At 43.4% G+C, this 72089-nt stretch overlaps 4 protein-coding genes, 1 long non-coding RNA gene and 1 other non-coding gene across 7 annotated transcripts; 2 read left to right on the plus strand and 4 right to left on the minus strand.

The window, feature by feature from the left end:
- Positions 1–5682: 5682 nt before the first annotated feature.
- Positions 5683–6072, plus strand: LOC137306979 (histone H2A.J-like). The gene has a single exon (XM_067976343.1). The coding sequence runs from the start codon at positions 5683–5685 to the stop codon at positions 6070–6072; it is 390 nt and encodes a 129-aa protein (XP_067832444.1).
- Positions 6073–8452: 2380 nt separating this feature from the next.
- LOC137307083 (histone H4) lies at positions 8453–8820 on the minus strand. Its single transcript, XM_067976417.1, has one exon. The coding sequence runs from the start codon at positions 8818–8820 to the stop codon at positions 8509–8511; it is 312 nt and encodes a 103-aa protein (XP_067832518.1). The 3' UTR covers positions 8453–8508.
- Positions 8821–9690: 870 nt separating this feature from the next.
- LOC137306980 (histone H1-like) lies at positions 9691–10317 on the minus strand. The gene is made up of 2 exons (XM_067976344.1): positions 10138–10317; positions 9691–10044 (listed from the first exon to the last, which is right to left on the minus strand). Exons 1-2 carry the CDS (start codon positions 10315–10317, stop codon positions 9691–9693), a joined length of 534 nt encoding a protein of 177 aa, XP_067832445.1.
- A 10027-nt stretch (positions 10318–20344) lies between these two features.
- Positions 20345–20704, minus strand: LOC137306918 (histone H2A type 1-C-like; the record flags this gene model as incomplete). The annotated part of the gene is made up of 1 exon (XM_067976299.1): positions 20345–20704. A coding segment is annotated over exon 1 (360 nt), but the record flags the coding sequence as incomplete, so codon positions are not given.
- A 2280-nt stretch (positions 20705–22984) lies between these two features.
- Positions 22985–49422, minus strand: LOC137307084 (uncharacterized). Of its 2 annotated transcripts, none has more exons than XR_010959024.1 (4): positions 49241–49422; positions 48462–48547; positions 26798–26888; positions 22985–23255 (listed from the first exon to the last, which is right to left on the minus strand). It is a non-coding gene; the product is annotated as an uncharacterized lncRNA (long non-coding RNA). The 2 variants fall into 2 exon arrangements; XR_010959023.1 differs by lacking the exon at positions 49241–49422 and adding an exon at positions 48923–49209.
- A 3667-nt stretch (positions 49423–53089) lies between these two features.
- trnak-uuu (transfer RNA lysine (anticodon UUU)) lies at positions 53090–53162 on the plus strand. The gene has a single exon. It is a non-coding gene; the product is annotated as a tRNA-Lys (tRNA).
- The last annotated feature ends 18927 nt before the right edge of the window (positions 53163–72089 follow it).

The following is a 72089-nucleotide window of genomic DNA, read 5'->3' on the forward strand; positions in this document are numbered from 1 at the left end:
CAGTCAAATCCTTGAAGGACCCAGAATCAGTGTGATGTTTACTCCACCCGAGCCACAAGGAGCAGTCAGTGCAGCCAGCTCCTTCTCACACACAGTAAGTACATTATCACTCACAGAGCACAGAGACACAGCCAGGTCATCAGTCCCACAGTCTCAGACAGCGGAAGGAGTCAGTCCCACACTGACCCCAATCCAACACTCAAACAGAGCAGGAGAGACAGATGTAATTTCCATTTCACAACGACTCAGTACTGCTGACCGGCAGATAAATAATTCCCAGTCCAAAATCACACCCAGTATGAGATTGAAAGGTACTGTGTCAATCTCTATTTATTTTAGCCTTAGCTACAAATTAAATACCAGATAGAACTGACACATGGCACTGATTGATCGGTACAGAATGAATCAGAATAGTGTGCTCCAAGATTCAAATTAAATACCAGCCCACAACTCTCACACATTATGAGTTTAAAGATGCAGTATTCATGCCACTATTGTGCACTGAGATACAAATTAGATACCAGTTCAGATGTTACCCATTTTTGACTCACATATATGTCCAAAAACTTCATAGTGTCAGAATGAAATGTACAGTTTCAATTCATTCACTGCAGACTGAGGTACACATTAGATACCAGTCCAAAATTCTCATACAGTATAAGACTGAAAGAGAGAGTATCAAACCCATTAGTGCAGACTGAGCAACACATCACATACCAGTCCATAAATCTCAGTGTCAGGTTGAAAGATACAGTATCAATTCCATAAGTGCAGATTGAGCTCCACATTATATACCAGTCCAAAATTCGCATAAAGTATCGTACTGGAAGATACAGTATCAATCCCATTAGTGCAGACTGAGGTATACATTAGATACCAGTCCAAAAGTCACATTCAGTGTCAAATTGAAAGATACAGTATCAATTCCATTAGTGTAGACTGAACTACACCTTACAAACCAGTCTAAATATATTACACAGTATCAGACTGAAAGGTACAGTATGAATTCCATTAGTACAGACTGAGCTACACATTATATATCGTCCAAAAATCTGATATATTATCATACTGAAACATACAGTATGAATCCTTTTAGTGTTGACTGAGCTACACAGAACAAAGCAGTCCAAAAATCCCTCGCTGTGTCTGACTGAAAGTTAGAGTGTCAATTCCATTGGTACAGACAGAACCACACATCACATACCAGTCCAAAAATCTCATACAGTGTCAGACTGAAACATACAGTATCAATTCCATTAGTACAGACTGAGCGACACCGAACACACCAATCCAAAAATCTCATACACTGTCAGACTGAAAGATACAATATCAATTCCATTAGCCCAGACTGAGCTGCACAATAAATACCAGTCCAATAATTTCACAGTAAAAGGTTGAAGTGAACATTATCTTCACAGAGATTAAGATAAAATCACACAACAAAACTCACACATTTTTTTGATTAAAACAAAATCCAAAATCGTATACATATTTACACATTAATGCTGGACAAAAGATTTGCATACATTTGTGAATTAAAGACACAGTTTCAAGCACCATACTGCAACCTGAAATAAGAATACAGAACGAATCCAGACTTGCACTTTGCCCAGAGACTGAGTTACAGAATGAATCCCACACTGAGATCGAGAGACACCGAATGAATCCCACACTCACAGATAGCACCAGAGATTGACAGATACCGAATGAATCCCACACTCACACACATTCCCAGAGATTGACAGATACCAAATGAATCCCACACTCACATACATTCCCAGAGATTGACAGAAACAGAATGAATCCCACACTCACAAATAGCAGCAGAGATTGACAGATACAGAATGAATATCACACTCACACACAGTACCAGAGACTGACAGATACAGAATGAATCCCACACTCACACACAGTACCAGAGACTAACAGATACAGAATGAATCCCACACTCACAGACTGTACTGGAGACTGACGGATACAGAATGAATATCACACTCACATACAGTATCAGAGACTGACAGACAGAGAATTAATCTCACACTCTCATACAATCTGACACCTACTGGCCATAAGTGAGAACTGTAACAGAGTGGAACAAATTCACATTATCTGTCGTTGTCACAGATTCAGGACAATGTGCAATGTGAGGAAATAGTTTCTCTCTGTAACTTCTACTCTCGTATTTTTTCATATTTTGTCAGTGAAAAATTGGACAATTGATTCATAATAAAGTTTTTGTTTTGCTCATTCGAAAGTTGCCCCATTATATTTCACTCTACATTGCGCAATATTTCTGTCTGATTTCTCAGGACACGATTTATATTAATCCGAATAAACCAAACTGAAACACAAATAAAAACTGAGCGCAAATCTGGAAGTTTGAATGGCGACCGTCAAAAGTGAAAGGGATAAAATATAGAAAAAATTAAAACCGAAAATGCTGGAAAGACTCAGCAGGTGTGGCAGCATCTGTGGAGAAGGGAAGCTCGGGTTAACGGTTCAGGACTATGACCCTTCTCTCGATCAGAAAGGTTAATCCGACACAAATTTAAATAAGGAACGGGAATCAGCAGAGGGAAAACCTTCAGAAAATCAATTAATTTCACTGAATCCGAGCAATTGAGTCCCGTATCCACCATTCAGATCAGGGCAAGTAATAATACAAAGAACAGAGTTAAATTCAACTTTATGGGGGAAATAAATGAATTTTAGAAGTATTTTTACACCAACACTGTCCCTCTGAACATCATCAAATTCAGTTCCAGTCTTGGTATTTCTGAATTCAGCGTGCTGGGATTCAAACCATTTGGAATTAACTGCTTGGAAGGCAGCTATACTCACCATAAAAGCGCCTTATTTCACCAGGTGGGAGAAATAGAGTGTTTCTGTGGAGTTTCAGACTGAATTGCTCCCTTTGGGTTTCTGGCACTTTAATCATAGACAATAAATAGTTCCCAAACATCAGTCCCTGAACAGACACAAGAAGCTGGTGGAATTTCTCATTCATAGATATTAAATAAGAGGATGGCAAAAGCGAATAGGAAGAGGTTCGGAAGAAATCACCAAAACAATTAGGGAAGCAAACAGGAACCAGGAAATCAAATTATCAAGGAATATAAAAATAAATAGTAAATTATTCCACTGACACAAAAATATCAAAAGGAAAATCAGAATATCTTGAGTGCCACTAAGGGATGCACAAGATAAACTCACAGATAACGTCAGCGAAATGGCAGACATATTGAATTGTTACTTTGCCTCAGTATTTACCAGGGAGATTAACAGGGTGAATATATTAGAGGAAGAGGTCAATAAAGATATCAAGGCATTTAAGTTAGAAAGGGTGGTTAAACTCCTGGTCCAGATCGATTGCATCTGTGCATATTAAATGAAGCAAGGGTAGAGATAGCAGAGGCACTGTTACATATATAGGAAAAAATCATCACAAAAAGGAATAGTGCCAGAGGACTGGATGACAGCTAATGTGATTCTTATATTTTAAATCAGGTGATAGAACAAGTCCAGGGAACTATAGACCAGTTAACTAAAGGTCGGTGGTAGGATTGATCATGGAATCCTTCACTCAATGAAGCAACAGAAAAACATCCAGAAACCGAAAATATAATAAAACAGTTTGACAGAAGGTTGACAGTTTAATTTACAGTTCAACATAACTTATTTGCTTTTCAATTCTATTCCGCTAGAAATAAACCCCAGTGCTGTGTTCGATTTTATGTCCTTATCATCCTGTGCTGCTACTTTTAATGATTTGTCAATCTGTACCCCGAAATCCCTTTGCTCTTTTACCCCATTTAGACTCTTATTTTCCAAGCAGTATGTGGCCTCCTTATTCCCCCAAGCAAAATGCACCACCTCACACCTTTCTATATGGAAATTCAATGGCCATTTACACCGCCTTTCGGCAAGCTTATTAATTCTTCTTGAATTTTGTCGCATTCTTCCTCAGTATAGGCTATGCCCCCTAAATTAATTACAAGAATTTAACACAGCATTACAACTAATGTTTGGTCCAACAAAATGTACTTGCAGCTCGTCTCCATTCCCAGTTTTTCTAAATCCCACTCGTGCAATATAATGTGAAGAATTAGTTTCTGTTCTGTCCCTCTCTCATCTGCAAACTTCACTGTCCCGGGGTTTGGGGACATCTACTGGCCGGAAGCAGAACTGCAACAGTTCGGAACAAATTGCTGAAACCGGACAATGTGCAGTGTGAGCGTGTTTGTGATTGGTGGCAGTTATTAAATCAGATTGGATATCTGAAGAAACCAATCAGAGATTTACATTTAATAATTATTGTGACCTCACTCCCAATGACCCAATCACAATCATTGCCTTCACCCATCCCTCATTACCATAGGGCTGTGGGGACTGCCTATTTAATCCGAGCTCGGAGCGGATTTGGGTCATTTCTCAGTCTGAAATTGAGTTTGAAAATGCCTGAGGACAAGAAAGCAGCTCCCAAGAAGGGCGCCAAGAAAACCTTGAATAAAGCACCAGCCAAAGGCGGCAAGAAGCGGAGAAAGTCGAGGAAGGAGAGTTACTCCATCTACATCTACAAAGTGATGAGGCAGGTTCACCCCGACACCGGCATCTCCTCCAAGGCCATGAGCATCATGAACTCCTTTGTGACCGATATTTTCGAGCGCATCGCAGGTGAGGCTTCCCGCCTGGCCCATTACAACAAGCGGGCGACTATCAGTTCCCGGGAGATCCAGACCGCCGTGCGCCTGCTGCTGCCCGGGGAACTGGCCAAGCACGCCGTTTCAGAAGGGACAAAGGCGGTGACCAAATACACCAGCTCCAAGTAAAACTCCACAATGAACTGAAAAAAAAAACAACGGCTCTTTTAAGAACCACCCACAACCTCTCTGAAAGAGCTGCATTTTCTCTATATTTACTTAGGATCATTTTATTGCAGCAATATTATTATTCCAATCGAAAAGTGACTCGAACTGGCCCCAAGAATGAACACGAGTTTATGATCCGCTCCTTCCCATTTGCTTTGTTCTTAAAGCATTACTATTCTGGCCTCTCATCCTCTTGATGACCCCCTTCGCTGTTCCGTTCTATGAATGCAGTTTCTGAAATGTTTATGGACTGACGTGAAAATCCCCAGATTAACAGTAACCGCACCCCTTGCAGTAACAGCGGAATCGGGGCAGAATGAGAGCTCCGTCCTGGTCCCTCTTTTCACAGAAGGGAACAATGCATAAAGTGTCACTTTTATAAAGACTAAATTCAAATGTGTCCTTTCACGGAATGCTGTGAATGGGGCTTTAGTCCCGTCCGGTGCAGTTTGAAAGCGATGGTCGAATGAGCCATAATTTAAAGCAGATTTTAAAACAGAGGAAGCGATTAGTGACGGGGAGCGCTGAATAAGACAAGATAAAAAGAACGGGTTTAAAATCTTGTGCTCAGGGCGACATTGATCGAAATCCGATCCTTCACTGCACTGAAATTGGCGGGCTTTTTGAAATTCATAAAATTCCTGGTCTGATCGTTGAGGCCGGTAAATCCCGCCCTCTTCTAAGTTCCAGCTATCTGATTGGTTAATGAAATAGGCAAATGAGGTGTAATAAGGTACAACCAATCAGATGATCTTTCAGTCTTTGAGAGGGGTCAATGCAGAATTCATTCCTCATTCTTTGTGAGATTGTGGAAATGACTGGAAGAGGAAAAACCGGCGGTAAAGCTCGGGCCAAGGCCAAGTCTCGCTCATCCCGGGCCGGACTGCAGTTCCCTGTGGGCCGTGTTCACAGGCACCTGCGAAAGGGGAACTACGCTGAACGTGTGGGTGCCGGAGCCCCGGTCTATCTGGCCGCTGTGCTCGAGTATCTGACGGCTGAAATCCTCGAGCTGGCCGGCAACGCGGCCCGGGACAACAAGAAGACCCGTATCATCCCCAGACACCTGCAACTGGCCATCCGCAACGACGAGGAGCTCAACAAGCTCCTGGGACGGGTGACCATCGCTCAGGGCGGAGTGCTGCCTAATATCCAGGCCGTGCTTTTGCCGAAGAAAACCAGCCATGTGAGCACCAAAAGCAAGTAAAGCGGCCAAGATTTAATCTGATAACCCAAAGGCTCTTTTCAGAGCCACCCACTGTATCTATGAAAGGGCTGGTTACTGTCTGAAGAGAGTCAGGAATCAATTTAATAAGGACTTGATTCCGATTCATGAACTAACAATAACTTGATAATTGCAAATGATCCAGATCGGTCTGTTGAAGTACTCGCTTCCGGACAGCAGATGTCGCCAACCTCCAATAGATTGATATTTGCAGTTTGTGTGGTGAATGAGACAAAATATCAAAATTGTCATTAAACTGGGCGGGTGGGACACAGAAATACCAGGGACGCTTGATCAACGGCATCAAGAGGCATTCTGTTGTGTTCCACCCAATATTATTTACAGTCTCATCCTCCGACAACACTTGCTCGTTCTGTGTTATTTCACCCAGATTTGTGCAACAGAAGCTGACTGATGTGTTGAATCTTGTGTCAGCGATTGCTGAATCAAGAATGTGAGTGAAATTTGCCCGTGTTATTGGATGTGATTGAGGGATTGATTCTGTCCCTGTATCAGTTACGAGTGTTAGTGAATGTAACACTAATGTTTTACACTGCTTCTGATTCTAGCGCTGATGGAGAGCAAGACACACTGCCTTTCGATCTATTAGTGCGAGTTACATTGAAACAGCCTCTGCCACTATATCTGCAGGGGGACAACAGACTGAAACGTTATTTGATCCGAGTCTGATTCCTCACATCCAGCATAGGTTTTAGGTCCCGTCCGATTGCACCTGTCCTTTCTGCAGCTGTTTGCCAGAACTTTCTCTGTCTGAATGAGGCACTGGTGGTGATGAGAGTCAGTCTGGTGGAATTCACCTCCCTCCAGTCCTGCGTGTGTGTGAAAATGAAAATTTCTCCGTTTCAAATGCCTCATGTTGGTTAGTCTGGAATTGGCACTCCTCTGTTTGGTGTTGGATCTTCGTCCAAAATGAACAGCTGCTGTTTCTGCCACAAAACGTGGATCGGCTCATGTTCCCATCTCTCCACTTTTATGATGAGCCAACAGTCTGTCAGGCCTTCCCGTCTGACATCCGCTCACTCCCCTTTATGCGTTTCCCGTTTAATCAAATTTCTGTGAACTGCACGGCCCTGCGATTTCAACCCCGGAGATCACAGCTCTTTCCTTTGCTGATTTGATGGCTCTGAAAAGAGCCTTTGTTGCACTTGGTGCTGAAGGCGGGTCGGGTTTAAGCGCGCTCCCCGCGGATGCGGCGGGCCAGCTGGATGTCTTTGGGCATGATGGTGACTCGCTTGGCGTGGATAGCGCACAGGTTGGTGTCCTCAAACAGCCCCACCAGGTAAGCCTCGCTGGCCTCCTGCAGGGCCATGACGGCCGAGCTCTGGAAGCGCAGGTCTGTCTTGAAGTCCTGAGCGATCTCTCGCACCAGGCGCTGGAAGGGCAGTTTGCGGATGAGCAGCTCGGTGGATTTCTGGTAGCGGCGGATCTCCCTCAGAGCCACAGTGCCGGGTCTGTAGCGATGAGGCTTCTTCACTCCGCCTGTGGCTGGAGCGCTCTTCCGGGCCGCTTTGGTCGCCAACTGTTTGCGAGGAGCTTTCCCGCCGGTCGATTTACGCGCTGTCTGTTTGGTCCTGGCCATTTTCTGAACAGATCTCAACACAACCTGAGACACAGAAACTGTTAATAGCGAGCCGGCTCTGGGGCTGCATTTTAAAGTGTCTGTGAGGAACCGCCCCGGGACTGTGATTGGCAGATTTGAACCGAGCTCTGACAGTCAGAACGAAACGGCGGGAGGTCTTGGGCCCCAATTGGCTGAGCTGAAATTAATCATCAATTTCAAAAAGCCCGCCAATTTCAGAGCATCAAATAACAGTTTGAAGAAAATCTCATTTCCCTCCAGCAATTTAAGAATCTCTCTCTTTATAATCTCCATTATTTCCTACTCGTCAGCACAAATCTCAGGCTGATTCACATTCCGGTTCATTCTCTGACCTGTCTGTAAACGGGCGGGAATAAAGTCCCGGTCATTGCTTTCCGTCGGAAACTGGTGAACGGCTCCTCAAACAGAAACTTCACATCGAACTAATATTTGAATGAGGGCAAGAAATAAACACCGAGCAGAGAGAACACAGCGGGAGAGAGAGTGAGGAGGGATTTTACTCTGAGTGAAGAATGTAATGTCTGTGGAAAGACTCTGCATCCCCGCCTGTTCATTTATACCGTGAAACCGGGAATTCCGCACCTTCTCTCGCGATGGCCGTGAACCCCGGCCGTTTTTCTGATCTCCCTGTTACGAGTGCTGGAGAAATCTCCCCATATTAATAGAATATCGGAAACTACTTCCCCACCCCGAGATCGTCCCACTCCCCCTTCCCAGGTCACTGCTCTCTCTGTGAGGCGGTGGGTGGCTCTTAGAAGAGCCTTTGTTTTGTGTTTGGTTGGAAAGGGTCGAGTCGTTCAGCCGCCGAATCCATAGAGGGTGCGGCCCTGCCGTTTCAGAGCGTACACCACATCCATGGCCGTGACCGTCTTGCGCTTGGCGTGTTCAGTGTAAGTGACCGCGTCCCTGATCACATTCTCCAAGAAAACCTTCAGTACCCCACGGGTTTCCTCGTAGATCAGACCCGAGATCCGCTTGACACCGCCACGGCGAGCCAGGCGGCGGATGGCTGGTTTGGTGATCCCCTGGATGTTATCACGAAGAACTTTTCGGTGCCGCTTGGCGCCACCTTTGCCCAGTCCTTTGCCTCCTTTACCTCTGCCAGACATGATAATTCTTCACTGAAATGAACAGCGAACTCGTGCTGGTTCCCTTTTTTATGCAGCCTGCCCCGACCTGACTGAAACATGCACAGAGTGAAAGAGAGAGGGGAGGAGACAGAGTGAGATATTAAACAGGGAGGGGCGAGAGAGTCAGAGTGATGGACAGGGCGGAGAGCGGTCTCTGATCTTCCAGCTCCAACTCCAGCTTTCTCCATCCGCCAATTTCAAACCGTTCATCGATAACAGAACCGAAACACAGCGGTCCGCACAAACCCTCACAGACTCGGGCTTCATATCCAAGGATTTACAGAAACCCGGAGCTTTTAAATAAGCCCCGTTACAATTATCAGTCAGTAATATTTCTGCCGAAATACAGTCCCTTCTGTCACTGGTCAACCCGCCGGCTTCCATTTCAGTCCCAGACCCGATTCTATCTCCCACACATTCCCTCCCAGACGGATTCAGCAGTTTACAAACACATTATTCCAGCTGATTTGGAGAATCTCATGTGTTGGGGTTTGAATTGTGATAGCGGCGGATCTCCGCCAGTTTTCCCCTGTCACGGACCCTGGCCCTGAATCTGTGAGAAAAAGAATGAACTGGGACTGGAGGTGAACACGCCCCCAGTTACAGTGAGGCCCGGCCCGGGTATCCCATTCTCTCTATTTTATATCAGACAGTGGGAGTGGGGCGGGGGGAGCGAATGTCAGCGAGTCACCAGGACCCTGGGTTTATTGTAAATGATTTCTATCTGAAATCTGAGCCCGGCCCCGGGACAGGAATCGTCTGATTCCGGGATCAGCTCTTTTCTGAGAGACGTGGGTGGCTCTGAGAAGAGCCGTTGGGTTCAGATGGTCACAAGTTGCACTTGATTTTTTACTTCTTTTTGCCTGCTGCTTTCTTCGGTTTGGGCTTGGCGCTCGGTTTTTGTACCTTCTTCGCCTTCGCCTTCACTGGCTTGGGGGTCTTGGGCTTCTTCACAGCCGCTTTCTTCTTAATTGGTGATTTCGCCGCCTTCTTTGTGGTCGATTTCTTGACAGCTGTTTTCTTGACAGCTGTTTTCTTGACCGCTGGTTTCTTGGCCGTTAATTTCCTGGCCGCTGGTTTCTTGGCCGCTGGTTTCTTTCCGGGAGATTTCTTGGTTCCTTGTTTCTTCACCTTCTTTCCCACTTTTTCCTGGGCTTCCTTCTTAGCGACTCTGAAGGAGCCCGAGGCGCCCGTGCCCTTGATCTGCACCAGGGAGCCTTTTTCCACATTTCTCTTGATACTTAATTTGATCTGGGTCCGGTGCTTCTCCACATCCAGGCCTTTGGCAGCCAGAACCTTCTTTATCGCGGCCAGGGATATCCCCTTGCGATCCTTGCAATCCGCCACAATCTTGAGGATCTGTTCGCCCAATTTGGGACCGGCTGTCTTGGGTCGGTGAACCGCCTTCTTCTTCTTCGGAGCATTGGTTTGAGCGGCGGCGGGAGGTGCGGTTTCGGCGGCTGCAGTATCTGTCATGTCCGGGACTCTGAAGAAAATCTCTCTGACAGTCAGAGCTGGGTCAGAAATGAAACGAGAGGCGGCGGCACAGAGCAACTTAAAGGCCCAGAGCGGACGGGGCGGAGACACCCTGCTGTCAGCTTTCGGCACCTCCAGCCACTCTGTGTTTCTCTCTCCTCTTAAACTACCCGATTCTAATTATAATCGGGCACTCCAGAGTCCCAGACTAGCCCCTTCCCATCTCCAACACCGGAATGTTTGCTGTCGAAAAACTTTCACCGGAATTAAAAGCACCAGTTTCGATTTAAACCCGTTTCATTGCTGCACTGATCGCGCTCTCTCACCCGATCGCTGACATGATTTCTGTTTTTCGGCTGAAATCTTGAATTGAACTGAAACCGTACCTTTAATTTTCACTTCGGGTCTCGGCAGGGGAGGAAGGCGATGCTTTGACAGGGATTTTTAAAAAATTTTACTCATATTTGACTCGGACATCCGGCGATGAGACCGGCCACACAAACACAGTGGCATTAATCCAAACCGCCCGCCCATTGAACACACTCTCTCTGACACAATGTTCACATCTGTAAAAAATTTTACAACACCAAGTTATAGTCCAGCAATTTTATTTTAAATTCACAAGCTTTCGGAGGCTACCTCCTTCCTCAGGTGAACGATGAGGAAGGAGGTAGCCTCCAAAAGCTTGTGAATTTAAAATAAAATTGCTGGACTATAACTTGGTGTTGTAAAATTGTTTACAATTGTCAACCCCAGTCCATCACCGGCATCTCCACATCACATCTGTACATTCACAGGACAAACTGTTCGCCAGATTGACAATTCCCGGGACAAGCTTTCCTCCCCGCTCGGCCTGTGCTGCGGATTCTCGGGGGTTGGTTGTCGTTTCCCAGCTCAGTCACTGTTAAACACTCTGAGGCCGGCGCTCCTCACAGTCTCTGGTCTCCAGATTCAGGGACAGGAGCCAATCACAGCTCTGGCTGTGATAATCCATATCTGCTTTTACATTATTGTATTGTTCGCACACAGAAATATGTTTGGTTAAGTTGAAAATTCAAATTATCCGCTCTGGGCTCCTCCAGTCTCTCTGTGTTTCCTTCTCCTGCTAAACTGACTGACAGGCAATAGTAACTGGCGTCCGATCCATCCCATTCTCCACACACAGAGACGGCTAGTTACTGAATAAATTCAACACTCACAGACAGTCCGGAGTCAGACTGTTACAGGCTGTTTCTCGCCACCTTTACTTTTCGGCGGATAAATGCACCGTCAGACCGGCTCATATACAGTAGAAGGGAGAGTAATCGTCTCACCAACAGCACAAAGACACAGAATCAGTCTTTCACATTCCATCAGTGGGTCAATATTACGCTCAGTAACAGTGTCCCGCAATGATGTGCAGAACTAAAGAGAGAGAGAGAGAGAGACGGACCGGCTGATAAACGGACAGACAGAGACACAGTCAGACAGACGCAGAATCAGTCTCACACTTGCCATCAATGTGTCCGTTTCACGCTCAGTAAACATTATTCCAGCTTCATGTACACCGCGAGAGAGAGAGAGATACAGACAGGCACAGTATCAGTCTCACACTTCCCATCAGTGTGTCTGTATCATGCTCAATAACAGTATCGCACCTCCATATAAAGTACAAGAGAGACAGAGAAACTGAGCTGTAATGAGCGGTTTTCACCCAGTAACAAATAGGGAATCACTCCATTCCAATTGCTATTCCAAGGTTGAATGACAGAAGATGCAGTCTCATCTCTAACTGATCTTATTCCAGAGACAGACACGTTATTAATCCCACTCTCAGGGACAGTGTCACACATTTAATCCTCTCTTGCATATTGTACCCTCTGTAATCTTGCAGCAGAGGGCCGTTCAGTATTACTCTCAGTGACCGAGAGTTTCACTCTGATTGAAATAAACTGGGACTGTTGCCGTCAGATATTCATCCTGCACAGTCCCAGCAAATACACCGAGTCCCACTTTCCTCCCATGTTTCTCCAGGATTGGTTTGAGAAATCCTCCCTCCAGTTTCGGGTTCACGCGTTACTTTATCAGTAGAGGAACCAAGAATGAACAGAACCCATTGGCTCATTCCACAGCCGCCCACGTTATCTCTGATCGACCCTTTACCATCAAAATATACCGAGAGAAACAGCAGGGATGGAAACATCTAGTTTAATGGTTGGAGATTGTAAAGTCAGTCTGGATTCCAGCGTTAGGCACTGGTGGAATCCCATCTGTTTTCCATTCTGGTGCCTGTTCCTGCACTGCCTGTGGACCCCATTCCCTCTGACCTTTCCCCCACTTCCTTTGCTCAGACTCTGAAAAATTCCAATTGGGGAAAGTTTCCACCGATTTTTGTATTGGGAATTAAACCAGATATCTGCGCATGCGTGACTCAGCCCCGCCCCCAGCGCTGCTTGGTGGTGAGCAGAAGAGCGCATGCGCGCTCCCCTCCCCCAGCTCGGCCTGTGGGCGCCATTCCCTCAGTGAGCGGAATAAGATGGTTTGAAACAGCCGGGAATGGAGAGATCACGGCCCCCGGGGGAAGGGAGCAAAGAGCAGCCTCGTTACAGCAGCTCATCGCTTCGGGACCGTGTCCGCAGATGGGCTCAGAGATCGGCATTGAGTCCGGGGGAAGGTCAGGGGGGGTCCGGGGGCTGTTTGTAAGAGGCGGAGTGGATCAGGAACTGGTCCCGGAACATGGAGTGAGCGGGGGAAGGGAGAGGTCATTCTCGGGCTGTGTGTGTGCAGGGTTTGTCCAGGGGAAGGGAGACAGAATAGGACGAACCTGCTATTTAAATCATTGCTACTTTCTCTCCCCAAACCAGTAGTGAATTGTTCCTGGTTTCGTTCCAGTCTCACTCTGTTTATTGTTATTGGACAGTGAACATTGGAAACAGAGCCGGACAGTAAGGATGTGGGGAGTGAGACAAAGAGCATCAATTGCAGGCACCAGTTGAGAAGTGTGAAGGACACAATTTAAACAGCGGCTGTTTGGTTTCGGTTGAACGGTTGGTCCCATGGGAGAGGAGATTAGAAACCTGACCTGTACAAAGGTCCCTGCCCCATCGGGTAGTCCCATTCATGGATCAGTGCAGGGGTTGGGTTTTTTCTGGATGTCACTAAATTGTTATGAAACAGCCCAACACACCTGGTATACAGAAGCTGAGTGCTGCAGTACTGCAGTGGAGTCAGACACTGACACTCTTTGTAGCACTGGTTTTCACTTGTGGATATTCAAAATGATCATTAACAGAGATATTAAATTGATCACTTTTGTATTTTCGACCTCACCTGTTCCTGAGTAACAAGATATAATTTTCTTTCTACAGGCAAATCCTTGAACGACCCAGAATAAATGTGATGTTTCCTCCACCCGAGGCAGAAGGAACAGTGCGGCCAGCTCCTTCTCACACACAGTAGGTACATTATCACACACAGAGACACAGACAGGTCATCAGTTCCCCAGTCTCAGACAGCAGAAGTGGTCAGTCCCACACTGATCCCAGGTTCCAGAGACACATTTTCAATCCAACAGTCAGACAGAGCAGGTGAGGCAGACGCTGTTTCCATTTCCCCCGAACTCAGTCCCGCTGACAGGAAGATACAAAAATCCCAGTCCAAAATCACACTTTCAGATTGAAAGGCACTGTTTCAATGTCACAATAGGGCAACATTAGCTCCGAATTAAATACCAGATAGAAATCACACATGGTACCCGATTCAAAGGTACAGAATGAACCCCAATGATGTCCCTCGAGATTCCAATTGAATACTAGCCCAGAACTCTCACATGTGAGTTTAATACATGCAGTATCGATTCAAATAATGTATCATGAGAAACAAACTGCAGGCAAGTCCAAAACTCATGTACATTATCAGATTGAGAAATGCTGTGACAGTGTAACCTGAGAAACAAATTAGAAACCAGTTTATAATACACTCATTGTATGAGATGTAAAGATACAGTATCAATTCTATAAGTGCAGACTGAGATAAACATTACATACCAGTCCAAAAATCTCATATAATATTAGATTGAAAGGCACAGTATCGATTACAATAGTACAGACTGAGCTGCACATTATGTACCAATTCAAAAATCACTTTCAGTTTGAAGTATATATTATCATTCACAATATTACAAAGAAATATAGATTTAATAGTGGTCCAAAAAGCACACAAATTATCTGAATAAAAACGTCCAGCACCAAATCCTAAAGTTAATCCATATTTACCAATTAAATAATGAGAAAAACTATTTAAACATATTAAAGCTACAGTGTTGTATGCCACAATATAATCTGAGAGAATAATTATAGACAGACACAGAATGAATCCCGCACTCATATATGGTACCAGAATTGACAGATACAGAATGAGTCCCACACTCTCATAATGTACCAGATACTCGCAGATAAAGTATGGATCCCACACTCACACAGTACCAGAGACTGAGAGAGACAGAATGAATTGCAAACTTGGAGTTTGAGAAACTGCACATATATAATGAATTCAACACACACACACACAATATTAGAGACTGTATAAAAAGACGGAAACCCACACTCACACACAGTACCAGAGACTTACAGATACAGAATTAATCTCTCAATCATATAGAGTACCAGATGACTGATTCAATCCCACACAAACATACAGTATGAGAAATTGCATATTTAAAATGAATTCAACACCCACATGCAATACTGGAAACTGACAGACACAGAATGAATCCTAAACAGTATCACGGAGTGAGAGATACAAAGTGAATCTCACAGTCACCTACATTAGTGCAGGCTGAGTTACAAATTACGTACCAGTCCAAAAATCTCAGTGTCAGATTGAAAGATACAGTATCAATTCCATTAGTGCAGATTGAGCTACATATTATAAACCACTACAAAAAAAATCTGATACTGATTCAGACTGAAATATACAGTATTCCATTCATGCAGACTGACCTACACATTATATACAAGTTCAAAAATGCCACCATATCAGTTTGGAAGATGCACGAAATCACAGTTGTGTTCACATCGAAGCAGATTTAAGAGTAGCCCAAAAAGTGCACTCATTCTCTGATTATAACCTACAGCATCACATTTTAAAGTATATGATTATCTACCACTTAAATACTGGGAAAAATTATTTATACATTTAGGTATGAAAGATACAGTTTTGAACGCCATATTCTAAACTGAGATACAAATTAGATACAGATAAAGAATGAATCTCATACTCAGATCCAGTGCCAGAGACTGACATATAGAATGAATCTCACACTCACACAATGTACCAGTGATTGATAGATACCGAACAAATCCCACACTCTGATACAGTAGCACAGACTGGCAGATACAGAATTTATATCACTCATATACAGTATCAGAGATTGATGGAAACGGAATGAATGTCTCAATCACATACAGCATCAGAGACTGAAAGATATGGAATGAATCCCAAATTCACACACAGTGCCAGAGACTGACAGGAACAGAATGAATCACAAAGTACCACAGTCAGACAGATACAGAATGAATCTCACTTGCATACAGTACCAGGGACTGACGTTTTTAGAATGAATCCCACACTCACACACAGTACCACAGGTTGACAGATACAGAATGAATCTCAGTCACATTATTGCAGACTGAGTTGCACATAACAAGCCAGTCCAAAAATCTTATAGTGTCATATTGAAAGATAATGTTTGAATTCCATTAGTGCAGACTGAGCAAAACATTACATAGCAGTCGAACAATTTCATACCGTATCAGACTCAAAGATACAACATCAATTCCATTAGCATGCACTGAGCTATATGTTACACACCAGTCCAAAAATCTCATACAGTATCAGACTGAGATACAGAATTAATTCCATTATTATAGACTGAGTTACACATTATATACCAGTCCAATAATTTCACCGTGAACAGATTGAAAGGTACATTGTCATTCACAATAGAGTTCAGAGATTAAGATGTAACACTACTCCAAAACTCACACACATTGTTTGATTGAAGAAAATCCATAAGTGTGTCAATATTTACAAATTAAACACTCGACAAAAAAGCATGTACTTTAAAGTATTAAAGATATAGTTTCAAATAAAATAATGTAAACTGAAATCAGAATACAGAGTGAATCCAGACTTGCACATTGCCTCAGAGACTGAATTGCAGAATGAATCCCACTGAGATAAAGTAGCAGAGAATGGCTGATACAGAATGAATCCCATACTCACAGACAGTACCAGAGAATGTCAGTTACAGAATTAGTCCCACACTCATATATAGTATCAGAGAGTGACAGATACAGAATAAAACCCACACTCATATATAGTATCAGAGACTGACAGATGCAGAATAAACCCCACACTCGCACATAGCACCGGAGACAGACAGATTCAGAATAAAGCCCACACTGGCTTACAGTACCAGAGAGTGAAAGATACAGAATAAACCCCACAAACATGTACAGTACCAGAGACTGACAGGCACAGAATGAATCCCACATGCACACACAGTACCAGAGACAGGGAGATACAGAATAAATCCCACATTCGCATAGAGTACCCGAGACTGACAGATACAGAATGAATCCCACAATCACGGACAGTACCAGAGACTGACAGATACAGAATAAACCCCACACTCATGTACAGTAACAGAAACTGTCAGATACAGATTAAATCCCACACTCATATACAGTACAAGTGACAGGAGATAAAGATAAAACCCCACAATCACACACAGTACCAGAGACAGACAGATACAGAATAAACCCCACACTCACACACAGTACCATAGACAGACAGGCGCAGAATGAATCCCACACTCACACACAGTACAAGAGACTGAGAGATGCAGAATGAATCCCACTCTCATGTAAAGTACCAGAGACAGACAAATACAAAATAAACCCCACACTCATACAGTACCAGAGACAGACAGATACAGAGCAAACCCCACACTCACACACAGTAAAAGAGACAGACAGATACAGAATAAATCCCACACTCATGTACAGTACCAGATACCAACAAATACAGAATAAACCCCACTCTCATATTCAGTACCAGAGACTGGCCTCTACTGGACGTAAGCGAGAACTGTAAAAGAGTGGAACAAATTCACTTTGTCTCGTGGTTGCAGAATCAGGACAATGTGCAATGTGAGGAAAGTTTCTGTCTGTAACTTCTACTCTCGTATTTTTGCACATTTTGATCGTGAAAAATGAGGACAATTTATTCATAATAAAGTTTTGTTTTACTTATTCAATAGTTGTGAATTTTCCCCGTTATATTTCACTGTACATTGCGCAGTATTTCTCTCTGATTTCTCAGCTCGATTTACATTACTCCTCTCCCCCGTTTAGACTCTTATTTTCCAAGCAGTATGTGGCCAATGCACCAGCTCACACTTTCTATATTGAAATTCAGTGTTCATTTACACGGCCGTTCTGCAAACTTACTTTGTTGCAGTCTTCCTCAGTATTGACTATAACCCCCTAAATCAATTATAACAATGTAACACAGCATTACAACACACGACAACGCAAAATCGTCGAGCAGAAATTGATAGCCAAGTTCCGCACCCATGAGGACGGCCTCAACCGGGATCTTGGGTTCATGTCACGCTACACGTTACCCCACCAGCGAACAAATGTTATCTGTTTTTAATATAATGGGTCATTTGCTGGCTTTCTCTGCCTTCCTGATGTTTCTGCCTCTCTCTGTTTTTTTTTCCTGTTTGTTTTTTTGTTGAATGTGTATTCGGGGGTTCTGCAGGTGACACCTCTCTGTCTGAACACGGTGATTGACTTGGCAACGGGCAGTTGCAGGGGCAGTCTGTAAACACCATGTATTGTTCTATATGTATAAATGCGTAGGCTTCAAGGAGCTCCTGAACATTTACCTGAGGAAGGAGGAAGCCTCCGAAAGCTTGTGAATTTAAAATAAAATTGCTGGACTATAACTTGGTGTTGTAAATTTTTTACAATTGTCAACCCCAGTCCATCACCGGCATCTCCACATCATTACAACTAATGTTTGGTCTAACAGAATGTACTTGCAGCTCGTCTCCATTCCCAGTTTTTCTAAATCCCACTCGTGCAATATAATGTGAAGAATTAGTTTCTGTTCTGTCCCTCTCTCATCTGCAAACTTCACTGTCCCGGGGTTTGGGGACATCTACTGGCCGGAAGCAGAACTGCAACAGTTCGGAACAAATTGCTGAAACCGGACAATGTGCAGTGTGAGCGTGTTTGTGATTGGTGGCAGGTACGAAATCTGATTGGATATCTGAAGAAATCAATCAGAGAGTGAAAGAAACAGGGATGTCTTTGGGGATGTCTTACTGCTGTGAGACAGGGCCTTGGTGAGACCACATCTGGAGTATTGTGTGCAGTTTTAGTCTCCTTATCTGAGGAAGGATGTCCTTGCCATGGAGGGAGTGCAACGAAGGTTTACCAGACTGATTCCTGGGATGGCAGAACTGACGTATGAGGAGAGATTGGGTTGACTCGGCCAGTATTCACTCGAGTTAAAAGAATGAGAGGTGATCTCTTCAAAACATATAAAATTCTAACAGGACGAGACAGACCAGATGCAGGGAGGATGTTCCCGATGGCTGGAGAGTCCAGAACCAGGGGTCAGAGTCTCAGGATACGGGGTATGCAATTTGGAAACGAGATGAGGAGAAATTTCTTCACTCAGAGGGTGGTGAACTTGTGGAATTCTCTACCACAGAAGGCAGTGGAGGCCAAGTCATTAGATGTATTCAAGAATGAGATAGATATATTTCATACTGCTAAAGGGATCACGGGATATTAGAGCCAGACCTTTCAGGAGCGAGATTAGAAAACATTTCTCCACACAAAGGGTGGTAGAAGTTTGGAACTCTCTTCCGCAAACGGCAATTGATACTAGCTCAATTGCTAAATTTAAATCTGAGATGGATAGCTTTTTGGCAACCAAAGGTATTAAGGGATATGGGCCAAAGGCGAGTACATGGAGTTAGAACACAGATCAGCCATGATCTTATCAAATGGCAGAGCAGGCAGGAGGGGCTGAATGGCCTGCTCCTGTTCCTATGTTTCTATATGGGGAAAAAGCGGGAACAGTGTACTGAGTTCGACGATCAGCCATGATCATTTTGAATGGCGGAGCAGACCCGAAGGGCGGAATGGCCGACTCTTACTCATATTTTCTATGTTTCGATGTAAAGTGGCATCACTCCCATCCGTCCAATCACAATCATTGCCTTCACCCATCCCTCATTAGCATAGGGCTGTGCGGCTGCCGATTGAATCCGAGCTCGGAGCGGATTTGGGTCATTTCTGGGTCAGAAATTGAGTTTGAAAATGCCTGAGGACAAGAAAACAGCTCCCAAGAAGGGCGCCAAGAAAACCTTCAGTAAAGCACCAGCCAACGGCGGCAAGAAGTCGTAACTGACACAGGAACAGAATAATTCCCTCGCTCACATCCAATAACAGACAAATGTCATTCACTGATTCAGTAATCGCTGACACAATAATCAACACATCAGTCAGCTTCTGTTGCACAAATCTGGGTAAAATAATACAGACCGAGCAAGTGTTGTCGGAGGATGAGACTGTAAATAATATTGGGTGGAACACAACAGAATGCATCTTGATGCCGATGATCAAACGTCCCTGGTATTTCTGTGTCCCACCCGCCCAGTTTAATGACAATTTTGATATTTTGTCTCATTCACCACACAAACTGCAAATATCAATCTATTGGAGGTTGGCGACATCTGCTGTCCGGAAGCGAGTACTTCAACAGACCGATCTGGATCATTTGTTATCAACAAGTTATTGTTCGTTCCAGAATCGGAATCAAGTCCTTATTAAATTGATCCCTGACTCTCTTCAGTCAGTAATCAGCCCTTTCAAAGATACAGTGGGTGGCTCTGAAAAGAGCCTTTGGGTTATCAGATTAAATCTTGGCCGCTTTACTTGCTCTTGGTGCTCGCATTGCTGGTTTTCTTCGGTAGCAGCACGGCCTGGATATTAGGCAGCACCCCGCCCTGAGCGATGGTCACCCGTCCCAGGAGCTTGTTGAGCTCCTCGTCGTTGCGGATGGCGAGTTGCAGGTGTCTGGGGATGATGCGGGTCTTCTTGTTGTCCCGGGCCGCGTTGCCGGCCAGCTCGAGGATTTCAGCCGTCAGATACTCGAGCACAGCGGCCAGATAGACCGGGGCTCCGGCACCCACACGTTCAGCGTAGTTCCCCTTTCGCAGGTGCCTGTGAACACGGCCCACGGGGAACTGCAGTCCGGCCCGGGATGAGCGAGACTTGGCCTTGGCCCGAGCTTTACCGCCGGTTTTTCCTCTTCCAGACATTTCCACAATCTCAAACACTTTCACAAAGAATGAAGAAATCCTCCCGAACTCGCCCTTCTTATATCTTCTGGAGGAATACAGTGGGGGCACTTGTGATTGGTCCAACTATTCGCAATCTCATTGGGTTGTTCGTTGAACCAATCAGAGAGCTGCTTTATTCACCAATCAATAGCCAGCAATGAGAAAAGGGCGGAAAATACCGAACTGAACCGTTCATGAAATTTGAAAAGCCCGCCAATATATTTCCAACACAAGAAGCGGATTTAGTAAATAATGTCGCGTAAAGACAAAGATTTAAAAATCTCTCTCCTTTTACTCTGTTATTCCACATTTCCCGTCACAACTTCCAAAATCTTTTACAATCCGGTTAAAATCCGGCTTCATTCACCGTTCGCTTTCAATCGGGCGGGAATAAAGCCCCATTTTGTAACGGGACAGATTCCAGCTCAATCTTTGTAAAAGTAACAAACCACAGATTGTGGATTGATCCCTGTTCACAGGAGCTGCAGCGCGATCGAAACCGGAGCCGAGACTCCTGGTGTAAGAAGTCGAACAGTGACAGAGTCTTTAGACTATTCTGTACTCGGTGTGAACACCCTTTCGGGATTGCTGCTTTACAAAGGATTGCGGTTCTGAAAGTGATATTCCCGAATAATGAGCAAACAAAGGTGAAAAGGAGAAAGAAATGACTGAAGTGTAATCCACCGCCTTAAAACGGCTCTGATGGGGCAGATGCGGGGGAAGGGGCGGAATATGAGCGGGAATGAGAGGATCAGGGACACGTTTTTGGTTATTGGGATTAAATAAAAAAGCGATCCACTGATTATACCGGGCAGCGATTGAGAGAATCTTACAGATTTCAACAGAAATTTCAAAAGCACAAGAACATAGGAACAGGGAGTCGGCCATTCAGCCCCTCGTGCCTGCTCCGCCATTTGATAAGATCATGGCTGATCTGTGATCTAACTCCAGATACCTGCCTTTGGCCCGTATCCATTAATACCTTTCGTTGCCAATTAACTATCTATCTCAGATTTAAATTTAGCATTTGAGCTCGTATCAATTGCCGTTTTCGAGAGAAAGTTAGTATCAAACTATCTACAGTAAAATGATTCCATACAGAGGTGTCGGTACAGCGTCTTCAGAGAGACTGTGGGTGGCTCTTAAAAGAGCCTGTGTGTATAATTTTTTTTCAGTTCATTGTGGAGTTTTACTTGGAGCTGGTGTATTTGGTCACTGCCTTTGTCCCTTCTGACACGGCGTGCTTGGCCAATTCCCCAGGCAGCAGCAGGCGCACGGCGGTCTGGATCTCCCGGGAGCTGATGGTGTGGCGTTTATTATAATGGGCCAGGCGGCAAGCCTCACCCGCGATGCGCTCGAAAATGTCGTTCACAAAGGAGTTCATGATGCTCATGGCCTTGGAGGAGATGCCGGTGTCGGGGTGAACCTGCCTCATCACTTTGTAGATGTAGATGGAGTAACTCTCCTTCCTCGTCTTTCTCCGCTTCTTGCCGCCCTTGCCCGGTGCTTTATTCAAGGTTTTCTTGGCGCCCTTCTTGGGAGCTGCTTTCTTGTCCTCAGGCATTTTCAAACTCAATTTCAGACCCAGAAATGACCCAAATCCGCTCCGAGCTCGGATAAAATCGGCAGTCCCACAGCCCTATGGTAATGAGGGATGGGTGAAGGTAATGATTGTGATTGGGTCATTGGGAGTGATGCAACGTAATCTTTTATTTTCATTCTCTGATTGGCTATCTGAAGAAACCAATCAGATTTAGTACCTGCCACCAATCACAAACACGCTCACACTGCACATTGTCCGGTTTCAGCAATTTGTTCCGAACTGTTGCAGTTCTGCTTCCGGCCAGTAGATGTCCCCAAACCCCGGGACAGTGAAGTTTGCAGATGAGAGAGGGACAGAACAGAAACGAATTCTTCACATTATATTGCACGAGTGGGATTTAGAAAAACTGGGAATGGAGAACATTTTGTTCGACAAAACATTAGTTGTAATGCTGTATTAAATGCTTTTAATTAATTTCGGGTTTATAGCCTATACTGAGGAAGAATGCAACAAAATACAAGAAGACTTTAATAAGCTTGCTGAAAGGCGGTCAAAATGGCCATTGAATTTCCATATAAAAAATGTGAGGTGGTGCATTTTGCGAGGAGAAATAAGGAGGCCACATACTGCTCCGAAAATAAGAGTATAAATGGGGTGGAAGAGCAAAGGGATTTCGGGGTACAGATTGATAAATCATTAAAAAGAGCAACTCAGGATGATAAGGCCATAAAAAGCAAACACAGAGGTTTATTTCCAGAGGAATAAAATTGTCAAGCAGATAAGTTGTGTTGAACTGTAATTTAAACTGTCAAACCTTTGGCCAAACTGTTAAACTTTCCTTTTCTGAAATCTGTGCTGAGTATTCTTTATTATATTTTCGGTTTCTGGATGTTTTTCTGTTGCTTCATTGAGTAAAGGATTCCATGATCAATCCTACCACCGACCTTTAGTTAACTGGTCTTATGTTCCCTGGAATTGTTCTACATCCTGTTTTGAAATATAAGAATCACATTAGCTGTCATCCAGTCCTCTGGCAGTATTCCTTTTTTGATGATTTTTTCCGATGCATGTAACAGTGCCTCTGCTATCTCTTCCCTTGCTTCATTTAATATGCACAGATGCAATCTATCTGGACCAGGAGTTTAACCACACTTTCGAACATAAATACCTTGATATCTTTATTGACCTCTTCCTCCAATACATTCACCCTGTTAATCTCCCGGGTAAATACTGAGGCAAAGTAACAATTCAACAATTCTGCCATTTCGCTGACGTTACCTGTGAGTTTATCTTGTGCATCACTTGGTGGCACTCAAGATATTCTGATTTTCCTTTTGATATTTTTGTGTCAGTGGAATAATTTACTATTTCTTTTTATATTCCTTGATAATTTGATTTCCTGGTTCCTGTTTGCTTCCCTAATTGTTTTGGTGACTTCTTCCGAACCTCTTCCTATTCGCTTTTGCCATCCTCTTATTTAATATCTATGAATGAGAAATTCCACCAGCTTGTTGTGTCTGTTCAGGGGCTGATGTTTGGGAACTATTTATTGTCTATGATTAAAGTGCCAGAAACCCAAAGCGTGCAATTCAGTCGGAAACTCAACAGAAACACTCGACTTCTCCCTCATAGTGAAATAAGGCGCTGTAATGGTGAGTATAGCTGCCTTCCAAGCAGTTAATGCCAACAGGTTTGAATCCCAGCACGCTGAATTCAGAAACACCAAGACTGGAACCGAATTTGATGATGTTCAGAGGGACAGTGTTTCCAAAACACAAACGGGTTTAATTTATATAAAAAATACTTCTAAAATTCATTTATTTCCCCCATAAAGTTAAATTTAACTCTGTTCCTTTGTATTATTATTTGCCCTGATCTGTACGGTGGATACGGGACAAAATTGCTTGAATTCAGTGAAATTAATTGATTTTCGGAAGGTTTTCCCTCTGCTAATTCCCGTTCCTTCTTTAAATTATGTCGGATTAACCTTTCTGACCTATTGAAGGGTCATAGTCCTGAACCGTTAACCCGAGCTTCCCTTCTCCACAGATGCTGCCGGACCTGCTGAGTCTTTCCAGCATTTTCGGTTTTAATTTTTTCTGTATTTTGTCCCTTTCACTTTTGACGGTCGCCGTTGAACCTTCCAGATTTGCGCTCAGTTTTTATTTGTGTTTCAGTTCGGTTTATTTGAATTAATATAAATCGTGTCCTGAGAAATCAGACAGAAATATTGTGCAATGTCGAGTGAAATATAATGGGGCAACTTTCGAATGAGCAAAACAAAAACTTTATTATGAATCAATTGCCTAATTTTTCACTGACAAAACATGAAAAAATACGAGAGTAGAAGTTACAGAGAGAAACTATTTCCTCACGTTGCACATTGTCCTGAATCTGTAACAAAGACAGATAATATGAATTTGTTCCACTCTGTTACAGTTCTCACTTATGGCCAGTAGATGTCAGATTGTATGTGAGTGTGAGAGTAATTCTCTGTCTGTCAGTTTCTGGTACTGTGTGTGAGCGTGATATTCATTCTGTATCCGTCAGTCTCCAGTTCAGTCTGTGAGTGTGGGATTCATTCTGTATCTGTCAATCTCTGGGAATGTGTGTGAGTGTGGGATTCATTCTGTATCTGTCAGTCTCTGGTATTTTATCTCGGTGTGGGATCCATTCTGTAACTCAGTCTCTGGGCAAAGTGCAAGTCTGGATTCGTTCTGTATTCTTATTTCAGGCTACAGTATGGTGCTTGAAACTGTATCTTTAATTCACTAATGTATGCAAATCTTTTGTGTAGCATTAATTTGTAAATATGGATAAAATTTTGGATTTTGTTTTAATCAAACAACGTGTGTGAGTTTTGTTGTCGTATTATATCTTAATCTCTATGAAGATAATTTTCACTTCAATCTTTTACTGTGAAATTATTGGACTGGTATTTATGGTGTAGCTCAGTCAACACTAATGGAATTGATATTGTATCTTTCAGTCTGACACGGTATGAGATATTTGGACTGGTATGTAAGGTGTAGCTCAGTCTGTGCGAATGGAATTGACACTCTTTCTTTCAGTCTGACACTGTCTGAGATTTTTGGACTGGTGTGTAATGTGTGGTTCAGTCTGTACGAATGGAATTGACATTCCAACTTTCAGTCAGACACTAAGATATTTTTGGACTCGTTTGTAATGTGTAGCTTAGTCTACATTAATAGGATTCATACTGTATGTTTCAGTGTGATAATGTATCAGATTTTTGGACAATATATAATGTGTAGCTCAGTCTGCACTAATGGAATTCATACTGTACCTTTCAGTCTGATACTGTGTAATATATTTAGACTGGTTTGTAAGGTGTAGTTCAGTCTACACTAATGGAATTGATTCTGTATATTTCTATTTGTCACTGAATGTGACTTTTGGACTGGTATCTAATGTATACCTCAGTCTGCACTAATGGGATTGATACTGTATCTTCCAGTCTGATACTGTGTGAGATTTCTATACTGGTATGTAACATATCGGTCAGTCTGTACTAATCACATCGATACTATATCTTTCAGAATGATACTGGAACCGATTTTTGGACAGGTATCTCATGTGAACCTCTGTCTGCAGTGAAGGAATTGATACTGTGCCTTTTAGTTTGACACAATGTGATGTTTGGACAGGTAAATAATGTGTACCTCAGTCTGCACTAATGGGATTGATACTGTATCTTCCAGTACGATACTTTATGCGAATTTTGGACTGGTCTATAATGTGTAGCTCAATCTGCACTAATGGAATTGATACTGTATCTGTCAATCTGGCACTGTGATTTTTGGACTGGTATGTGATGTGTTGCTCAGTCTGCACTAATGGAATTGATACTGTATCTTTCAACCTGACACTGAGATTTTTGGACTGGTATGTGATGTGTTGCTCAGTCTGCACTAATGGGGTTGATACTGTGTCTTTCAGTTTTATACTGTATGAGATTTTTGGACTGGTATCTTATGTGTACCTCAGTCTGCAGTAAAGGAATTGAAACTCTACATTTCATTCTGACACTATGAGTTTTTTGGACATTTCTGTGAGTCAAATATGGGTAACATCTGAATTGGTATCAAATTTGTATCTCCGTGCACAATAGTGGCATGAATATTGCATCTTTAAACTCATAATGTGTGAGAGTTGTGGGCTGGTATTTAATTTGAATCTTGGAGTACACTATTGTGATTCATTCTGTACCTATCAATCAGTACCATGTGTCAGTTCTATCTGGTATTTAATTTGTAGCTGAGGCTGAACTAATGTGAGATTGACACAGTGCCTTTCAATCTGATACTGGGTGTGATTTTGGACTGGGAATTATTGATCTGCCGGTCAGCGGTACTGAGTCGTTGTGAAATGGAAATTACGTCTGTCTCTCCTGCTCTGTTTCACTGTTGGATTGGGGTCAGTGTGGGACTGACTATTTCCGCTGTCTGAGATTGTGGGACTGATGACCTGTCTGTGTCTCTGTGCTCTGTGAGTGATAATGTACTTACTGTGTGTGAGAAGGAGCTGGCTGCACTGACTGCTCCTTGTGCCTCGGGTGGAGTAAACATCACACTGATTCTGGGTCCTTCAAGGATTTGACTGTAGGAAGAAAAAGTATCTCTTGTAACTCAAGAACAGGTGAAGTAGAAAATACAAAAGTGATCAATTGAATCTCTCTGTTAATAATCATTGTAATAACCACAAATGAAAACCAGTGATACAAACAGTGTCAGTGTCTGACTCCACTGCAGTACTGCAGCTCTCAGCTTCTGCACACCAGGTGTGTTGGGCTGTTTTACAACAATTTAGTGACATCCAGACACAACCCAACCCCTGCACTGATCCATGAATGGGACTACCCGATGGGGCGGGGACCTTTGAACATATCAGATTTCTGTTTCCCACTCCCTTGGGACGAACCATTCAACTGAAACAAAACAGACGCTGTTTAAAATGTGTCCTTCAAACATCTCACCTGATGCCTGCCATAGATGCTCTTTGTATAACTCCCCATATCCTCACTATCCGGCTCTGTTTACTGTTCAATAACAAACACTAAAGGTTAATGGGCAGGTTTAAAAAATCAGATTTAGTACCTGCCACCAATCACAAACACGCTCACACTGCACATTGTCCGGTTTCAGCAATTTGTTCCGAACTGTTGCAGTTCTGCTTCCGGCCAGTAGATGTCCCCAAACCCCGGGACAGTGAAGTTTGCAGATGAGAGAGGGACAGAACAGAAACTAATTCTTCACATTATATTGCACGAGTGGGATTTAGAAAAACTGGGAACGGAGACGAGCTGCAAGCACATTTTGTTGGACCAAACATTAGTTGTAATGCTGTGTTAAATTCTTGTAATTGATTTAGGAGGTAATTGCTGAACGGCTGTGTAATTGGCCATTGAATTGCAATATCGAAAGCTTTGCGGTGCTGCATTTCGCAAGAGGGAATAAGGAGGCCACATACTGCTTGGAAATTAAGAGCCTAAATGGGGTAGAGGAACAATGTAAACCGTGTCCTGAGAAATCAGAGAGAAATACTGCGCAATGTACAGTGAAATATAATGTGGCAAATTCACAACTATTGAATGAGTGAAATAAAAACGTTATTATGAATAAATTGTCTTCATTTTTCAGGATCAAAAAGTGCAAAAATACGAGAGTAAAAGTTACAGACAGAAACTTTCCTCACATTGCACATTGTCCGGCTTCTCCAACCACGACAGATAATGTGAATTTGTTCCGCTCTTTTACAGTTCTCGCTTACGTCCAGTAGATGCCAGTCTCTGGTACTGGATGTGAGAGTGGGGTTTATTGTGTATCTGTCTGTCTCTGGTACTGTGTGTGAGTTTGGGATTCTTTCTGTATCTGTCAGTCTCTGGGACTGAGTGTGAGCATGGGGTATATTCTGCATCTGTCAGTCTTAGCTACCATATATAAGTGATGGATTCGTTCTCCATCTGTCAGTCTCTGGTGCTTTATGTGAGTGTGGGCATAATTCTATGTCTGTCAGTCTCTGGTACTGTCTGTGTGTGTGGGGGATACATTCTGTATCTGCCATTCTCTGCTACTTCATCTCAGTGAGGGATTCATTCTGTAATTCAGTCTCTGAGACAATGTGCAATTCTGGATTCATTCTCGATTCTAATTTCAGTTTAGAATATCGTATTTGAAACTATATCTTTACAACTTCAAAGTATATACAGTTCTTTGTCGAGTATTTAATTTGTTAATATGGATACACTTTTCGATTTTCTTTAATCAAACAATGTGTGTGAGTTTTGGAGTAGTATTACATTTAATCTCTGAACTCTATTGTGAATGATAATGTACCTTTCAATCTGTTCACGTTGAAATTATGGACTGGTATGTAATGTGTACTTCAGTCTGCAATAATGGGATTAATTCTGTATCTGAGTCTAACACTGCATGAGATTTTTGGACTGGTGAGTAACATATTATTCATTCTGTGCGAATAGAATTGATATTGTATCTTTGAGTCTGATAGGCCAATGAGATTCTTGGACTGTTGTGTAATGTGTGGCTCAGTCTGCACTGATGGAATTGGCAATCTATCTTTCAGTCCAATATTGTATGAGATTGTTGGACTGTTATATAATGTTTAACTCAGACGGTGCTACTAGAATTTCGAGTATATCTTTCAGTCTGATCATTTATTTGATGTTTGGACTCGTGTGTAATATATAGCTCAGTCTGTACCAATGGTATTGACACTGTTTATTTCAGCATACCACGAGTATTTACCAATACATTGAATATGTAGCCAGGTGCACCAATTGAATTGATACTGTATCTTTCAATCTGACCCAATGAGATTTTGGGACTGGGATGGAATGTGAAGCTCAGTTTGAAGTCATGTGACTGTGAGATTCATTCTGTATCTTTCAGTCTCTGGTACTGTTTGTGAGTGAGAGATTTATTCTGTTCCTGGTACTGTATGTGAGTGTGGGATTCATTCTGCATCTGTCAGTCCCTGGTACTGTGCGTGAGTGTGGGATTCATTCTCTATCTATCAGTCTCTGAGACTCTGTGTGAGTGTGGTATTCATTCAGTATCTGTCAGTCTCTGATACTGTGTGTGAGTGTGGGATTCATTCTGTATCTGTCAGTCTCTGGTACTGTGCGTGAGTGTGGGATTCATTCTGTATCTGTCAGTCTCTGGTAATGTGCGTGAGTGTGGGATTCATTCTGTATCTGTCAGTCTCTGATACTGTGTGTGAGTGTGGGATTCATTCAGTATCTGTCAGTCTCTGATATTGTTTGTGAGTTTTGGATTCATTCTGTATCTGTCAGTCTCTGATACTGTGTGTGAGTGTGGGATTCATTCAGTATCTGTCAGTCTCTGATATTGTTTGTGAGTTTTGGATTCATTCTGTATCTGTCAGTCTCTGGTACTGTGTGTGAGTGTGGGATTCATTCTGTATCTGTCAGTCTCTGATACTGTGTGTGAGTGTGGGATTCATCCTGTATCTGTCAGTCTCTGGTACTGTGCATGAGTGTGGGATTCATTCTGTATCTGTCAGTCTCTGGTACTGTGTGTGAGTGTGGGATTCATTCTGTATCTGTCAGTCTCTGATACTGTGTGTGAGTGTGGGATTCATTCTGTATCTGTCAGTCTCTGGTACTGTGCGTGAGTGTGGGATTCATTCTGTATCTGTCAGTCTCTGGTGCTGTGTGTGAGTGTGGGATTCATTCCATATCTGTCAGTCTCTGGTACTGACTGTGAGCATGGGGTATATTCTGCATTTGTCAGTCTCAGAGGTAAGATATATAAGCAATGGATTCATTCTGTATCTGTCAGTCTCTGGTACTGTGCGTGAGTGTGGGATTCATTCTGTATCTGTCAGTCTCAGATACTGTGTGTGAGTGTGGGATTCATTCTGTGTCTGCCATTCTCTGCTACTTTATCTCAGTGTGGGATTCATGCTGTAATTCAGTCTCTGAGACAATATGCAAGTCTGAATTCATTCCATATTCTCATTTCAGTTTGCAGTATCTTATTTGAAACTGTATCTTTAATACTATAAAATATATACTGTTCTTTTTCGAGTATTTAATTTGTAAATAGGGATTACTTTTCGATTTTCTTTAATCAAACTATGTGTGTGAGTTTTGGAGTAGTATTACATCTTAATCTCTGAACTCAATTGTGAATGATAATGTACCTTTCAAAATGTTCACAGTGAAATGACTGGACTGGTCTGTAATGTTTCGTTCAGTCTGCAATAATTGGATTAATTCTCTATCTGAGTCTGACACTGTGTGAGATGTTTGGACTGGTATGTGATATGTAGCTTATCCTGCACTAAAGGAATTGATACTGTATCTATCAGTCTGATACTGTAATAGATTTTTGGACTGGAATGTGATGTGTAGCTCAGTCTTCAATAATGGAAGTGATACTGAATCTTTCATTCTGATACTGTATGAGAGTTTTGGATTGGTGAGCAACATACAGCTCAGTCTGTGTTAATGGATTTGATTTTGTATCTTTAAGTCTGAGACGGTATGAGATTGTTGGACTGCTGTATAATGTGTGGCTCAGTCTGCTCTCTTGGAATCGATTCTGTATCTTTCAGTCTAATATATTATGGGATTTTCAGTCTGGTGTGTAATATACAGCTGAGGGTGAGCTAATAGAATTGAAGTTGTATCTTCCAGTCTGAACATTTATGAGGTATTTCGGCGAGTATGTAATGTATAGCTCAGTCTGTACCAATGGGATTGAGACTGTTTATTTCAGTATAATACTCTATGTGTATTTACCAATATAACTAATATGCAGATCAGTCTGCGCTAATGGAAATTATAATGTATCTTTCAATCTGACTCTGAGATTTTTGGACTGGTACCGAATGTGTAACGAAGTCTGCATTGATGGAATTGAGATGGTAACTTTCAATCAGCAACTGTGAGATTTTTGCTCTGGTATGTAATTTGTAACTCAGCCTGCACTAATGTTGGTGGCTATGAGATTCACTTTGTATCTCTCAGTCTCTGGTACTGCGTGTGAGTGTGGGATTCATGCTGCATCTGTCACTCCCTGGTACTCTATTTGACTGTGGGATTCATTCTGTTTACACATTCTCTTGTACTGTGTGTGGGTGTTGAATTATTTCCATATATGCAGTTTCTCATACTCCATGTTTGGATGGGATTCATTCTGTATCTGTCATTCTCAGGTACTGTGTATGAATGTGGGATTCATTCTGTATCTGTCAGTCTCTGATACTGTATGTGAGTGTGGGATTCATTCTGTATCTGTCAGTCTCTGATACTGTATGTGAGTGTGGGATTCATTCTGTATCTGTCAGTCTCTGGTACTGTGCGTGAGTGTGGGATTCATTCTGTATCTGTCAGTCTCTGGTACTGTGTGTGAGTGTGGGATTCATTCTGTATCTGTCAGTCTCTGATACTGTGTGTGAGTGTGGGATTCATTCTGTATCTGTCAGTCTCTGGTACTGTGCGTGAGTGTGGGATTCATTCTGTATCTGTCAGTCTCTGGTACTGTGTGTGAGTGTGGGATTCATTCTGTATCTGTCAGTCTCTGATACTGGGTGTGAGTGTGGGATTCATTCTATATCTGTCAGTCTCTGATACTGTGTGTGAGTGTGGGATTCATTCTGTATCTGTCAGTCTCTGGTACTGTGCGTGAGTGTGGGATTCATTCTGTATCTGTCAGTCTCTGGTACTGTGCGTGAGTGTGGGATTCATTCTGTATCTGTCAGTCTCTGGTGCTGTGTGTGAGTGTGGGATTCATTCCATATCTGTCAGTCTCTGGTACTGACTGTGAGCATGGGGTATATTCTGCATTTGTCAGTCTCAGAGGTACGATACATAAGCAATGGATTTATTCTGTATCTGTCAGTCTCTGGTGCTGCATGTGAGTGTGGGATTCATTCTGTGTCTGCCATTCTCTGCTACTTTATCTCAGTGTGGGATTCATGCTGTAATTCAGTCTCTGAGACAATATGCAAGTCTGAATTCATTCCATATTCTCATTTCAGTTTGCAGTATCTTATTTGAAACTGTATCTTTAATACTATAAAATATATACTGTTCATTTTCAAGTATTTAATTTGTAAATAGGGATTACTTTTCGATTTTCTTTAATCAAACTATGTGTGTGAGTTTTGGAGTCGTATTACATCTTAATCTCTGAATTCTATTGTGAATGATAATGTACCTTTCAAAATGTTCACAGTGAAATGACTGGACTGGTCTGTAATGTGTCGTTCAGTCTGCAATAATTGGATTAATTCTCTATCTGAGTCTGACACTGTGTGAGATGTTTGGACTGGTATGTGATATGTAGCTTATCCTGCACTAAAGGAATTGATACTGTATCTATCAGTCTGATACTGTAATAGATTTTTGGACTGGAATGTGATGTGCAGCTCAGTCTTCAATAATGGAAGTGATACTGAATCTTTCATTCTGATACTGTATGAGAGTTTTGGATTGGTGAGCAACATACAGCTCAGTCTGTGTTAATGGATTTGATTTTGTATCTTTAAGTCTGAGACGGTATGAGATTGTTGGAATGCTGTATAATGTGTGGCTCAGTCTGCTCTCTTGGAATCGATTCTGTATCTTTCAGTCTAATATTTTATGGGATTTTCAGTCTGGTGTGTAATATACAGCTGAGGGTGAGCTAATAGAATTGAAGTTGTATCTTCCAGTCTGAACATTTATGAGGTATTTCGGCGAGTATGTAATGTATAGCTCAGTCTGTACCAATGGGATTGAGACTGTTTATTTCAGTATAATACTCTATGTGTATTTACCAATATAACTAATATGCAGATCAGTCTGCGCTAATGGAAATTATAATGTATCTTTCAATCTGACTCTGAGATTTTTGGACTGGTACCGAATGTGTAACGAAGTCTGCATTGATGGAATTGAGATGGTAACTTTCAATCAGCAACTGTGAGATTTTTGCTCTGGTATGTAATTTGTAACTCAGCCTGCACTAATGTTGGTGGCTATGAGATTCACTTTGTATCTCTCAGTCTCTGGTACTGCGTGTGAGTGTGGGATTCATGCTGCATCTGTCACTCCCTGGTACTCTATTTGACTGTGGGATTCATTCTGTTTACACATTCTCTTTTACTGTGTGTGGGTGTTGAATTATTTCCATATATGCAGTTTCTCATACTCCATGTTTGGATGGGATTCATTCTGTATCTGTCATTCTCAGGTACTGTGTATGAATGTGGGATTCATTCTGTATCTGTCAGTCTCTGATACTGTATGTGAGTGTGGGATTCATTCTGTATCTGTCAGTCTCTGATACTGTATGTGAGTGTGGGATTCATTCTGTATCTGTCAGTCTCTGATACTGTGTGTGAGTGTGGGATTCATTCTGTATCTGTCAGTCTCTGGTACTGTGTGTGTGTGTGGGATTCATTCTGTATCTGTCAGTCTCTGATACTGGGTGTGAGTGTGGGATTCATTCTGTATCTGTCAGTCTCTGATACTGTGTGTGAGTGTGGGATTCATTCTGTATCTGTCAGTCTCTGGTACTGTGCGTGAGTGTGGGATTCATTCTGTATCTGTCAGTCTCTGGTAATGTGCGTGAGTGTGGGATTCATTCTGTATCTGTCAGTCTCTGATACTGTGTGTGAGTGTGGGATTCATTCAGTATCTGTCAGTCTCTGATATTGTTTGTGAGTTTTGGATTCATTCTGTATCTGTCAGTCTCTGATACTGTGTGTGAGTGTGGGATTCATTCAGTATCTGTCAGTCTCTGATATTGTTTGTGAGTTTTGGATTCATTCTGTATCTGTCAGTCTCTGGTACTGTGTGTGAGTGTGGGATTCATTCTGTATCTGTCAGTCTCTGATACTGTGTGTGAGTGTGGGATTCATTCTGTATCTGTCAGTCTCTGGTACTGTGCATGAGTGTGGGATTCATTCTGTATCTGTCAGTCTCTGGTACTGTGTGTGAGTGTGGGATTCATTCTGTATCTGTCAGTCTCTGATACTGTGTGTGAGTGTGGGATTCATTCTGTATCTGTCAGTCTCTGGTACTGTGCGTGAGTGTGGGATTCATTCTGTATCTGTCAGTCTCTGGTGCTGTGTGTGAGTGTGGGATTCATTCCATATCTGTCAGTCTCTGGTACTGACTGTGAGCATGGGGTATATTCTGCATTTGTCAGTCTCAGAGGTAAGATATATAAGCAATGGATTCATTCTGTATCTGTCAGTCTCTGGTACTGTGCGTGAGTGTGGGATTCATTCTGTATCTGTCAGTCTCAGATACTGTGTGTGAGTGTGGGATTCATTCTGTGTCTGCCATTCTCTGCTACTTTATCTCAGTGTGGGATTCATGCTGTAATTCAGTCTCTGAGACAATATGCAAGTCTGAATTCATTCCATATTCTCATTTCAGTTTGCAGTATCTTATTTGAAACTGTATCTTTAATACTATAAAATATATACTGTTCTTTTTCGAGTATTTAATTTGTAAATAGGGATTACTTTTCGATTTTCTTTAATCAAACTATGTGTGTGAGTTTTGGAGTAGTATTACATCTTAATCTCTGAACTCAATTGTGAATGATAATGTACCTTTCAAAATGTTCACAGTGAAATGACTGGACTGGTCTGTAATGTTTCGTTCAGTCTGCAATAATTGGATTAATTCTCTATCTGAGTCTGACACTGTGTGAGATGTTTGGACTGGTATGTGATATGTAGCTTATCCTGCACTAAAGGAATTGATACTGTATCTATCAGTCTGATACTGTAATAGATTTTTGGACTGGAATGTGATGTGTAGCTCAGTCTTCAATAATGGAAGTGATACTGAATCTTTCATTCTGATACTGTATGAGAGTTTTGGATTGGTGAGCAACATACAGCTCAGTCTGTGTTAATGGATTTGATTTTGTATCTTTAAGTCTGAGACGGTATGAGATTGTTGGACTGCTGTATAATGTGTGGCTCAGTCTGCTCTCTTGGAATCGATTCTGTATCTTTCAGTCTAATATATTATGGGATTTTCAGTCTGGTGTGTAATATACAGCTGAGGGTGAGCTAATAGAATTGAAGTTGTATCTTCCAGTCTGAACATTTATGAGGTATTTCGGCGAGTATGTAATGTATAGCTCAGTCTGTACCAATGGGATTGAGACTGTTTATTTCAGTATAATACTCTATGTGTATTTACCAATATAACTAATATGCAGATCAGTCTGCGCTAATGGAAATTATAATGTATCTTTCAATCTGACTCTGAGATTTTTGGACTGGTACCGAATGTGTAACGAAGTCTGCATTGATGGAATTGAGATGGTAACTTTCAATCAGCAACTGTGAGATTTTTGCTCTGGTATGTAATTTGTAACTCAGCCTGCACTAATGTTGGTGGCTATGAGATTCACTTTGTATCTCTCAGTCTCTGGTACTGCGTGTGAGTGTGGGATTCATGCTGCATCTGTCACTCCCTGGTACTCTATTTGACTGTGGGATTCATTCTGTTTACACATTCTCTTGTACTGTGTGTGGGTGTTGAATTATTTCCATATATGCAGTTTCTCATACTCCATGTTTGGATGGGATTCATTCTGTATCTGTCATTCTCAGGTACTGTGTATGAATGTGGGATTCATTCTGTATCTGTCAGTCTCTGATACTGTATGTGAGTGTGGGATTCATTCTGTATCTGTCAGTCTCTGATACTGTATGAGAGTGTGGGATTCATTCTGTATCTGTCAGTCTCTGATACTGTGTGTGAGTGTGGGATTCATTCTGTATCTGTCAGTCTCTGGTACTGTGCGTGAGTGTGGGATTCATTCTGTATCTGTCAGTCTCTGGTACTGTGTGTGAGTGTGGGATTCATTCTGTATCTGTCAGTCTCTGGTACTGTGCGTGAGTGTGGGATTCATTCTGTATCTGTCAGTCTCTGGTACTGTGTGTGAGTGTGGGATTCATTCTGTATCTGTCAGTCTCTGATACTGGGTGTGAGTGTGGGATTCATTCTGTATCTGTCAGTCTCTGATACTGTGTGTGAGTGTGGGATTCATTCTGTATCTGTCAGTCTCTGGTACTGTGCGTGAGTGTGGGATTCATTCTGTATCTGTCAGTCTCTGGTACTGTGCGTGAGTGTGGGATTCATTCTGTATCTGTCAGTCTCTGGTGCTGTGTGTGAGTGTGGGATTCATTCCATATCTGTCAGTCTCTGGTACTGACTGTGAGCATGGGGTATATTCTGCATTTGTCAGTCTCAGAGGTACGATACATAAGCAATGGATTTATTCTGTATCTGTCAGTCTCTGGTGCTGCATGTGAGTGTGGGATTCATTCTGTGTCTGCCATTCTCTGCTACTTTATCTCAGTGTGGGATTCATGCTGTAATTCAGTCTCTGAGACAATATGCAAGTCTGAATTCATTCCATATTCTCATTTCAGTTTGCAGTATCTTATTTGAAACTGTATCTTTAATACTATAAAATATATACTGTTCATTTTCAAGTATTTAATTTGTAAATAGGGATTACTTTTCGATTTTCTTTAATCAAACTATGTGTGTGAGTTTTGGAGTCGTATTACATCTTAATCTCTGAACTCAATTGTGAATGATAATGTACCTTTCAAAATGTTCACAGTGAAATGACTGGACTGGTCTGTAATGTGTCGTTCAGTCTGCAATAATTGGATTAATTCTCTATCTGAGTCTGACACTGTGTGAGATGTTTGGACTGGTATGTGATATGTAGCTTATCCTGCACTAAAGGAATTGATACTGTATCTATCAGTCTGATACTGTAATAGATTTTTGGACTGGAATGTGATGTGCAGCTCAGTCTTCAATAATGGAAGTGATACTGAATCTTTCATTCTGATACTGTATGAGATTTTTGGATTGGTGAGCAACATACAGCTCAGTCTGTGTTAATGGATTTGATTTTGTATCTTTAAGTCTGAGACGGTATGAGATTGTTGGACTGCTGTATAATGTGTGGCTCAGTCTGCTCTCTTGGAATCGATTCTGTATCTTTCAGTCTAATATTTTATGGGATTTTCAGTCTGGTGTGTAATATACAGCTGAGGGTGAGCTAATAGAATTGAAGTTGTATCTTCCAGTCTGAACATTTATGAGGTATTTGGGTGAGTATGTAATGTATAGCTCAGTCTGTACCAATGGGATTGAGACTGTTTATTTCAGTATAATACTCTATGAGTATTTACCAATATAACTAATATGCAGATCAGTCTGCGCTAATGGAAATTATAATGTATCTTTCAATCTGACTCTGAGATTTTTGGACTGGTACCGAATGTGTAACGAAGCCTGCATTGATGGAATTGAGATGGTAACTTTCAATCAGCAACTGTGAGATTTTTGCTCTGGTATGTAATTTGTAACTCAGCCTGCACTAATGTTGGTGGCTATGAGATTCACTTTGTATCTCTCAGTCTCTGGTACTGCGTGTGAGTGTGGGATTCATGCTGCATCTGTCACTCCCTGGTACTCTATTTGACTGTGGGATTCATTCTGTTTATACATTCTCTCGGACTGTGTGTGGGTGTTGAATTATTTCCATATATGCAGTTTCTCATACTCCATGTTTGGATGGGATTCATTCTGTATCTGTCATTCTCTGATACTGTGCATGAATGTGGGATTCATTCTGTATCTGTCAGACTCTGATACTGTATGTGAGTGTGGGATTCATTCTGTATCTGTCAGTCTGTGATAATGTATGTGAGTGTGGGATTCATTCTGTATCTCTCAGTCTCTGATACTGTGTGTGAGTGTGGGATTCATTCTGTATCTCTCAGTGTCTGACACTGTGTGTGAGTGTGGGATTCATTCTGTATCTGTCAGTCTCTGATACTGTGTGTGAGAGTGGGATTCATTCTGTATCTGTCAGTCTCTGATACTGTGTGTGAGTGTGGGATTCATTCTCTATCTGTCAGTGTCTGGTACTCTGTGTGAGTGTGGGATTCATTCTGCATCTGTCAGTCTCTGGTACTGTATGTGACTGTGGGAATCATTCTGTTACTGTCAGTGTCTGGTACTGTGTGTGAGTGTGGGATTCATTCTGTATCTGTCAGCCTCTGGTACAATATGTGAGTTTGGGATTCATTCTGCATCTGTCAGTCTCTGGTGCTTTGTGTGAGTGTGGGATTCATTCTGTATCTGTCAGTCTCTGGTACTGTGTGTGAGTGTGGGATTTATTCTGTATCATTCAGTCTCTGGTGCTTTGTGTGAGTGTGCATTTCATTCTGTATCTGTCAGTCTCTGGTACTGTGTGTGAGTGTGGGATTCGTTCTGTATCTTTCAGTCTCTGGTACTGTGTGTGAGTGTGGGATTCATTCTGTATCTGTCAGCCTCTGGTACAATATGTGTGTTTGGGATTCATTCTGCATCTGTCAGTCTCTGGTACTGTGAGTGTGGGATTCATTCTATATCTGTCAGTCTCTGATACTGTGTGTGAGTGTGGGATTTATTCTGCATCTGTCAGTCTCTGGTACTGTGTGTGAGTGTGGGATTCATTCTATATCTGTCAGTCTCTGATACTGTGTGTGAGTGTGGGATTCATTCTATATCTGTCAGTCTCTGATGCTGTGTGTGAGTGTGGGATTCATTCTGTATCTTTCAGTCTTTGATACTGTGTGTGAGTGTGGGATTCATTCTGTATCTGTCAGTCTCTGGTACTGTGTGTGAGTGTGGGATTCATTCTGTATCATTCAGTCTCTGGTGCTTTGTGTGAGTGTGCATTTCATTCTGTATCTGTCAGTCTCTGGTACTGTGTGTGAGTGTGGGATTCATTCTGTATCTGTCAGTCTCTGATACTGTGTGTGAGTGTGGGATTCATTCTGTATCTGTCAGTCTCTGATACTGTATGTGAGTGTGGGATTCATTCTGTATCTCTCAGTCTCTGACACTGTGTGTGAGTGTGGAATTCATTCTGTATCTGTCAGTCTGTGATAATGTATGTGAGTGTGGGATTCATTCTGTATCTCTCAGTCTCTGATACTGTGTGTGAGTGTGGGATTCATTCTGTTACTGTCAGTGTCTGGTACTGTGTGTGAGTGTGGGATTCATTCTGTATCTGTCAGCCTCTGGTACAATATGTGAGTTAGGGATTCATTCTGTATCTGTCAGTCTCTGGTGCTTTGTGTGAGTGTGGGATTCATTCTGTATCTGTCAGTCTCTGGTACTGTGTGTGAGTTTGGGAGTCATTCTGTATCATTCAGTCTCTGGTGCTTTGTGTGAGTGTGCATTTCATTCTGTATCTGTCAGTCTCTGACACGATGTGTGAGTGTGGGATTCATTCTGTATCTGTCAGTCTCTGGTGCTGTGTGTGAGTGTGGGATTGATTCTGTATCTGTCAGCCTCTGGTAGAATATGTGTGTTTGGGATTCATTCTGCATCTGTCAGTCTCTGGTACTGTGTGTGAGTGTGGGATTCATTCTGTATCTGTCAGTCGCTGGTACTGTATGTGAGTGTGGGATTCATTCTGCATCTGTCAGTCTCTGGTACTGTGTGTGAGTGTGGGATTCATTCTGCATCTGTCAGACTCTGGTGCATTGTGTGAGTGTGGGATTCATTCTGTATCTGTCAGTCGCTGGTACTGTATGTGAGTGTGGGATTCATTCTGTATCTGTCAGTCTCTGGTACTGTGTGTGAGTGTGGGATTCATTCTGCATCTGTCAGACTCTGGTGCATTGTGTGAGTGTGCGATTCATTCTGTATCTGTCAGTCTCTGATAATGTATGTGAGTGTGGGATTCATTCTGTATCTGTCAGTCTCTGGTGCTGTGTTTGAGTGTGGGATTCATTCTCTATCTGTCAGTCTCTGATACTGTGTGTGATTGTGGGATTCATTCTGTATCTGTCAGTCTCTGGTACTGTGTGTGAGTGTGGGATTCATTCTGTATCTGTCAGTCTCTGATACTGTGTATGAGTGTGGGATTCATTCTGTATCTCTCAGTCTCTGACACTGTGTGTGAGTTTGGGAGTCATTCTGTATCTGTCAGTCTCTGATACTGTATGTGAGTGTGGGATTCATTCTGTATCTGTCAGCCTCTGGTAGAATGTGTGTGTTTGGGATTCATTCTGCATCTGTCAGTCTCTGGTACTGTGTGTGAGTGTGGGATTCATTCTATATCTGTCAGTCTCTGATACTGTGTCTGAGTGTGGGATTCATTCTGTATCTGTCAGTCTCTGGTGCTTTGTGTGAGTGTGGGATTCATTCTGTATCTGTCAGTCTCTGGTACTGTGTGTGAGTGTGGGATTCATTCTGTATCTGTCAGCCTCTGGTACAATATGTGTGTTTGGGATTCATTCTGCATCTGTCAGTCTCTGGTACTGTGTGTGAGTGTGGGATTCATTCTATATCTGTCAGTCTCTGATACTGTGTGTGAGTGTGGGATTCATTCTGCATCTGTCAGTCTCTGGTACTGTGTGTGAGTGTGGGATTCATTCTATATCTGTCAGTCGCTGGTACTGTGTGTGAGTGTTGGTTTCATTCTGTATCTGTCAGTCTCTGGTACAATATGTGTGTTTGGGATTCATTCTGTATCTGTCAGTCTCTGGTACTGTGTGTGAGTGTGGGATTCGTTCTGTATCTTTCAGTCTCTGGTACTGTGTGTGAGTGTGGGATTCATTCTGTATCTGTCAGCCTCTAGTACAATATGTGTGTTTGGGATTCATTCTGCATCTGTCAGTCTCTGGTACTGTGTGTGAGTGTGGGATTCATTCTGTATCTGTCAGTCTCTGATACTGTCTGTGAGTGTGGGATTCATTCTGTATCTGTCAGTCTCTGATACTGTGTGTGAGTTTGGGATTCATTCAGTATCTGTCAGTCTTTGATACTGTGTGTGAGTGTGGGATTCATTCTGTATCTGTCAGTCTCTGGTACTGTGTGTGAGTGTGGGATTCATTCTGTATCTGTCAGTCTTTGATACTGTGTGTGAGTGTGGGATTCATTCTGTATCTGTCAGTCTCTGGTACCATGTGTGAGTGTGGGATTCATTCTATATCTGTCAGTCTCTGGTAATGTGTGTGAGTGTGGGATTCATTCTGTCTCTGTCAGTCTCTGGTACTGTGTGTGAGTGTGGGATTCATTCTGTATCTGTCAGTCTCTGATACTGTATGTGAGTGCAGGATTCAATCTGTTTCTGTCGGTCTCTGGTACTGTGTGTGAGTGTGGGATTCATTCTGTATCATTCAGTCTCTGATGCTTTGTGTGAGTGTGGGATTCATTCTGTATCTGTCAGTCTTTGATACTGTGTGTGAGTGTGGGATTCATTCTGTATCTGTCAGTCTTTGATACTGTGTGTGAGTGTGGGATTCATTCTGTATCTGTCAGTCTCTGGTACTGTGTGTGAGTGTGGGATTCATTCTGTATCATTCAGTCTCTGGTGCTTTGTGTGAGTGTGCATTTCATTCTGGATCTGTCAGTCTCTGGTACTGTGTGTGAGTGTGGGATTCATTCTGTGTCTGTCAGTCTCTGGTACCATGTGTGAGTGTGGGTTTCATTCTATATCTGTCAGTCTCTGGTAATGTGTGTGAATGTGGGATTCATTATGTGTCTGTCAGTCTCTGGTACCATGTGTGAGTGTGGGATTCATTCTGTATCTGTCAGCCTCTGGTACCATGTGTGAGTGTGGGATTCATTCTATATCTGTCAGTCTCTGGTAATGTGTGTGAGTGTGGGATTCATTCTGTGTCTGTCAGTCTCTGGTACTGTGTGTGAGTGTGGGATTCATTCTGTATCTGTCAGTCTCTGATACTGTATGTGAGTGCAGGATTCAATCTGTATCTGTCGGTCTCTGGTACTGTGTGTGATTGTGGGATTCATTCTGTATCTATCAGTCTCTGATACTGTATGTGAGTTTAGGATTCAATCTGTATCTGTCAGTCTCTGGTACTGTGTGTGAGTGTGGGATTCATTCTGTGTCATTCAGTCTCTGGTGCTTTGTGTGAGTGTGCATTTCATTCTGTATCTGTCAGTCTCTGACACTATGTGTGAGTGTGGGATTCATTCTGTATCTGTCAGTCTCTGGTACTGTGTGTGAGTTTAGGATTCGTTCTGTATCTGTCAGCCTCTGGTACTGTGTGTGAGTGTGGGATTCATTCTATATCTGTCAGTCTCAGATACTGGGTCTGAGTGTGGGATTCATTCTGTATCTGTCAGTCTCTCATACTGTCTGTGAGTGTGGGATTCATTCTGTATCTGTCAGTCTCTGATACTGTGTGTGAGTGTGGGATTCATTCTATATCTGTCAGTCTCAGATACTGTGTCTGAGTGTGGGATTCATTCTGTATCTGTCAGTCTCTGATACTGTCTGTGAGAGTGGGATTCATTCTGCATCTGTCAGTCTTTGATACTGTGTGTGAGTGTGGGATTCATTCTGTATCTGTCAGTCTTTGATACTGTGTGTGAGTGTGGGATTCATTCTGTATCTGTCAGTCTCTGATACTGTGTGTGAGTGTGGGATTCATTCTATATCTGTCAGTCTCAGATACTGTGTCTGAGTGTGGGATTCATTCTGTATCTGTCAGTCTCTGATACTGTCTGTGAGAGTGGGATTCATTCTGTATCTGTCAGTCTTTGATACTGTGTGTGAGTGTGGGATTCATTCTGTATCTGTCAGTCTCTGGTACTGTGTGTGAGTGTGGGATTCATTCTGTATCTGTCAGTCGCTGGTACTGTGTGTGAGTGTGGGATTCATTCTGTATCTGTCAGTCTCTGGTACTGTGTGTGAGTGTGGGATTCATTCTGCATCTGACAGTCTCTGGTGCATTGTGTGAGTGTGGGATTCATTCTGTATCTGTCAGTCTCTGATAATGTATGTGAGTGTGGGATTCATTCTGTATCTGTCAGTCACTGATACTGTGTGTGAGTGTGGGATTCATTCTGTATCTGTCTGTCTCTGGTGCTGTGTTTGAGTGTGGAATTCATTCTCTATCAGTCAGTCTCTGATACTGTGTGTGATTGTGGGATTCATTCTGTATCTGTCAGTCTCTGATACTGTGTGTGAGAGTGGGATTCCATCTGTATCTGTCAGTCTCTGATACTGTGTGTGAGAGTGGGATTCATTCTGTATCTGTCAGTCTCTGGTACAATATGTGAGTTTGTGATTCATTCTGTATCTGTCAGTCTCTGGTACTGTGTGTGAGTGTGGGATTCATTCTGTGTCTGTCAGTCGCTGGTACTGTGTGTGAGTGTTGGCTTCATTCTGTATCTGTCAGTCTCTGGTACAATATGTGTGTTTGGGATTCATTCTGTATCTGTCAGTCTCTGGTACTGTGTGTGAGTGTGGGATTCGTTCTGTATCTTTCAGTCTCTGGTCCTGTGTGTGAGTGTGGGATTCATTCTGTATCTGTCAGTCTCTGATACTGTATGTGAGTGCAGGATTCAATCTGTATCTGTCGGTCTCTGGTACTGTGTGTGATTGTGGGATTCATTCTGTATCTGTCAGCCTCTGATAGAATATGTGTGTTTGGGATTCATTCTGCATCTGTCAGTCTCTGATACTGTCTGTGAGTGTAGGAGTCGTTCTGTATCTGTCAGCCTCTGGGACAATATGTGAGTTCGGGATTCATTCTGTATCCATCAGTCTCTGGTACTTTGTGTGAGTGTGGGATTCATTCTGTATCTGTCAGTCTCTGGTAATGTGTGTGAGTGTGGGATTCATTCTGTATCTGTCAGCCTCTGGTACTGTGTGTGAGTGTGGGATTCATTCTGTATCTGTCAGTCTCTGATACTGTATGTGAGTGTGGGATTCATTCTGTATCTGTCAGTCTCTGGTACTATGTGTGAGTGTGGGATTCATTCTGTATCTGTCAGTCTCTGATACTGTATGTGAGTGTAGGATTCAATCTGTATCTGTCGGTCTCTGGTACTGTGTGTGAGTGTGGGATTCATTCTGTATCTGACAGTCTCTGATACTGTATGTGAGTGTGGGATTCATTCTGTATCTGTCAGTCTCTGAGATTCGATGTGAGTGTGGGATTCATTCTATATCTGTCAGTCTCTGGTAATGTGTGTGAGTGTGGGATTCATTCTGTATCTGTCAGTCTCTGGTACAATGTGTGAGTGTGGGATTCATTGTGTATCTGTCAGTCTCTGATACTGTGTGTGAGTGTGGGATTCATTCTGTATCTGTCAGCCTCTGGTACAATGTGTGAGTGTGGGATTCATTCTTTATCTGTCAGTCTCTGGTAATGTGTGTGAGTGTGGGATTCATTGTGTATCTGTCAGTCTCTGATACTGTATGTGAGTGTGGGATTCATTCTGTATCTGTCAGTCTCTGGTACTGTGTGTGATTGTGGGATCCATTCTGTATCTGTCAGCCTCTGGGACAATATGTGAGTTCGGGATTCATTCTGTATCCATCAGTCTCTGGTACTTTGTGTGAGTGTGGGATTCATTCTGTATCTGTCAGCCTCTGGTCCTGTGTGTGAGTGTGGGATTCATTCTGTATCTGTCAGTCTCTGATACTGTATGTGAGTGTGGGATTCATTCGGTATCTGTCAGTCTCTGGTACTATGTGTGAGTGTGGGATTCATTCTGTATCTGTCAGTCTCTGGTAATGTGTGTGAGTGTGGGATTCATTCTGTATCTTTCAGTCTCTGGTGCTGTGTGTGAGTGTGGGATTCATTCTGTATCTGTCAGTCTCTGATACTGTACGTGAGTGTAGGATTCAATCTGTATCTGTCGGTCTCTGGTACTGTGTGTGATTGTGGGATTCATTCTGTATCTGTCAGTCTCTGATACTGTATGTGAGTGTAGGATTCAATCTGTATCTGTCGGTCTCTGGTACTGTGTGTGAGTGTGGGATTCATTCTGTATCTGTCAGTCTCTGATACTGTATGTGAGTGTGGGATTCATTCTGTGCCTGTCAGTCTCTGGTACTATGTGTGAGTGTGGGATTCATTCTGTATCTGTCAGTCTCTGATACAGTATGTGAGTGTCTGATTCATTCTGTACCTGTCAGTCTCTGATACTGTATGTGAGTGTGAGATTCATTCTGTATCTGTCAGTCTCTGGTACTGTGTGTGAGTGTGAGATTCATTCTGTATCTGTCAGACCCTGGTACTGTGCGTGAATGAGATTCATTCTGTTCCTTTTACTGTGTGTGCGTGTCGGATTCATTCCATATCTGTCAGTCTCTGGTACTGACTGTGAGCATGGGGTATATTCTGCATTTGTCAGTCTCAGAGGTACGATATATCAGCAATGGATTTATTCTGTATCTGTCAGTCTCTGGTGCTATCTGTGAGTGTGGGATTCATTCTGTGTCTGCCATTCTCTGCTTCTTTATCTCAGTGTGGGATTCATGCTGTAATTCAGTCTCTGGGACAATGTGCAAGTCTGAATTCATTCCATATTCTTATTTCAGTTTGCAGTATCTTATTTGAAACTGTATCTTTCATACTTTAAAATATATACTGTTTTTTTCGAGTATTTAATTTGTAAACAGGGTTTACTTTTCGATTTTCTTTAATCAAACTCTGTGTGTGAGTTTTGGAGTCGTATTACATCTTAATCTCTGAACTCTATTGTGAATGATAATGTACCTTTCAAAATGTTCACAGTGAAATGACTGGACTGGTCTGTAATGTGTCGTTCAGTCTGCAATAATTGGATTAATTCTCTATCTGAGTCTGACACTGTGTGAGATGTTTGGACTGGTATGTGATATGTAGCTCAGTCTTCAATAATGGAAGTGATACTGAATCTTTCATTCTGATTCTGTATGAGATTTTTGGACTGCTATATAATGTGTGGCTCAGTCTGCTCTCTTGGAATCGATTCTGTATCTTTCAGTCTAATATTTTGTGGGATTTTCAGTCTGGTGTGTAATATACAGCTGAGGGTGAGCTAATAGAATTGAAGTTGTATCTTCCAGTCTGAACATTTATGAGGTATTTGGGCGAGTATGTAATGTATAGCTCAGTCTGTACCAATGGGATTGAGACTGTTTATTTCAGTATAATACTCTATGTGTATTTACCAATGTAACTAATATGCAGATCAGTCTGCGCTAATGGAAATGATAATGTATCTTTCAATCTGACTCTGTGAGATTTTTGGACTGGTACCGAATGTGTAACTAAGCCTGCATTGATGGAATTGAGATGGTAACTTTCAATCAGCAACTGTGAGATTTTTGCTCTGGTATGCAATTTGTAACTCAGCCTGCACTAATGCAGGTGGCTATGAGATTCACTTTGTATCTCTCAGTCTCTGGTACTGCGTGCGAGTGTGGGATTCATGCTGCATCTGTCACTCCCTGGTACTCTATTTGACTGTGGGATTCATTCTGTTTATACATTCTCTCGTACTGTGTGTTGGTGTTGAATTATTTCCAGATATGCAGTTTCTCCTACTCCATGTTTGGATGGGATTCATTCTGTATCTGTCAGTGTCTGGTACTGTATGTGAGTGTGGGATTCATTCTGCATCTGTCAGTCTCTGGTCCTGTGTGTGAGTGTGGGATTCATTCTGTATCTGTCAGTGTCTGGTACTGTGTGTGAGTGTGGGATTCATTCTGTATCTGTCAGTCTCTGATACTGTGTGTGAGTGTGGGATTCATTCTGTATCTGTCAGTCTCTGGAACTATGTATGAATGTGGGATTTATTCTATATCTGTCAGTCTCTGATACTGTTTGTGAGTGTGGGATTCATTCTGTATCTGTGAGCCTCTGGTACAATATGTGAGTTTGGGATTCATTCTATATCTGTCAGTCTCTGATACTGTTTGTGAGTGTGGGATTCATTCTATATCTGTCAGTCTCTGATACTGTGTGTGACTGTCGGATTCATTTTGTATCTTTCAGTCTCTGATACTGTGGGTGAGTGTGGGATTCATTCTGTATCTGTCAGTCTCTGGTACTGTGTGTGAGTTTGGGATTCATTTAGTATCTGTCAGTCTCTGATCCTGTCTGTGAGTGTAGGATTCATTCTGTATCTGTCAGTCTCTGATACTGTGTGTGAGAGTGGGATTCATTCTGTGTCTGTCAGTCTCTGATAATGTATGTGAGTGTGGGATTCATTCTGTATCTGTCAGTCTCTGATACTATGTGTGAGTGTGGGATTCATTCTGTATCTCTCAGTCTCTGATACTATGTGTGAGTGTGGGATTCATTCTGTATCTATCAGTCTCTGGTGCTGTATGTGAGTGTTGGATTCAATCTGTATCTGTCAGTCTCTGGTGCTTTGTGTGAGTGTGGGATTCATTCTGTATCTGTCAGTCTCTGGAATGTATGTGAGTGTGGGATTCATTCTGTGTCTGTGTGTCTCCGTACTGTATCTGTGTGTGAGATTCATTCTGTATCTTGTTTAACTTTTCTCTCAGATTACATTATCGCGTTCAATATTGTCGCTTTAATACCTTAATATTGAAATAGTTTTGCTCATTATTTAATTAGTAAATATGGATAAACTTTAGGATTTGATGCTGGAGGTTTTAATCAGATAATTTGTGTGCTTTTTGTACTCCTCGTAAATCTGTATCTCTGTGACTAACATTGTGAATAATAATTTATCTTTCATACTGATATGGTGACATTTTTGAATTGGTATTTAATGTGTAGATCAGGCTGCACTAAACGAATTGATACTGCATCTTTAAATTTTATTTGATAAGATTTTTGGACTCATATGTAATGTGTTTTTCAGTCTGTGCTAATAGAATTGATGCTGTATATTTAAATCTCACACCATGAGTATGTTATAAACTGGTATCGAATCTGTTTCTCAGGTTACACTGTCACAGCATTTCTCAATCTGATACTGTACATGAGTTTTAGACTTGCAATTTGTATCTCATGATACGCTCTTCGGATGGATACTCACGTGTTTTGTCAGAGTTCTGGGATTGTTTTCAATTTGAATCTCGGGGTATCTGGTATTTAATCCATGGCTAATGTTGCCCTTTTGTGAAATGGACGACCTGAAAGCGTGACTTTGGACTGGGATTTTTGTATCTTCCTGTCAGCAGGACTGAGTTCGGGGGAAATGGAAACAGCGTCTGCCTCACCTGCTCTGTGTGACTGTTGGATTGAAAATGTGTCTCTGGAACCTGGGATCAGTGTGGGACTGACTGCTTCTGCTCTCTGAAACTGTGGAACTGATGACCTGTCTGTATCTCTGTGCTCTGTGAATGATAATATACCTACTGTGTGTGAGAAGGAGCTGGCTGCACTGTTCCTTTGCCTCGGGTGCAGGAAACTTCACATTCATTCCAGATCCTTCAAGGGTTTGCCTGTAGAAAGAGACATATTTATTGCAACTCAAGAACAGGTGAGGTAGAAAATACAAAAGTGATCAGTTTAATATCTCTGTTAATAATTATTTTGAACATCCACAAATGAAAACCAGTGATACAAAGAGTGTCAGTGTCTGACTCCACTGCAGTACTGCAGCACTCAGCTTCTGTTCAGCAGGTGTGTTGGGCGATTTTAAAACAATTTAGTGACATCCAGACACAACCCAACCCCTGCACTGATCCATGAATGGGACTACCCGATGGGGAGGGGCCTTTGTACCGGTCAGGTTTCTAATCCCCTCTCCCATGGGACTAACCGTTCAACTGAAACCAAACAGCCACTGTTTAAAATGTGTCCTTCACACTTCTCACCTGGTGCCTGCAATTGATGCTCTTTGTTTCACTCCCCACATCCTGACTGTCCGGCTCTGTTTCCACTGTTCACTGTCCAATAACAATAAACAGGGTGAGACTGGAACTAAACCAGGAACATTCCCCACTGGTTTGGGGAGAGAAAGCAGCAATGGTTTTAAATATCAGGATCTTCCCATTCTGTCTCCCACACCCCGGACACACCCTGGACACACACAGCCCGAGAATGCCCTCTCCCTTCCCCCTCTCACTCCATGTTCCGGGACCAGTTCCTGATCCACTCCGCCTCTTACAAACAGCCCCCGGACTCCCCCTGACCTTCCCCCGGACTCAATGCCGATCTCTGAGCCCATCTGCGGACACGGTCCCGAAGCGATGAGCTGCTGTAACGAGGCTGCTCTTTGCTCCCTTCCCCCGGGGGCCGTGATCTCTCCATTCCCGGCTGTTTTTAACCATCTTCTTCCGCTCACTGAGGGAATGTCGCCCACAGGCCGAGCTGGGGGAGGGGAGCGCGCATGCGCTCTTCTGCTCACCAGCAAGCAGCGCTGGGGGCGGGGCTGAATCACGCATGCGCAGATATCTCTTTTTTTTCCCAATACAAAAATCGATGGAAACTTTCCCCAATTGGAATTTTTCAGAGTCTGAGCAAAGGAAGTGGGGGAAAGGTCAGAGGGAATGGGGTCCACAGGCAGTGCAGGAACAGGCAGCAGAATGGGAAACAGATGGGATTCCACCAGTGCCGAACGCTGGAATCCAGACTGACTTTACAATCTCCAACTGTTAAACTGGATGTTTCCATCCCTGCTGTTCCTCTCGGTATATTTTGATGGTAAAGGGTCTATCAGAGATAAAGTGGGCGGCTGTGGAATGAGCCAATGGGTTCTGTTCATTCTTGTACTCTTCACTGATAAAACTGACGTTTGAGCAAGAAACTGAAGGGAGGATTTCTCAAACCAATCATGCAGAAACATTCGAGGAAAGAGTGAGGCGGTGTGTTTGCTGGGACCATGTAGGATTAATATCTGACGGCAACAGTCCCAGATTAACTTAATCAGAGTGAAACGCGCGGTTAAAGAGTTTAGTACCGAACGACCATGAGCTGCAAAATCAAACATAGTGCAACAGGCAAAAGAGGATTAAATGTGACCCATTGTTTTTGTCACTCTCTGCACTGTCCCTGACTGTGGGATTAATAATGTGTCTGCATCTGGTACAAGATCAATGAGAGATGAGATTGCATCTTCTGTCTCTCCAATGGGATCTTTCTGGAAAGAACGGGACTTTGCATGTCAGTCTTCAATTGGTACCGTGGCACTGTGTCTCCGCGCTGTCTCTCAACGTGTCTGTCGCCCTCTCTCTCTCTCTCTGGTGCTGTATCTGAGGGCTGGATACTACAACAGAGCGTGATATGAACACACTGATAGGACGTGTAAGACTGACAGTCTCTCTCTCTCTAGTACGGACATGAAGGTGGGATACTGTCTGATATTAAACCGAAAGAAAGAGATGTCCGGGCCGGGCCTCACTGCAACTGGGGATGTCTTCGGCTCCAGTCCCAGGTCATAATCTTTTCACAGATACGGGGTGAGAGTCTCTGTCAGAGCGGAACACTGGTGGAGAAACTCCGCGTCATAACTCAAACCCGAACACATGAGATTCTCCAAATGTTTGTAAGGTGTTTGTGAACAGCTGAACCCGTCTGGGAGGGGATGTGTGGGGAGATAGAACAGGGAAACAGACTGTAATGGAGGAGCCGAGTTGACTTGTTATTGAATGGACTGTATTCAGGCAGGAATCTTACTGACTTTTCATTGTAACGGGGTTTATTTGAAAGCTCCGCGTTTCTGGGAATCTTTGAATATGAAGCCCGAGTCTGTAAGGGTTTGTGCGGAGCGCTGTGTTTCGGTTCTATTATCGTTAGAAATCGGTGGTCGGAGCGAACTGGAGGTGGAGCTGGAAGATCAGAGTCTGCCATCTGTCCTGTCTGTCACTCTGTCTCCTTCCCTCCCGCTTTCTCTGTTTAATCCCCCATATGGAACCAAAGCGGGTAGGTGGACTCGAAACACGGTTTACTAGTCAACAAGGCGAAAGGCGAGTAACATTTCTGATCTCCTGGGCACCAGGCCGTTCACTGTTACTTGTTTCTGTACAGAGTTACATTTTAGTGATTCCCCAGTGAGTTTGATGCGTTATGTAAATAATCCAACAAAATAGAACAGAAACGGAGCGAAGCGCTGAATGCCGCAGATGTAGAAAGGTTAGTCGAGCTGTTCTGGTGATGCTTTACGAGCCCAGCATGACAAGTAGTTTAAATAAATACAAGAAATCTGGTGATGTGTGGACTGGGGTCCAAAAGTTACCGTTCAAATTACCGGCATGTGGTCGGTGCCCCGACTCCAGTCCCATTAATACCTCATCTCGCCTACAACGAGAATAAAGCAGCACCAGTACCAGGATATCAGCGTCTCCGTCCAGCCAGGAACCAGCCCTTTTTACAGATACAGTCGGTGGCTGCTCTGAAAAGAGCCTTTACATCGAGTTACATCGCAACTGCAGCACAGAAACAGGCCATTCGGCCCAACTGGTCGATGCCGGTGTTTATGCTCCACACGAGGCTCCTCCCTCCCTAATTTATCTAACCCTATCAGAATACTCTTCGATTCCTTTCTCCATCATGTGTTCATCTAGCTTCCCCTTAAATGCACCTGTGCTATTCGTCTGAACTCTTCCTTGCGTTGGTGTTTTCCACATTCTTACCACTCTCTGGGTAAAGCACTTTCTCCTGAATTCCCTATTGGATTTATTCGCGACTATTTTCTATTTTATAATTATTATCTTTAGTTTTGGACTCCGACTAGTGGAAACATTTTCTCTCTGTCTACCCTATGAAACCCCACTGTAAGACCTCGATCAGAACACCCCTCAGCCTTCTCTTTTCTAGTGAAAACACCCCCAGTCTGTTCAGCATTTCCTCGTCAGAATATTCTTTTATTTCTCGTATCATGAGAATCTTTTTGCACCTTCTAAGTCCTTTCTATAATTGGAGACCAGAACTGTGCAAATTACTCCAAGTTTGGTCCAACCAAGGTCCCTTACAAGTTCAACAAAACTTATTTGCTTTTCAATTCTATCTGTCTAGAAATGAATCCTAGTGTTTGATTTGCCTTTTTATGACTAGCATCGCTACTTTCAGTAATTTGTTCATCTACACCGCGAGATCCATTTGCTCCTCTATCCCGATTAGACTCTTATTATCCAATTGGTATGTGATCTACTTATTCTTCATTCTGCAAGTTTATTAATGTCCTCTTACATTTTGACACATTCTTCCTTTGTATTAACTACATCCCCCAATTTGGTTTCGTCCACAAACTTAGAAATTGTACTTCCGATTCTCGAGTCCCGAATTGTTAATGTAAATTGTGAACAACAGTGGCCCCAACACCGATCCCCGTGGAACTCCACTTCCCACCTTTTTGCCAATCTGAGTAACTACCCTTAACCTCTATTCTTGGTTTTCTGTTTTGTTGCCAGCTTGCAAACCATTCTGCCATCTGTCCCCTGACTCCACCTGCTCTGAACTTAGCCACGAGTCAACAATGCGGTGCCTTATCGAAGGCCTTCGGAAAATCCAAATATATTGTATCAACTACACGAACCTTGCTCTCCATGGGTCTCTCAGAGTGTTTACATTGCCCGCTCACCCTCACTGATATTCCATCTTTCAACTGCTGTAATATTGTCCTTTTGCAATATTGCTACTCCTCTTCCTTTTCCTACTTCTCTGTCCTTTCTAAAGATCATATGGACTTGAATATTAAGCTGCCATTCGTGTCCAGCTGGTAGTTGGGTCTCCGTAATGATTTAATGTAATTATTTAACTTTACCCAGTGGCTGATGTGAGCTGCTGGAAAATGTGCGTGCAGCTGGTCAAGTATTGCAGGTATCGAGGATCTCTTCAGTCCGATATCAGGTGAACAATTACTGGCTGTTGTGTAATTTCCATTGATTGGGGCTTGGCGTCATCTACTGGGCGGAAACGGGAACTGCAACAGAGCGAGAAAGGATCCGTCAGAAACCAGTTTAAATGAGGAACAGAATCCAACAGCCGAGAGTGTGTGTTCAGGGTCTGATGTTTAGGAACTATTTAATTGTTGTTGCTAGTTAGCGATGGTGGTATAGTGGTGAGCATAGCTGCCTTTTAAGCAGTTGACCCGGGTTCTGATTCCCAGCCATCGCAATTCAGTGTTTGTATTAATTTGCTTGCTTCAGAAACTCAAAGTTTACAAACGAATGCGTTGCAATTCAGCTGGGTATTGTTTCCAAAACATAAACAGGTGTAATTAGAATAAATTGTTTTCAACGTTCATTTCTTTTACCCGTAGAAGGAATGGACGAAAAACATACTGGAAATAGTGAGCTACCGAGTGTCTAACGAGAGTGACGAAGGCAAATGATATGTTAGTCTTTATTGCAAGGGCGTTGGAATATAAGAGTAAGGAGGTCTTGCTGCTATCAGGAGATATTGTGTAAAATTGGCCTATATTCGCTGGAGTTTAGAAGAAAGAGAGGTGATCGCATTGAAACATATACATTTCTTAGACGGCTTGACAGGGTAGATACTGAGAGGCTGATTCCCCTGGCTGGAGAGTCAAGAACTAGAGGTCATAGTCTCAAGATAAGGGGTCGGCCATTTAGGATCGGCATGAGGAAAAAATTATTCACTCAAAGGACTCTGAATCTTTGGAATTCTCTCCCCCAGAGGCCTGTGAATGCTCAATCGTTCAATATATTCAAAGCTGAGATCGATAGATTTTTGGAATCCAGGGGAATCAAGGGATATGGGGATCGGGCGGGAAAGTGGAGTTGAGGTCCAAGATCCCCCAAGATCTGATTGAATGGCGGAGCCGGCTCGAGGGGCCGTATGGCCTACTCCTGCTCCAATTTCTTATGCTCTTATGTAGAGAGCCTTATATCCAAGTGTGCTGACGACAAGAAGTTAGGTGGCACAGTAAGCATTATAGATGGGAGCAGAAAGTTGCAAAGGGACATTGATAGATTAAGTGAGTGGGCAAGACAGTGGCAGATGGAGTTCAACGTGGGAAAGTGTGAGGTCATCCACTTTGGACCTGAAAAAGATAGATCAGAGTATTTTCTAAATGGCAAGAAGCAAGGAACTGTGGGGGAGGAGAGAGATTTAGGGGTCCACCAAAAATATAAGGTGAAATTTTGATCTTTATCTCAAGGGAACTGGAATAAAAAGGAGTGGAAGTTATGTCACAGTTATACAGAGCTCTGGTTAGACCTCATTTCGAGAACTGTGTTCAGTTCTGGGCACCGCACTCTATTATGGTTTGGACTGAGAAGGGGTTTTTCTCTTTGGGATTCTCTGCAATGGGAGGGAATAGGAAAGGGTTTGGTCTGTTCGGATTTTTTTCCAGTGGCAGTGAATGAGAAGGGGTTCTGTCCATTGGGATTCTATGCAATGGGACAAAATAGGAAAGGGTTTAGTCTGTTCGGATTTTTTTCCAGTGGCAGTGAATGAGAAGGGGTTTGGTCCATTGGGATTCCTTCTGCGTGCTCTTGCATTGATACGGAGACCTGCATGTTGCCAAATTGCTTTGTGTTTAACTTTATGCCCCCTCGTTTGAACCCTAAAAAGAAAAGCATAAATGTACTGGAACATGGAAAGGAAATTCGTCAGATATCAGGTTATCAGCGGAGCTTATAGGGCAGGTTACTGCTCGCCAGAGAATGCTGAGCCCGATTGGCAATATCAGCTCACTGCCATGAAATGGGTACGGTCACAAACCCAAGAAAATCAAATGAAGCATAACTGGACATCAAATAAGAAAAGGGCAAACATTTATTTCATAACGAGATGAAATGTCACAGGCAGTTTTATAGTCAGAACTTGTGATTGCGTGACATTGATTGGTTGAATGTTGGACTGAAGTTCACATTCACGTTTTTATTCGGTAATTCCCGTTGGGCAGATAACAGGCAGTCATTTCGTTCTGTGGAGCGATGATCTTGTTCCGGTGGAATGGTCAATCTGTTAGGTTTAGTGTTTCCGAGCATCAACCAGGACGCGCTCTTCCTCAACGCCAAAGCCACGGTGAGTGGTGCTGGTCTGGGCCCAGTATCACGGGGAAAGAAGTCAGGGGCGGCTTAATCACCAAACCTTAATTCCCAAAAATTGATAATTTTGTAATAAAAAAATAAGTTCAAAAACACAGTTATCAAATCCATTTACATCCGAAAATGACAAAAGCATGTGCAAATACGTCATCTGCAACAGAAAGTTCAAGTAATGAGGGACATACTTCTGTCATGTCGCCCTGGTCTGAACCGTCCACTAAGAAGAAAACCAAATCGGAGACGAGGCAGTATAGTGAGGCTTTTTTGAAATGTGTTTTCATCAATTGTACAAATGCAAACCATGATCCAAAGCCCCAGTGTGTTATTTGTAGCGAGGTGCTTGTAAACAAGAGTTTAAAACCGTCAAAATTAAGAAGACATTTAGAAACAAAACATGGGGATCTCGTTGATCACCCGCTTGAATCTTTTCAAAGGAAGCAACGGGGATTAAAGTTATCAGCACCAGTTCTTAATCGGTCAACTGCTCTGAATGATAAGGCACAACTGGCGTCATATTTGGTCGCAAACCGTGTGGGAAAAGAGAAAATGGCCCTTACAGTTGCCGAAAAACTTATTCTTCCAGCATCTCTGGATATGGTGCGGAAATCTTCGACGAGAAGCCTGCTGAAAAATTGAGAAGCGTTCCTCTCAGTGATAGCACAATGTCTCGGCGAATATGTTCTATTGCTGAGGATTTAGAAGCCAAGATTATTACTCGGTTACAGTCAGCCGGGGATTTTACTATCCAACTTGAACGAGAGTGCTGATATTTCAAATTGTGTAATACTGTTAGTTTATGTGAGATATGTCGGGCAAGATGACTTTATGGAAGGTTGGCTGTGTTCATAGAATCATAGAATCATAGAAGTTACAACATGGAAACAGGCCCTTCGGCCCAACATGTCCATGTCGCCCAGTTTATACCACTAAGCTAGTCCCAATTGCCTGCACTTGGCCCATATCCCTCGATACCCATCTTCCCCATGTAACTGTCCAAATGCTTTTTAAAAGACAAAATTGTACCCGCCTCTACTACTGCCTCTGGCAGCTCGTTCCAGACACTCACCACCCTTTGAGTGAAAAAATTGCCCCTCTGGATCCTTTTGTATCTCTCCCCTCTCACCTTAAATCTGTGCCCCCTCGTTATAGACTCCCCTACCTTTGGGAAAAGATTTTGACTATCGACCTTATCTATGCCCCTCATTATTTTATAGACTTCTATAAGATCACCCCTTAACCTCCTACTCTCCAGGGAATAAAGTCCCAGTCTGTCTAACCTCTCCCTGTAAGTCAAACCATCAAGTCCCGGTAGCATCCTAGTAAATCTTTTCTGCACTCTTTCTAGTTTAATAATATCCTTTCTATAATAGGGTGACCAGAACTGTACACAGTACTCCAAGTGTGGCCTCACCAATGCCCTGTACAACTTCAACAAGACATCCCAACTCCTGCATTCAATGTTCTGACCAATGAAACCAAGCATGCTGAATGCCTTCTTCACCACCCTATCCACCTGTGACTCCACTTTCAAGGAGCTATGAATCTGTACTCCCAGATCTCTTTGTTCTATAACTCTCCCCAACGCCCTACCATTAACGGAGTAGGTCCTGGCCCGATTCGATCTACCAAAATGCATTACCTCACATTTATCTAAATTAAACTCCATCTGCCATTCATCGGCCCACTGGCCCAATTTATCAAGATCCCGTTGCAATCCTAGATAACCTTCTTCACTGTCCACAATGCCACCAATCTTGGTGTCATCTGCAAACTTACTAACCATGCCTCCTAAATTCTCATCCAAATCATTAATATAAATAACAAATAACAGCGGACCCAGCACCGATCCCTGAGGCACACCGCTGGACACAGGCATCCAGTTTGAAAAACAACCCTCGACAACCACCCTCTGTCTTCTGTCGTCAAGCCAATTTTGTATCCAATTGGCTACCTCACCTTGGATCCCATGAGATTTAACCTTATGTAACAACCTACCATGCGGTACCTTGTCAAATGCTTTGCTGAAGTCCATGTAGACCACGTCTACTGCACAGCCCTCATCTATCTTCTTGGTTACCCCTTCAAAAAACTCAATCAAATTCGTGAGACATGATTTTCCTCTCACAAAACCATGCTGACTGTTCCTAATTAGTCCCTGCCTCTCCAAATGCCTGTAGATTCTGTCCCTCAGAATACCCTCTAACAACTTACCCACTACAGATGTCAGGCTCACTGGTCTGTAGTTCCCAGGCTTTTCCCTGCCGCCCTTCTTAAACAAAGGCACAACATTTGCTACCCTCCAATCTTCAGGCACCTCACCTGTAGCGGTGGATGATTCAAATATCTCTGCTAGGGGACCCGCAATTTCCTCCCTAACCTCCCATAACGTCCTGGGATACATTTCATCAGGTCCCGGAGATTTATCTACCTTGATGCGCGTTAAGACTTCCAGCACCTCCCTCTCTGTAATATGTACACTCCTCAAGACATCACTATTTATTTCCCCAAGTTCCCTAACATCCATGCCTTTCTCAACCGTAAATACCGATGTGAAATATTCATTCAGGATCTCACCCATCTCTTGTGGTTCCGCACATAGATGACCTTGTTGATCCTTAAGAGGCCCTACTCTCTCCCTCGTTACCCTTTTGCCCTTTATGTATTTGTAGAAGCTCTTTGGATTCACCTTTGCCTGATCTGCCAAAGCAATCTCATATCCCCTTTTTGCCCTCCTGTTTTCTCTCTTAACTCTACTCCGGCAATCTCTATACTCTTCAAGGGATCCACTTGATCCCAGCTGCCTATGCATGTCATATGCCTCCTTCTTATTTTTGACTAGTGCCTCAATCTCCCGAGTCATCTAAGGTTCCCTACTTCTACCAGCCTTGCCCTTCACTTTATAAGGAATGTGCTTACACTGAACCCTGGTTAACACACTTTTGAAAGCCTCCCACTTACCAGACGTCCCTTTGCCTGCCAACAGACTCTCCCAATCAACTTCTGAAAGTTCCTGTCTAATACCATCAAAATTGGCCTTTCCCCAATTTAGAATTTTAACTTTTGGGCCAGACCTATCCTTCTCCATAGCTATCTTAAAACTAATGGAATTATGATCACTGGTCCCAAAGTGATCCCTCACTAACACTTCTGTCACCTGCCCTTCCTTATTTCCCAAGAGGAGGTCAAGTTTTGCCCCCTCTCTAGTCGGGCCATCCACATACTGAATGAGAAATTCCTCCTGAATACACTCAACAAATTTCTCTCCATCCAAGCCCCTAATGCTATGGCTGTCCCAGTCAATGTTGGGAAAGTTAAAGTCCCCTACTATTACCACCCTATTTTTCTTGCAGCTGTCTGTAATCTCCTTACATATTTGCTCCTCAATTTCCCGTTGACTATTTGGGGGTCTGTAGTACAATCCTATCAAAGTGATCTCTCCCTTCTTATTTTTCAGTTCTACCCATATGGACTCAGTGGGCGAACCCTCGGATATATCCCCTCTCACTACTGCCGTGATGTTCTCCCTAATCAAGAACGCAACTCCCCCTCCTCTCTTACCTCCTGCTCTATCTTTCCTATAGCATCTGTACCCTGGAACATTGAGCTGCCAGTCCTGCCCCTCCCTTAGCCATGTTTCAGTAATAGCTATAACATCCCAGTCCCATGTACCCATCCATGCCCTGAGTTCATCTGCCTTGCCCATCAGACTTCTTGCATTGAAATAAATGCAGTTTAATCTAGTCTTCCCTTGGTCTTTGCCCTGCTTTCTCAGACCATCTGTCCGGTCATGTTCTGTACACTCTCCCTTACTGCCTTTTGTTTCTGTCACCACTTTATTTCCCACTGACTTCCTGCATCGGTTCCCATCCCCCTGCCACATTAGTTTAAACCCTCCCCAACAGCACTAGCAAACACTCCCCCTAGGACATTGGTTCCAGTCCTGCCCAGATGCAGACCGTCCAATTTGTACTGGTCCCACCTCCCCCAGAACCGGTTCCAATGGCCCAGGAATTTGAATCCCTCCCTCTTGCACCATCTCTCAAGCCACGTATTCATCTTAGCTATCCTGTCATTCCTACTCTGACTAGCCCGTGGCACTGGTAGCAATCCTGAGATTACTACCTTTGAGGTCCTACTCTTTAGTTTAACTCCTAACTCCCTAAATTCAGCTTGTAGGACCTCATCCTGTTTTTTACCTATATCGTTGGTGCCTATATGCACCACGACAACTGGCTGTTCACCCTCCCCCTCCAGAATGTCCTGCAGCCGCTCCGAGACATCCTTGACCCTTGCACCAGGGAGGCAACATACCATCCTGGAGTCTCGGTTGCGTCCGCAGAAACGCCTGTCTATTACCAACAAATACAGGAGCACAGATATTCGAAGCACTGCATGACTGTGTAGATGGAAAATACAAATTGGACTGGGCTAATTGCAAAGGAATTCCAAGTGATGGAGCAGCAAATATGACAGGTAGAAATAGTGGAATTATGAGAAGAATATCTGAGGCAGCTGATCATGATGTTTGGAATCACTGTTTCATTCACCACGAAGCTTTGCCGTCCAAGGGTATTCCCCTGATCTTATGGCAGTACTGAAGGAAGTAGTGAAAATTGTTAATTTCATTAAAGGAAGCTCACTAAACTGCAGGCTTTCCAAGCGATATGTTCAGAAATACGACCTGAGCTTACTCATTTACTGTTTCACACTGAAGTACGATGGCTGTCACGGGGCAGGGTGCTTACAAGTGTATACAACCTCAGCAAGAGATTCACATTTTTTTCTGGCAGAGAAACAGTCCAACATGACAAATTTGTTTTCCGATGATAGTTGGTTAATGAAGTTGTCATACCTGGCTGACAGGTTCTCAATTTTAAACGAACTGAATTTGAAGTTACAAGGAAGAGGCAATGATTTGTTTCGACCTTGTGAACAGAAACAAGCATTCAAAAATTCATTAAAACTGTGGCAAGCCGGACTGAAAATTAATCACTCGAGCTATTCCATGTTCCCAACACTGTTACATCACATTGAGGAGAACAGCATCAAAGAAGAAAAAGGAAATAAAATGAAATGTTTCATACCTTCTGTAAAAAAAATGTAATGCAATAATCATGGACGATTTTAACTTTCATAGAGATTGGACAAATCAAATTGGCAAAAGTAGCCCTGAGGAAGAGTTCATCGAGTGTATTAGGGACTGTTTCTTAGACCAATTAGTCGGGGAACCAACCAGGGAACAGGCCATTTTGGATTTGGTAATGGGTAACAAACAGGATAAATTAATGATCTCAAAGCATAGGATCCCTTGGGAAGCTGTGATCATAACATGATAGAATTTCACATCCAGTTTGATAGCGAGGATCTTCGGTTTGAAACTACTGAATAAAACGTAAATAAGGGCAATTATAAAGTAATTGGCTAAAGTGGATTGGTAAACAGATTAGATGGTCTGATGATGGATAAGCAGTGGCAAACATTAAAAAGATATTTTATGACTCGCAACAAAAATATATCCCTGTGAGGAGGAAAGACTCCACAAAAAGGGTGAACCAACCATGGCTAACTAAGGAAGTCAAGGATGGTATCAGGTAAAAATAAAAAGCATACAACATGGCAAAGATTACTGGTAAGCCCGAAGATTGGGCACTGGTTCACATCCGGACAACGTGCAACATGTAATATTAATGCACACTGGACCTCATCTGGTCAATGAGAAACATTTAATAAGAATGAACAATTGACATTGGGCCACATTTGGTCCATCTGAAACATTTACTAATAATTCACATTGGAGACTTACGCATAAATGGCCTCAGTGAAACATTTAGCAATAATGCACGCTGGTCACTGGGGCATATCTGGTCAACGTAAACATTTAATAATAATGCACATTGAACACTGGTCTGATGTGGAAAACATATAACATTTCATAATAATGCACACTGGGCACTGGGTTTCATCTGGTTGACATGTAACTTTTAGTAATATTGCACACTGGACACTGGGTCACATCTTGTCAATGTGAAACATTTAATAATAATGCACAGTGGACAATGGACCATATCTGGTCAATGAGAAACGTTTAATAATAATCTGCACTTGACTCTGGGCCACATCTGGACAATCTGATGCACTCTGGAGACTGGGGCACATATGGGCATTGTGAAACATTTCATAATAATGCACACTGGACACTGGGGCACATCATCGCGGAAACGGACCAGCTTTCAGGTGTACGCTGACAAAACTACCGCCTCTCTTGATCCTTCCAGGTCTGTGTTTTGTCAGTCCGACATCGTGTTTTAGATGAGCCACAATTTCCTCCGGTTACAATTGGAGAGTCTTTGGTCCCACAACCTCCACATTATTGCCACTGATTCCAACCCCATGCCTGGCTTTAGTCTGAGGCTGATCCTGACTGTTCATAACTGCGGCGTTCTATTCGACCGCAAGCGAAGCTTCTGACCCCATACCCGCTCCATCCCAAAGACCGCCTACTTCTGTATCCGTAACGTCCAACCTGCCGAGCCCATCTGCAACTAAAACCTTTAGCTGTGTCTTTGTTACGTCTATGGCCTTTGTCCTCCTCTCCGGCCTCTCCACAAACTTCAGCTGTCCGTATTCGATCCCACAATAAGTCCCTCACCAATCACCCAAGTCCTTATTGACCTGCAATGGCTTCCTGTCTCCTCACCCTGCAGGTTTAATTTTTCTTTCTTGTCGAAGAACATAAGAAATCGGAGCAGGAAGAGGCCATGCAGTCCTTCGAGCCTGCTCCCATATTTAATACGATCGTGGCTTATCTTCGTCCTTAAATACATAAGAGCCTCACCCCTTCCTATCTCTGTAATCTCCTCCTGCTCTGCAGCCCATTCCCACTGCTCCTCCACCTTTGGCCGCTTGTGCATCTGCAGTCCATTTGCCCTACTTTTGACAGACGCGGCTTAAGCCATATCCACGCTCCAAAATGCCCGCCCTAAGCCCCGCTACCATTCATCTCCGTCTCCCCCTTTCAGACCTTGCTGAAACCCATCTCATGCTCCTAATAACTCCTCCTTTGGCCGGGGGTCTATTTTTGTCTGATTGTACCCCTGCGAATCACCTAGTGATCTTTATCAATGTTAAAGGCGCTCCAAGTTATTCTTGTTACATTTAACCATATTCCAATCACTCCGTCCCCCCATTGGTGGCCATTTCTTCAGACAACGAATTCTCCGTCTAATCCTTTTATATCCTCCTTAAACCCACTCTTTGACCAAGGTTTTCATTACTCCTCCTTGGTCTCTTATTTATGTTGTGGCCGTTTTTTCTCATTAGTTGTTCACTTTATGAGCAAAAGTAGTTTCTGGGCTAATATTCTTGTACCAGACAGAGATTTATACAACAGTTGGACATGTTGAGATAAATTAACATTGAAAACTACTCGTGGACACCGCTTTGTTAGAACAACATAACTTGGTTTATGGACAGACATCGCATTGAAATAGATTTGTACAACTGTAAGGAAGACTTTATGGAGTCATCTATCTAAGATGAGTCCAGGTACAGTGACTGGGATGAAGCTTTATTCGTTATTTGTCTTTTTTCTCTTTGGTCATAGGCCGTTTTACTGATCTTTGGGACTGATGACTAGGTTGGCGCTTTATTTGTTATATATCTTTGGTTACAGTCAGTAGTTCCAGAGTATCGTGTGCAGCTTTGTTGCCCCATTATAGAGACGACATTCAAGCCATAGAGAGAGCACATTGTAGATTCACTCGTGTTTCTTCACTGTCCAATAACTAACAATATGATAATATAACCCAGGAATGTAACAGTATTTCCCCTTATAATCTTAACTGGATATTCGTGTTTCTGCACTGTCCATCATCTAAAAATACGACAGTGTAACCCAGGAATATAACAATAGTTCCACCTTATAATCTGAACTGGATATTCTTGTTTCTGCACTGCCCCATATCTAACAATTCGATTCTGTAACTTAGGAATAAAACAATACGTAGATTTTACATAGATTCTATATAGAATTTACAGCAGAGAAAAAGGTCATTCGACCAAACTGGTCCACGCCGGTGTCCATGCTCCACACGAGCCTCCTCCCAGCCCACCTCATCTAACCCTTTCAGCATATCTTCCTCTTCTTTTCTCCTTCATGTAATAAATAGTTGTCTGCTGTTTGGCTCAACCACTCCATGTTGTAGCATATACCTCATTCTAACCAATATCTGGGTAAATTAGTTTCTCCTGATTTCCTTATTGGGTTCATTAGTCACTATGTTATATCAATGACATAAGTGGGAATATCTTCTCTATCTCTGCACTATCTGTCCTCCCTCTTAGTTGTAAGGACCTCTATTAGGCCACAGAGACAAAGGCCACAAACTGTGGAGTCTCTCCTCGTAATTATAACCTCTCAGTTCTGTTATCATTCTTGTGAATCCTTTTTGCACCTTCTCCAGTGCCTCGATATCCTTTTCATAATGTGGAAACTAGAACTGTTCACAGACCTGAAATGTTTACGCTGTTTCTCTCTGCAGATACCTGATCTGCTGGGTGCTTCCAGCATTTTCTGTTTTTATTACAGTATTCTAAGTCTGGTCTAAACAAGGTTCTCTGCAAGTTTACCATAGCATCTATGTGTCGAATTCTAGTCGAGAAATGAAGCCCAGTCATCTGTTGGCATTTATGGCTTTGTTAGCCTGCTTTGCTACATTTAATGAATTGTGAATCTGTACCCAAAGATCCTTTTGCTGCTCGAATACATTTACACTCTTATTTTCCAGAGTATGGCGTCTCCTTGTTACGAATTCCAAAATGTAGGATATCACACTTAACTAGATTGAAATTCAGTTACCATTTACACGCCCATTCTGCAAGTTTATTAACGTCTGCTTGTATTTCGTGGCAGTCTTCCTCAGTTTTATCTATGCCTCCCAATTTAGTGACATCCACACATTTTGAAATTGTACTTCCGACTCCCGAGTCCAGTCGATTCACCTCATGAAATAAACAGGATATTCGTGTTTCTGCACTGCACCATATCTAACAATACGATAGTGTAACCCAGGGATGTAGCGATAGTTTCCCCTTATAATCTGAACTGGGTGTTCATATTTCTGCACTGCTCCATATCTAACAATACGATAGTGTAACCCAGGGATGTAGCGATAGTTTCCCCTTATAATCTGAACTGGGTGTTCATATTTCTGCACTGCACCATATCTAACAATACGATAGTGTAACCCAGAGACGGAACAATACTTACGCTTTATGATCTAAACTGGATATTCAAGTTTCTGCACTGTCCCAATATCTAGCAATACCACAGTGTAACCCAGGGATGTAGCAATAGTTTCCCCTTAGGCCCAACTGGTCTGTGCTGCTCTTTATGCTCCACACAAGATTCCTCCCATCCCATCCAATCTCACCCTATCACCATATTCTTCTATTCCTTTCTCCCTCATGTACTTATCGAGCTTCCCCTTAAATGAATCGATACTATTCGCCTCCCGAGAGGCGAATCTTTCCTCATAATTTCCCCTTCCCTGGCCTCATTCGTGTGAATCTACAAAGTAACCTCTATGGCTTTAATGTTGTTTCGAAAATGTGGCACCAAAACTGCACAGCATATTCTGAAATTTTATTTTATTCGTTCATGGGATTTGGGCGTTGCAGGCGAGGCCAGCATTTATTGCCCATCCCTAATTGCCCTTGAGAAGGTGGTAGTGAGCCGCCTTCTTGAACCGCTGCAGTCCGTGTGGTGAAGGTGCTCCCACAGTGCTGTTAGGAAGGGAGTTCCAGGATTTTGACCAAGCGACGATGAAGGAACGGCGATATATTTCCAAGTCGGGCTGGTGTGTGACTTGGAGGGGAACGTGCAGGTGGTGTTGTTCCCATGTGCCTGCTGTTCTTGTCCTTCTAGGTGGGAGGTGCTGTCGAAGAAGCCTTGACGAGTTGCTGCAGTGCATTGTGCATTGTGCATTGGTGAAGGTAGTGAATGTTTAGGGTGGTGCATGGGGTGCCAATTAAGCGGGCTGCTTTGTCCTGGATGGTGTCGAGCTTCTTCAGTGTTGTTGGAGTTGCATTCATCCAGGCAAGTGGAGAGTATTGCATCACACTCCTGACTTGGCAAGGCTTTGGGGAGTCAGGAGCTGAGTTATTCGCCGCAGAATACCCAGCCTCTGACCTGCTCTTCTGGCCACTGTATTTATATGGCTGGTCCAGTTAAGTTTATGGTCAATGGTGACGCCCAGAATGTTGATGGTGGGGGATTCGGCGATGGTAATGCAGTTGAATGTCAAGGGGAGGTGGTTAGACTCTCTCTTGTTGGAGATGGTCATTGTCTGGCACTTGTCTGGCGCGAATGTTACTTGCCAATTATGAGTCCAAGCCTTGATGTTGTCCAGGTCTTGCTGCATGCGGGCTCGGACTGCTTCATTATTTGAGGGGTTGCGAATGGAACTGAACACTGTGCAATCATCAGCGAACATCCCCATTTCTGACCTTATTATGGAGGAAAGGTCATTGATGAAGCAGCTGAAGACGGTTGGGCCTAGGACAGTGCCCCGAGGAACTCCTGCAGCAATGTCCTGGGGCTGAGATGATTGGCCTCCAACAACCACTACCATCTTCCTTTGCGCTAGGTGTGACTCGAGCCACTGGAGAGTTTTCCCCCTGATTCCCATTGACTTCAATTTTACTCGGGCTTCTTGGTGCCACACTCGGTCAAATGCTGCCTTGATGTCAAGTGCAGTCACTCTCACCTCACCTCTGGAATTTAGCTCTTTTGTCCATGTTTGGACCAAGGCTGCAATGAGGTCTGCAGCCGAGTGGTCCTGGCGGAACCCAAACTGAGCATCTTTGAGTAGGTTATTGGTGAGAAAGTGCTGCTTGATAGCAGTGTCGACGACACCTTCCATCAATTTGCTGATGATTGAGAGTAGACTGATCACTGGCGGTAATTGGCCGGATTGGATTTGTTCTGCTCTTTGTGGACAGGACATACCTGGGCAATTTTCCACATTGACGGGTAGATGCCAGTGTTGCAGCTGTGCTGGAACAGCTTGGCTAGAGGCGCAGCTAGTTCTGGAGCACCAGTCTTCAGTATTTGAGTCGGGATGTTGTCGGGGCCCATCGCCTTTGCTGTATCCAATGCACTCAGCCTTTTCTTGATTTGACGAGGAGTGAATCGAATTGGCTGAAGGTTGGCTGCTGTCGTGGTGGGGATATCGGGAGGAGGCCGAGATAGATCATTCACTCGACACTTCTGGCTGAAGATGGTTGCAAACGCTTCAGCCTTGTCTTTTGCACTGTCGTACTGGACTCCGCCATCATTGAGGATGGGGATGTTTACAGATCCTCCTCCTCCCGTTTGTTTGATTTCCACCACCATTCACGACTGGATGTGGCAGGACTGCAGAGCTTTGATCTGATCCGTTGGTTGTGGAATCGCTTAGCTCTGTCTATAGCATGTTGTTTCCGCTCTTTAGCATGCATGTTGTCCTGAGTTGTAGCTTCACCAGGTTGGCACCTCATTTTTAAGTACGCCTGGTGCTGCTCTTGGCATGCTCTTCTACACTCCCCATTGAACCAGGGATGATCCACTGGTTTGTTGGTAATGGTAGAGTGAGGAATATGCCGGGCCATGAGGATACAGATTGTGCTAGAATACAATTCTGCTGCTGCTGATGGCCCACAGCACCTCATGGATGCCTAGATTTGAGCTGCTTGATCTGTTCTGAATCAATCCCATTTAGCACGATGATCGTGCCACACAACACGTTGGATGGTTTCCTCAGTGCGAAGACCGGACTTTGTCTACCAGCTCTAACCAAAGAGAATAACTAATAAACCTTCATCCTAGCCACCAGTCCATGAGACCAGTAAGAAGTATTATAACCAAATGGAAAACGACAAATTACTGATAAACCTTCATCCTAATCTCTGTAGCTGGGCTCATCTTAGATCGAGGCAACGCAGGAGGCGCAGAAGGAAATGCCATTCTACGAAATAGCAAGTTCCACATTCTCACCACTCTCCGGGTAAAGTCGTTTCTCCTGAATTCCTTGTCGAATTCATTAATGACTATTTTATATTAATGACCCAAAGTTTTGGTCTCCCCCACAAGTGGAAACATCTTCTCGAACTCTTCCCTGTCAAAACCCTTCATTATTGTAAAGGCCTCTATTAGGTCACCCCTCAGACTTCTCTTTTCAAAACGAAAGAGCCCCAGCCTGTTCAGTCTTTGCTGATATTTAAAACCTATCAGTTCTGGTATCATTCTGGTGAATCTATTTTGCACTTCCTGTGTTGTCTCTATCTAAGATGAGACCAGTTGCAGAGACTAAGATGTCGATCCACACTGAAGAAACACCAACGGGTTTATCGGGGGGAGAGACCGTTCAACTGCACTGAGTGTGGGAATGGATTCACTGGTTCATCCCACCTGCTAATACACCAGTGAGTTCACACTGGGGAGAGGCCGTTCACCTGCAATGAGTGTGGGAAGGGATTCACTCGTTCATCCGCCTGCTGATCTAGCGGCGAGTTCACATTGGGGAGAGGCCGTTGAGCTGCAAAGAGTGTGGGGAGGGATTCACTCGTTCATCCGCCTGCTGATACACCAGCGAGTTCACACTGAGGAGAGGCAATTCACCTGCACTGAGTGTGGGAAGGGATTCACTCTTCATCCCACCTGCTGTGACACCAGCGAGTTCACATTTGACTGCAGGTGTTGGATTCTGTTGTTATTACTGATGTTAATCACATCCAGGACTGAACCATGTCCATTCTGACAGTCCGAGTTTGTTCCTGCTGAAGTTATTAACCCCTCTAACTGGGCTGGAGTTTAATATTCTATTATCAGTCAAATAAATCAGCTTTGTTTTCAACAACTTGTTGAAGATTTTGGTCTTTCCCACCTGAGTGTTCAGCGTCACCTGACTGGAGCTCAGAAAGGACACTCCGGCGGCGGGGCGGGGCGGGGCGGGGGGGGGTGGCGGGGAGGATCGTACGGTGGGAACAGAACTTCGCCCTGGAGACTGTCCTTCAGGGCTACACTGAGAGGGTCTCTTCACAGTCAATGAACTCGCCGTGTGGGTTAATCTTGTCGCGTGTAGGAAATGTGCACCAGTCATTTCCTTCGATGGTTCAGAGCTCCGAGGCACGGAAGAGAAGGCTCCTTTACAACTGTGTTTCGAGTCAGGAAGAAGAACGATGAATGCTGGAAACCTGCTGTCAAATCAGAGATTGATGTAAAACTGTGATTTGTTCCTGACTGGAGGTGAAACGGCAGGTTTAAGTTTCCAGTCTAAAAATGACTGTGTCCATTATTGTATGAAGATTCAACCTGTTTGCGTGACAGTCCCGAGTCTACCATTTCAAGCCAATTGTTAAGTTATTTAAAATAAACCCGTTTAAAATAAATGGGTTAATGTCTGCTTTAAAATAACAGAGGGAGGAGTTCACAGGAGCCTGTTAACTGCTGGTACAATTATACAACCGTCATTTGATCTCCAGATACAGAAGGACCTGCAGTGTGTTTCTAGAATTCCCTGTTTTATTGATGTGTGCGGGTTACACACAAGGATAACTCAAAATACGCGACCCGGACCATCCACGAGGGAGCGATCCCGACAGTTACTCTGGGATCACTCCCACTGCGGAAATCCACCACAGACCCTGCTGAAAGTTGTATGCTCAGTGAGTGGGGCCTCCAGGAATAGACTGATAGAAGGCTGGGTTTCGGTATCGTGACAAATATATGCCGGGGAACCAGCGGAACCCTTACTGATGAAACGTTTGGGGTTTTACCTGACAAGGTAGGCCTATGGGTGAATGATTCCTGACTCCCGGAACTGTCTTACATTTAAACCAGTTCAGATCAAGGTGAATTCAGTGTATTAAATTTGAGTTGGGTTCCCCACAATCTGCAGACTGAGTGAATTAACTCTTTCTTTACAAATCACCAAGGAAGAAGCCATATCACAATCATGCACTAAACATCATTTATTGGTTACGGACCACAAATTATCGTTAAAACTGGGCACCCGGACGCTTGAAGACATGTATAAATGTAATCAGAGTTACCCTGCAGTTGAGCAGTAAATCATCAATGGACAGAGTTACTTAACAAAACGAGAAGGAGAGGTTACCAACGCCCGAATCCCCCATCATCAACATCCTGAGAGTCACCATTGACCAGAAACTTAACTGGACCAGCCAGATAAATACGATGGCTACAAGAGCAGGTCCGAGGCTGGATATTCTGCGGCGAGTCACTCACCTCCTGACTCCCCAAAGCCTTTCCACCATCTACAGGGCACAAGTCAGGAGTGTGATGGAACACTCTCCACTTACCTGGATGAGTGCAGCTCCAACAATACATAATAAGCTCGATAACACCCAGAATAAGGCAGCCCGCTTGATTGGCACCCCTTCCACCACCCTAAACATTCACTCCCTTCACCACCGGCGCACTATTGCTGCAGTGTGCAGCATTTACAAGGTGCGCTGCAGCAACTCGCCAAGGCTTCTTCAACACCACTTCCCAAACCCGCTACCTCTACCACCTAGAAGGACAAGGGCAGCAGGTGAATGGGAACAACAACACCTGCACCTTCCCCTCCAAGTCTCACACCATCACTACTTGGAAATATATTGCCGTTCCTTCATCTTCGCTGGGTCAAAATTCTAGTAATCCCTCCCTAACAGCACTGTGGGAGAACTTTCACCACACGAAGCTGCAGTGGTTCAAGATGGCGGCTCACCGCCACCTTCTCAAGGGCAATTAGGGATGTGCAATAAATGCTGGCCTTGCCAGCGATGCCCACATCCCATGAATGAATTATAAAAAGACAATTCAATGAATCACTGTAAATGAGCACTAATGAATGCTGAATATTAAATACAACAGGGACCAGAGTCTAAGTTTGTAAATTGGAGAGATTACTTTGAGAGCAAATCCTTCGATAGCTGACTAGTAAACTGCTTTGAACAGCCCGTCTGTCAAATGGCTCCAATCTATGCTTGATTACCAACATTCAGAGCTTACACGGCCTCATCGTCGAGTTATAGAACAGTCTTTCTGCTGTCAATATAGAGCTGGAGGTTTGGGCCGTGATGTGTTTACATGTTCATCTTTTGTTCAATACATTTTCTGAATGGATTGATATTTCAAACCAGGTTTCCAGGCGTGATGCTCTATTCACACATCGAAGGTGAGAGTGATGCTATGGGGAATACAGCCAGTCCAGTCGGGATTATTGATATCAGAAACAAACCACTGCCAGAATGATCACGGTTTCGTCCTAGATGTGATTAACAGCAGAATCCAACCCCCTACAGTTACACGTGAGTCAGCCGGTGGGATGGCTGATTAAATCACTTCTCACACACGGAACTGGTGAACGGCCTCTCCCTAGTTCGAATATGCTGGTGATTCAGCAGATCACTTGTGCTTTTAAAGCTCTTATCACAGTTAGCACATTTAAAACTCTATTATCAGAGTGAAGAAGTTGGCGTGCTGTGAGGCTGGATGAACAAGCCAATCCCTTCCCACATATGGAGCCAGTAAATGACCTCTCCCCAGTGTGAACACGCTGGTGTGTCAGTAATTGGGGTGAAGTAATGAATGCCTTCCCGCACACGGAGCAAGAGAACGGCCTCTCCACAGTGTGAACTCGCTGGAAAAAACATTGACGCCTTTCCCACATACGAAGCAGGTGAACAGCCTCTCCCCAGTGTGTCAGCATCAATGCGTTTCCAGCTCACATGGGTAATTGAACCCCTCCCCACGATCCCACATTCCCACGGTTTCTTCGTGGTGCGGGTGCCCTGAGTATCTCCAGTTTGGACGATCAGTTGAAGCCTCGTCCACATACAGAACACGTGTACGGTTACTCCCCGCTGTGAATGATGTGATGCTTTTCTCGGGCTGTGTAACTGGTTTAAGCTCTTTCCACAGTCCGTGCTTTGGAACACTCTCACTCGGGTGTGTGTGTCTCGGTGCTTTTCCAGTCACACTAATGTTTGATTTTTTTTTCCCACGGACAAATCAGACAAACATTTTTCCTTCCATATTCAAAGGCTGCTGATGTTCGGTTCCTGATGAATCTGCAGATCGTGACCTGATGTTTAATTTGAGTTTCCCGTCTGCAAATCCTCCCCTTCTAATACCCTTTAAAAGGAGTTTACAAACTTCATCACTGCAAATACAGGACAGAAATTCAGAACAGAGAATTCTTGTTTCGACGGAACATTATTTGCTCTCTTGTTCCCGCAACGCTGTAAATCCCTGTCCCACACACTCTCCCTCCTCCCGGTGCTGAAATCCAAACCCGCTGCACATCTCCAACATTTTTTCCTCATGTTCCAGTTCTCTTCCTCCCTGAAGGTGCTGACTCTGACTGGGTTCAGTTCTACACTCAATGGTTCCCCCCTCTCTCCACCCCTGAAGGTGCTGACTCTGGCTGGGTTCAGTTCCACACTCACTGGTTCCCCTCTCTCTCCTCCCCTGAAGGTCCTGACTCTGGCTGGGTTCAGTTCTACACTCACTGGTTCCCCTCTCTCTCCTCACCTGAAGGTGCTGTCTCTGGATGGATTCAGTTCTAGATTCATTGGTTCCCCTCCCTCTCCTCCCCTGAAGGTCCTGACTCTGGCTGGGTTCAGTTCTACACTCCCTGATTCCCCTCTCTCTCCTCCCCTGACGTTACTGACTCTGACTGGATTCAGTTCTACACTCACTGGTTCCCCTCTCTCTCTCCTCCCCTGAAGGTGCTGACTCTGATTGGGTTCAGTTCTACACTCACTGGTTCCTCCCTCTCACCACCCCTGAAGATGCTGACACTGGCTGGGTTAAGTTCAACACTCACTGGTGCCCGTCCCTCTCCTCCCCTGACGTTGCTGACTCTGGCTGGGTTCAGTTCTACACTCACTGGTTCCCCTCCCTCTCCTCCCCTGAAGGCGCTGACTCTGGCTGGGTTCAATTCTACTCTCACTGGTTCCCCTCCCTCTCCTCCCCTGA

This window comes from Heptranchias perlo, chromosome X (genome assembly GCF_035084215.1).
Source record: "Heptranchias perlo isolate sHepPer1 chromosome X, sHepPer1.hap1, whole genome shotgun sequence".
NCBI lineage: Eukaryota > Metazoa > Chordata > Chondrichthyes > Hexanchiformes > Hexanchidae > Heptranchias > Heptranchias perlo.

Excerpts from the sequence above, each read along its gene's own strand:
- LOC137306979 (XM_067976343.1), top strand. The coding sequence starts at position 5,683 with ATGACTGGAAGAGGAAAAACCGGCGGTAAAGCTCGGGCCAAGGCCAAG.
- LOC137306980 (XM_067976344.1), bottom strand. The coding sequence starts at position 10,317 with ATGACAGATACTGCAGCCGCCGAAACCGCACCTCCCGCCGCCGCTCAA. Across the intron at positions 10,045-10,137 it reads CCCTGGCCGCGATAAAGAAG|ATCAAGGGCACGGGCGCCTC; the intron begins GTTCTGGCTGCC and ends TCCCTGGTGCAG.
- LOC137307083 (XM_067976417.1), bottom strand. The coding sequence starts at position 8,820 with ATGTCTGGCAGAGGTAAAGGAGGCAAAGGACTGGGCAAAGGTGGCGCC.